The sequence below is a fragment of the Oncorhynchus kisutch genome, linkage group LG13 (assembly GCF_002021735.2).
Source record: "Oncorhynchus kisutch isolate 150728-3 linkage group LG13, Okis_V2, whole genome shotgun sequence".
Taxonomy (NCBI): domain Eukaryota; kingdom Metazoa; phylum Chordata; class Actinopteri; order Salmoniformes; family Salmonidae; genus Oncorhynchus; species Oncorhynchus kisutch.
In genome coordinates this window covers 49,819,708-49,891,796 of record NC_034186.2, presented here as the reverse complement: position 1 = coordinate 49,891,796, position 72,089 = coordinate 49,819,708, and the positions used below count along the sequence as shown (strand labels likewise).

Below are 72,089 nucleotides of genomic sequence, written 5' to 3'. Positions count from 1 at the left end.
CTAAATGTTTCTAAAAATCAAATGTCACCGTATTTACTCACCTCTCATTCCATGATGGGCATATAGCCTACATGCAGTTGTTTTTTACGCATATCCAAAATAACAACAGGAGTTGGCTAAAATAATGTAACAGCCTACATACTGTAGATAAAAAGTGGATGTCTGCTCACTATTTTGCTACTTTTAATAAAACTTTGGTGATTAAGATTTATTTTAAAGCGGTCTCACATGCCAAACCCTTTTATCGATAGTCGATTTGGCGAATGCATTGGGCAGGACAAAAAAACGGCCTTCATTAAGATGAGGTGAGGCTCTGCTTGGTTTTTTATCAAATTAAACCGAATCGTATATCTGTTTTTTAATTATTATGTTTCTAAATACAACGTTTTTATGGGCACTATGTGTCAAGGCTGGATAGGCTGAGTTTCCATATGTCAAAATCCATGCTATAACCCAGAGTTTCCCAAATTCGGTCCTGGGGCCCCCTGTTGGGTGCACATTTTGGTTTTTCACCGTAGCAATACACAGCTGATTAAAGTAATCAAAGCTTGATGATGAGTTGGTTGTTTGAATCAGTTGTGTAGTGCTAGAGCAAAAACCAAAGCATGCACCCAGGACCGAGTTTGGGAAACCCTGCCAAGACCACCCACTGGGCACAGATGTCAATTCAACGTCTATTCCACGTTGGTTCAACGTTATTTCAATGAAATGCCTTGGAATCAATGTTGATTCAACCTGTGCGTGCCCAGTGGGCAGCTTTCGGTTGGTCTTAAATATCCCCACCAGCGCATACTGAAATTGGCATTTTGGCGTACGATTTTAAGGACACACCTCAGATATTGTACCTTCTCATACAGTCAGCCCCTGCTCCTTTCAGACCGCTTGGTCAAGATGCAGATATAGATGAGGCTAATCAAATCAAATTAAATGGTATTGGTCACACACACATATTTTGCAGATGTTATTGCGGGTCTAGTGAAATGCTTGTGTTCCTAGCTCCAACAGTGCAGTAGTATCTAACGATGATCAACAATACACACAAATAATGGAATTAAGAAATATATAAATATTAAGACGAGCAATGTTGGAGTGGCATTGACTAAAATACAGTAGAATACAGTATATACATATGAAATGAGTAAAGCAGTATGTAAACATTATTAAAGTGACTCGTCTATTATTAAAGTGACCAGTGATTCGATGACTATGTACACAGGGCAGCAGACTCTAAGGAGCAGGGTTGAGTAACTGGGTGGTAGCCAGCTAGTGATGGCTATTTAACAGTCTGATGGCCTTGAGTTAGAAGCTGTTTTTCAGTCTTTCAGTCACAGCTTTGATGCACCTGTACTGGTATTTGAGGTATTTGGTATTTTATTAGGATCCCCATTAGCTGTTGCAACAGCAGCTACTATTCCTGGGGTCCACACAAAACATGAAACATAATACAGAATGGCATAATACAGACTATCAATAGACAAGAACTGCTCAAGGACAGCACTACATAAATTTTTTAAAGACACACGCAGTCTACATATCAATGCATACACACAAACTATCTAGGTCAAATAGGGGAGAGGCTTTGTACCGCGAGGTGTTGCTTTATCTGTTTTTTGAAACCAGGTTTGCTGTTTATTTGAGGAATATGAGACCACTAACGAGCCAGCCAGCTAACGATAGCTAGTTAAACAATGTCAGCTAGGGAGCCAGCCAGCTAACATTAGTTAACTAACAGTACACTTTAGCTTAAGGCATGTAGCTAGCTAGGTAAACAATGAACCTAGCTAGGTAAACAATGTATAAGATCACACACGTCACGTAACGTTAGCTAATGAGCAGCCAGCTAACTAGCTAGTTAAACAACAATGAACATAGTGCCAAATCATGTTGTTACTACCCTGCATGAATCTGCTGGGACCTAACCAACCAGTTTCAATGTTATCTAACATTAGGCTCAACTAGCAAAGCAAACAGCTCTGGGATAAGAATGTGTGAAATCGTGACTTGTGGCATATACCTAGTTTCCTGAAACGGGTCACATATCTCTTTGTGTATATGCTTGCAGGCTTATTTATGTGCTCATACTGTAGCCTCCAGCTGCAGGGAGAAGTTCATTCTCTGACAGAAACAGTTGTGAGAGACAGAGACAGGTAACACCCTTCTGCAAGGCTGGACCTGCTGTAAAAAAGGGTCACCTAGCCATTGTGACTAGTCAAAATGGTCAAACAAAATACTGTTGAATTATTGAATTGATTAAACAGTAACTACAAGAGTTACTTAATTTTACACCATGATTCACATTTTGATATGCAACAGGGGTAGTAGTAGTGTCCATGACAACATGCAATGTTCCAACTTTTATGCCTGTGCAAAGTGACTCTCAGAGCTTGACGTACTTTGGCTTATTGTGACAATATGACGATAATGATGATGATGATGATGACGACAACAACTGCCAATATTCTGCCTCAGAGACAGACAGGGCTGTGGAGGCCATTACTGAGCTGTGGTAACTGGCAGCTCATATCTACTTAGGACCTGTCAGGCAGCCAGGTTTACAGAGAATGGCTGCTAGAGCATGTACAACACAAACTGTCTCACAGCAACATCCCATTTTTCCACTCCTCTCTCTCCTACAGTGTTTCTCAACATATTTTAAAAGATCCAGAAGTGAGATGTAGAGTCTCTATCATCATGTGGAACACACTTAAACAACACTCAAAATCCCTCTGTAAAACAAGAAAGAGAGAGTGAGAAGGAGACAGAAGCTAAACATGCAGTATCTTCCATGTCCATGTGAGTGAAAGTGAAGTAATGCCAAATCTAGACACAAGAAAAGGCCATGGGGGAACCATAGTTCCATGAGGTATAGCATTTCACTACATATGAGGTCTGAAGTTATACATCTATTGCATTGTCTATTTGCATAGTGCTGTGGTATGTACATGTAGTAAGTGTAATTGTAAGCACTAATGTGTACTGGGCTGGTAAAAAAATGATAGTAAGGAGAGAGAGCAATGATGAGAGGCCAGCGGAAAGAGGTCATAGACGTGCTGTAATGTATTGTAGGACAGTGATAGTATAGCTGATGCACTTTGGCCCAATCCTTAGTGCACCTGCATGCTACTGACAGTCTTTGATAGCAGTGGAAGCTCTCTGCTCCTATCTCCAGCTCTCATCTCTCCCCTTCAATGGAGCTTAATTTTGTTTTTGCTGCCTTTGTTCATTGGGCTTGATGGCTATACAGTTTGATGGCTATACTAGAAGACACATACACAATCCACACATAAAACTCTCACATAGCTAGCATACGGGTTATTATTCTCTCATATACTTGCATACAACCTCAGTTTAAAATAATGACCTTCTCCTATCCGTTTGTTCTTACTGTGTGTGTGTGTGCTTTCAGAGTGTCTGTGGGCTGTCTTCTCTACCTCTCCTGTGATAGCATTTCTTTTAACCTTATCTCCCTTTGTGAATGCTACGGGCCGAGTCTCCCACAGACAATTCCCTCTCTCTCTCCTCACGCTCCAACACAACACATTAATTCATCCACCTCTCCCCTTCCTCTTTACCACAAGACACACTCATTCCCCCCTCACCTCACTTTTATTTTAGTTTCATGACGGTCTTCATCCATAATTATCGGTTACACAATTATACAGTAATTGTGGCAGCACTACCTCACACTCATCCCCCCTCTCTACAACTCAATGCACTCATCTACACATCCCTCTCACTCTCTACAACATACCACATACATCCAGCCCTATCCTCACTATTTCCTTAAGATGTTGTCATCCACTCATCATCCTGTTTCCTTTCCAGCAGAGCCAACCACCCACAGCAACAGTTGTAAACAGCAATCACTGCCTGAGCTCCACAGCAATCACTGCCTGAGCTCCACAGTGGATCTTAGTGACATACCGTTACAGCAAAAACAAGAGTCAGAGCATATACTGTAACTCTCATCCAGGGCGTTTCAGGAATGGCCACAGGAATTGGCCAACCCCTGAGGACTCTACCCTGATGAGGGCCAACACACGTGCCGTGGCCTCTCCCTAAAACAGAACAGATCATTGTATTACAGGAACACAGTGACTCCATGCGTCTTCAGCCCCACTGAGAGCTGAGGCAGGTGGGGATGATGACAAAACATGAACAATCGATTATTTACACTCAAGATTTTTGAACAGTTGTGAGTCAAGGGTAGATTGAGTTAATTTAATGAAAACATGCAATGGGGTATGTACAGTCATACATCGACTGTTAGATGTACAGTATCATAAATACTCAAATCAAATGTTGTTTGTCACATGCGCCAAATACAGTGAAATGCTTACTTACAAGCCCTTAACCAACAATGTTCAAGGGTTAAGAAAATATTTACAAAATAAACAAAAGTTTTTAAAAAATGCAATAAAAAGTAACACAATAAAGTAACAATAACGAGGCTTTATACAGGGGGTAACAGTACCGAGTCAATGGGAAGGGGTACAGATTAGTCGAGGTCATTTGTACATGTAGGTAAAGTAAAGTGACTATGTAATAGTTTGGGTGGCCGTTTGATTACTGTATGTGTTGCAGAGTTATATGTCGCTTATGGAATTGGCTGCCAGGGTGATGAAGCTGAAGATAAAGCTCCAAGAGCCAGCGAAGAGGAGAGACTTTATACAAAACACTTGTCTTCAGGGGGTGCGTCACAAGAGAGGTTTGGTTCGCTATTTAGTTACACATTTCAGCCTAACCACATAAACAGTCAGGGGTGAGCAGCTGTCAATGTTTGTCTCATAGTACTTTGAGGATTCATGTTTACAAAGATTTCACTCTCCATTTACATAACTCAGACAGCAAAGAGGAAATTAGAGTGGAGGACTAGGGGTATATAAGGGGGAGAAGATGGCGAAAGATTGAGAGGTGTGAATGTGCGTGCGTGCGTGTCTGTATGAATGAATGCGTTGGTCTGCATATGTATACATGTGCATTTGTTTGTAAGGTGTGTGTTCCAACTGAAAACAGGGATTGATCATGAGTGAATGACTCTCCAAGTGCACTTGGGGAGTAGGCTAAGCGGACTAATGCTTGCACAATAGGGCTTTGGCCCAAAACTGAAACAATAAACACAGAATCGCGTGAAATGGTGGGGATTGTGAAACTGAGCATTGACTTAGCTCCCTTGAGGTGCTGCCGATCACGAAGCCATCTAACTTATCATAGAGATGTCCCACTTGATCGATCAACTTAACATTTATGTGGAAAATGCAATGTCATTACCAACAGGGAACAAATACTTATGCAATCATGCTACAAGTAAAATTAGTCTGCCTTGAAGCCCCCATACCCATCAAGTTCTGAAGGTTGAGAGCAGCTCTTTACAAAAGAACAACAGTGGCACCAAGTGGCAGCAGTGGTAAGTGCATCTTCTTTGGGGGTTATTGGCAGACAACAACCCCAAAAAGTGTATTGTCATCACCCACTGTGCAGGATGAAAACATAAAAGCCCCCAAAAACTGGAGCATTGTGGGTAAAATTGTATCCTCATACAAACTACCAAAATAGACTAAACAAATAAAAACATTTTTCTTCTGTTAAAATCAAAAAGCAAACTCCGATACCTACTGGAGGGTGGGATATCTTCCGATGCCAGTACACATTGTAGATCTTCCGCTGAAGGCTCTTGCAGGCCCAGAAACTTTTCTCACCAGTTTATTTATTTATTTGTCACTTGTGCCGTATAGTTTAGAACTGTGGCAATGAACGCCACAAAATCCGCACAAAAAATCCATCCGGTTCTCTTAACTGTCAACAGACATTCTCAATGGGCTATGGGGCCTCCACTACCTTATCTTCTAATACAGCATCACTTGTTCTCGCAACTCTTTTAAATTGCCTCCACATAGGAGATGGAGATCCTGACCTTCCACCACAATCTCCTTCACCCTTACAAGACACTCCATGAACTCAGGATCACAGTAGCAACACTGCCCCTCTGTGTGTTGATCTTCAAACATGTGCAACATGGCCCTTCACCGTTTTTACATTCTACTAGTTTGGGGACTAATGGTCTTACCTTGTTACTCGGAGGAGATGGGGGAGGGTAATGCTTTTTCAATTTCAGTCAGGGGGAAGGTTTAGTATTTTTTTTATTTAGTCCAGGGGAGGGTCATGTAATTGGTAATCGATTAAATGTCATATTGCTCAGTGTTTGAGAATTAGTTATATCTTGATGTGTGCCCGATGCTGCCCCCCCCCCCCCCCCTGATTCTCTGCTAGGTGCACAATATCAAGTGCGTCTAGTGTAGTCTCAATCAAATGATTCATAGACTACACTATAGTCTAAAGGCAAAGGCTATGTGAATAGCGTGCTCGGAAAAAGCACAGGCCAAAGTAATATTTCTAAGAAAATGTACTTCCTTCATGAGTTTTTGCGCTGCTGGGATGGTGTATATAAAATTGGGCCACAACGTATTAAGAGGCGATTTTACCATGTTTCCACCAAACTGCAGATACAAATCAGTGCGTAATTACGTTTTGCACACAAAATGTACTTTTTCACTTAAGTTTTCATGTACCGAATAAAACATTTAATGTTCAATGTCTTTCCATCGCATAGTTTTGTCACAAAAATGTTATGTTAAATAGCACTCGGGTCTTGGCACAAGCCAACAGTTTGCAGATACAGTATGGGTAGGCTAGTCTACATGATGAGATTAGAGCGAGAATGTTTTGATTTGTTAAAATGACAGTCAAGCATCGATCATCACTGGAATAAGACCCTCAACATTTATTGGAGCGGCGCATCAAGCTCATACCATGCACTTTCACCAGCCTGTGAAGTTCATCATCATTTATTTAATCTGTATCCTAATTTAAACTTCATGGTTTTGAACCGTAGTGGGAGAACCACACACCATGTCCTCGCATGACTCCAAGTTTAATTCAAGATCAATATTTGCGCATAAAGGCGTTTCCACCGCCATTTCTCGCATAATTAATTTTACCAACACAAAAAGATCCCACCAAGTCGAACGAACAAATGATCTTTTGGCATTTTATGAAATTGAACCGAAACTTCCTGTTTCCATCACAGCTGACTTTCCTGGCAAAACTGGATAGAAACATGGTTGACTGATTTGAAATCGGGGTTTGATGGAACATTTTTAACCTTTATTTAACTATGCAAGTCCAATGTAAGAACAAATTCTTATGTACAATGACGGCCTACCAAGAGGTAAAAGGCCTTCTGCAGGGACGGGGTTGGGATTCAAAATGTAGGACGAAACACACATCAAGACGAGAGACAACACTACATAAAAAGAGACTTCAAACGACAACCCATGGTAGCAACACATGACAACATAGCATGGTTGCAACACAACATGGCAGTGGCACAAACATGGTACAGACATTGTTAGGCACAGACAACAGCACAAAGTGCAAAAAGGTAGTAATGGTGTACATAGAGAATTCATCTCGTGGGGGCCACTCTCTCCACACAGATGGGGTGACATGGACTCCCGTGACTACATCCGCATGCGGTATGAGAAGAGGCTGGAGGACAGGTCTGGAGGACAAGATCAGCCAATCGGCAACTTTGAGAAGTTCTAAGGTAGGGAAGTCCTTGCGCCAGTCCACTTAATAAAGCATTTATAATGGATTAGTTAAATAGTTGATTTATTAATGATTACTCCATTTCTAAGATGTTTAACGTAGGTTTACTAACCATTAGTTAAGTCTTTTTGCTTGGCCTTACCTAAAGTGTGGGCAATTTATACTTTATAAATATTTTGACTTGGCCAGTAATTTCTCACAAAAAAAATGGAAATGCCATTGGGAGACATTCCAGCAGCACCTGATGCTCCTTAAGGTCTCAAAATAGCCTAGAGCATATCAATGGTAAAACACACAACACAGGATGTTAAAGGAACTACACTACATAACCTAAGGTATGTGGACACCACTAGATGTTGGAACATTGCTGTGGGGACTTGCTTCCATTCAGCCACGAGCATTAGTGGGACCGGGCACTTAATTTGGGCGATTAGACCTGGCTCACAGTCGGCATTCCAATTCATCCCAAAGGTGTTCGATGAAGTTGAGGTCAGGGCTCTGTGCAGGCCAGTCAAGTTCTTCCACACCAATCTCGACAAACCATTTCTGTATGGACTTTGCTTTGTGCACGGGGGCATTGTAATGATGAAACAGGAAAGGGCCTTCCCCAAACTGTTGCCACAAAGTTGGAAGCACAAACATTTCTAGAATGTCATAGTATGCTGTAGCGTTAATATTTCCTTTCACTGGAAGTAAGTGGCCTGAACCATGAAAAACAGCCCCAGACTATTATTCCTCTTCCACCAAACTTTACAGTTGGCACTATGCATTGGGGCAGATGGTGAAGTGTGATTCATCACTCCAGAGAACGAGTTTCCACTGCTCCAGAGTCCAATGTCGGCGAGCTTTACACCACTCCAGCCGGCGCTTGGCATTGCGCATGGTGATCTTAGGCTTGTGTGCGGCTGCCCTGCCATGGAAACCCATTTCATGAATCTTCAGACGAACAGTTCTTGTGCTGACGTTGCTTCCAGAGGCAGTTTGGGTCTCAGTAGTGAGTGTTGCAACTGACAGATGATTTGTATGCACTTCAGCACTTGCCGGTCCCGTTCTGTGAGCTTGTGTGGCCTACCACTTCGCGACTGAGACGTTGTTGCTCGTAGATGTTTTGACTTCTAAATAACAGCACTTACAGTAAAAAGGGCAGCTCTAGCAGAGCAGAAATTTGACAAACTGACTTTCTGGGCAAACCAAGATTAGACTGCTCTAAGGAGAGACTGCAACCCACACTTTGGTTTTGGTAGAAAAGTCACTGCCGAGAAAAGCTTATGTTTGCATTTTCGGCCTGAAAACATTTTTACTCAGCACTTAGTGTGTCTGAACCATAGGCGAAGTTGCCAAGGGGCAATATGTCCAATATTCAGGGGGGAGGGGGCTATCCACTTATACTGTGTTTTGAAAATACCCCTCCATATACTCATCGAGACATAAATCATGTCAAACTGTGTAGAATTGCAGGAGATGCGTTTTAGATGTAAAAAAAAAAAAAATCTGCTCATTGTTGAACCATTATGTTCCATGGGCCATTTTGAGACCTTAAGGCGCATCAGGTACTGCTGGAATGTCTACCAATGGCATTTGCTGGAATGTCTACCCATTTACCTATTACTCTGTTCTCATTTAGTGGGCAGAATGTAACTGGCGTGGTCTGAATTCCTTATAAATGCAGGAATGGCTTTTTCCACAGTCTGGTACCAGGACTAGTACTGATCTTTGTATGTTGTTGTCGTTGTCTAGGGCGTTGGTCGCCAGGTGATGGAGAAGCAGGGCTGGAAGGAGGGAAAGGGCCTGGGTAACAGTCGGGCAGGGATTCCAGAAGCCCTGGAGAATGAAGGACAGCATCCCAAATGCAAGAGGGACTTTGGGTGAGTGCAACATTTACTATCACAATAATTACAATAACAAGTAAATCTATGGCCTTTGTAACTTGGATATGTAGGAAAGTAACGAAAAGTTAAGGGATATTACAAGTTATTCTTGTTGACATCCAGGCAAATAAAAACCCTGATTACGATATGCTGTTTTGTGCAGGTACCATGGAGAGAAGCTAAGCTCCTACTTTGTGAAAAGGCCAAACCAGACTTGTGCATATCCACGGTGTATGATAAACCCAAAGACATAGACCAAGGAGATCCCTTATTGAGACGCCATCACAAAAAGAGCATGAAGTACAGAGGCTGGCAGCCAGGTAGCAGCATTGGGCCAAAAAGATGACAACACTATTTACATGTTGATACAATTTTTCTTATTGCTATTGATACCTTTTTTCCCATTAGAATTCATGCTTTGTTTATAATAAAGCATTTATCATACAAGGAATTTGTTTAAATTATTTTATCTTGTCTCCTAAATGAATTACACATTTATAAATTTGACCATTGTATGATTGAACCAGAAGTAATTATTTTAGCCAGTAGTAGTTGGCTAGACCTGCCTTCCGCCTGCAAGAATAAGGCCTCAGTGATTTTCCTGATAAAGTCCCGCAAAGATGGTAAAATGTTTTATACCAATGGTCGAAATTTGTAACATTTTATGAGGAAATGTTGGCAGACTTAGTATTTTGTTTACCAATATGAAAGAAGGAATAAAAGGTAGCACATATTATAGCAATGACATTTAATACTGTTAAAGTAAATTACTAGATATCATGGTAACAGTAACACAAATAAGACAATGCTATTAATAATATTATAATCAACTTTAGAAAACACTTAAATCCCATTGTTAATGAACTTATTGTTCAGTACATTTTTCATATTGGACATACTGCACCATAGTACACAATTTCCTGAACATTGTGTCACAGTAAAATGGTGGTCAATTCTAATCAGGAGCACTTCTAGTTTCCAAATTCATAGTGTACAACCCAAGGAGTGTCACTGCTCTTCCTGCGGCACTTAAAAAGTGGCCTGTCACCTTCAACGCAATACGTTTTCCATATTGGACTAACAGTACCAGTCAAAAGTTTGGACACACCTACTCATTCCAGGGTTTTTATTTTTGTACAATGTTCTACATTGTAGAATAATAGCGAAGACATCAAATCTATGAAATAACACATATGGAATCATGTAGTACCCCAATTTTTATTTATTTAAATCAACATGTTTTAGATTTCACAGCTTTGCACACTCTTGGCATTCTCTCAACCAGCTTCATGAGGTAGTCACCTGGAATGCATTTAAATTAACAGGTGTGTTTCTTTCCTTAATGCATTTGAGCCAATCTGTTGTTTTGAGAAGGTATACAGAAAGCCCTATTTGTTAAAAGACCAAGTCCATATTATGTCAAGAACAGCTCAAATAAGCAAAGATAAATGACAGTCCATCATTACTTTCAGGCATGAAGGTCGGTCAATATGGAGAATTTTAAGAACTTTGGAAGTTTCTTCAAGCGCAGTAGCAAAAACCATCAAGCTCTATGATGAAACTGGCTCTCATGAGGACCGCCACAGGAATGGAAGATCCAGAGTTACCTCTGCTGCAGAGGATAAGTTCGTTAAAGTTACCAGCCTCATAAATTGAAGCCCAAATATATGCTTCACAGAGTTCAAGTAACAGACACATCTCAACATCAACAGTTCAAGGGAGACTGCGTGAATCAGGACTTCATGTTAGAATTGCTGCAAAGAAACCACTAATAAAGGACACCAATAAGAAGAGACTCGCTTGGGCCAAGAAACACGAGCAATGGACATTAGACCAGTGGAAATCTGTCCTTTGGTCTGATGAGTCCAAATTTGAGATTTTTGGTTCCAACCGCCGTGTCTTTGTGAGACGCAGAGTAGGTGAATCGATGATCTCTGCATGTGTGGTTCCCACCGTGAAGCATGGAGGAGGTGGTGGTAGTGCTTTGCTGATGACACTGTCAGTGATTAATTTAGAATTCAAGGCACACTTAACCAGCATGGCTACCACAGCATTCTGCAGTGATACACCATCCCATCTGCTTTGCGCTTAGTGGGACTATCGTTTTTCAACAGGACAATGACCCAAAACACGCCTCCAGGCTGTGTAAGGGCTATTTGACCAAGGAGAGTGATGGAGTGCTGCATCAGATGACCTAGCCTCCACAATCACCTGACCTCAACCCAATTGAGATGGTTTGGGATGAGTTGGACCGCAGAGTGAAGGAAAAGCACCCAACAAGTGGTCATATGTAGGAACTCCTTCAAGACTGTTGGAAAAACATTCCTCATGAAGCTGGTTGAGAGAATGCCAAGAGTGTGCAAAGCTGTCGTCAAGGCGGAGGGTGGCTACTTTAAAGATTCTCAAATATAACATTTTGTTTAACACTTTTTTGTTTACATGATTCCATATGTGTTATTTCATAGTTTTGATGTCTTCACTATTATACTGCAATGTAAAAATAAAGAAAAACCCTTGAATGAGTAGATGTGTCCACATTTTTGACTGGTACTGTATGTCAATAAAATATTTCTGGTCCATTTTAAAGGTGGAAGATACTCCACATATTTCCACACTGAGGTTGGAATAGTACTGTACAATTTTGATAATACCCTTTTAATGTACGAGCTGTTTGAATAGACCACCTGAAATTTCAGCTTGTTTTGATGGGATGGAAGGTCTGCCTGGTGACATCACATGGTGGTTAATTAGTTATTATATAACAGGTGGGTCTAATACTGGATGCTGATTGGTTAAAACTGCATTCCAGTCGGTGTCTATTCAACAAGTTACCACTGGCTAAAGCTATGATGTTGAAATGCCTATTTACTCTGTTCCATCTCACTGCTCAATCCAGTGTCTCATCAGCCCAGCCAGACAATTTATAAACTTGATCTCCACTGTAAAAAGCATAAAAACAATATTGCCTATTTCTTTTAGGATAGCATTTGGTTTTCAATAATGGAAATTTGCTGTCCATCTCTCTGATATTTGCAACATTGTTTCAATATTGACATTTAATCTCCAGCAGTCCCATAGTAATGAACTTTCAGGGGTGGGGACGAGACGGGCAGCCAACTTTTCTCAGCCAGTCTATCATGAGTCGGCATCATTTATATGGATATATACAAAGTAATGTCAACAGAAAACAGGTGAAATGAAATGCAGCTACTTTGTCTTTTCAGCTTCAGTTTGAAGTGATTGTTTCTTTTTTAGTATAACGTTTGTTTAACTAGGCAAGTCAGTTAAGAACAAATAATATTTTACAATGAAGGCCTACCCCGGCCAAACCCTAACCCGGACGACGCGTTAGGCTAACTCCTGAACAACAATGTTCTGACTAGAGCACATTTTCTATGCCAGGTTAAATTGATCATCATTAGCTCAGTGTTATGAATGTATCCAGATAAATGTCACAAAAAACAGCTTAAGCAAATGCAGCTACTTTGCTGTTATTATGGCTGCGCTGTTTGACGTGACTAAGTTAGCTGTAGTTGGCTAGCAAGCAAGGGATAAGAACGTTGCCAGCCAGTATGGCAATAGAACGACTGGGTCGCATCCATTGATACAGAACAAAAAGATTGTTCTCCCCAAGAAGACTTGGGGAGCAAAGCCTAGATTTGTGTCCGGACTATATCTCGTGGAAGGATAAATGGTATAAATAAATTAATCCCCCAATAAAAAATAAAAAAAAAGATATCATTTTAATAAGTTGGTAAACCGTTGTATAAAAGTGATAATGCCCTTGAAGGTGGTGTTTGGAGGATATATTGGCATGGTTTGCCGACTTCGTCTCGGGCCTAACAACACCTTGCCAATATACTCTCCAAATCAAATGTTATTTGTGACATGCGCCGAATACAACAGGTTACAACCTGTACAACCTTACAGTGAAATGCTTACTTACAAGCCCTTAACCAACAATGCAGTTTTAAGAAAAGAAAAGTGTTAATAAACAATAGAAAAAGTAAAAGTAACAAATAATTAGAGGGCAGCAGTAAAATAACAATAGCGAGGCTATATACAGGGGGTACCGGTACAGAGTCAATGTGTGTGGGGGGGGGGGGCACCGGTTAGTCGAGGTAATATGTACATGTAAGTGGAGTTAAAATGAGGATGTACGGATGATAAACAGTAAGAGCAGTGTAAAAGAGGGGGGGGGGGGTAATGCAAATAGTCTGGGTAGCCATTTGATTAGCTGTTCAGGGATCTTATGGCTTAGGAGTAGAACCTGAAGTATTTTGCACCTAGACTTAGTGCTCCGGTACCGCTTGCCGTGCAGCGGGGGTGTTTAGTCCCAGGGTCCTTAGCTTAGTGATGAGCTTTGGTGTTGAATGCTGAGCTGTACTCAATGAAGAGCATTCTCACATAGGTGTTCCTTTTGTCCAGGTGGGAAAGGGCAGTGTGGAGTGCATTATAGATTGCATCATCTGTGGATCTGTTGGGGCAGTATGCAAATTGGAGTGAGTCTGGGGTTTCTGGTATAATGGATTTGGTGTGAGCCATGACCAGCCTTTCAAAGCACTTCATCGCTACAGATGTGAGTGTTACGGGTCGGTAGTCATTTAGGCAGGTTACCTTAGTGTTCTTGGGCACAGGGACTATGGTGGTCTGCTTGAAACATGTTGGTATTACAGACTCAATCAGGCACAGGTTGAAAAGCGCATGCTCAAATTACCATCCTGGTAATCCGTCTGGCCCAGCGGCTTTGTGAATGTTGACCTGTTTAAAGGTCTCGCTCACATTGTCTGCAAGAGCGTGATCACACAGTCGTCCGAAACAGCTGATTCTCTCATACGTTTCAGTGTTACTTGCCTCGAAGCGAGCATAAAGTAATTTAGCTAGTCTGGTATGGTAGTGTCACTGGGCAGCTTGCGGCTGTGCTTCCCTTTGTAGTCTGTAATTGTTTGCAAGCCCTGTACGATTCAATCTTAGTACTGTATTGATACTTTGCCTGTTTGATGGTTCGTCGGAGGGCATAGCGGGATTTCTTATAAGCTCCCGGGTTAGTCTCCCGCTCCTTGAAAGTGGCAGCTGTACTCATTAGCTCAGTGTGGATGTTGCCTGTAATCCATGGCTTCTGGTTGGGATATGTACGTACAGTCCCTGTGGTGACAATGTCATTGATGCACTTATTGATGAAGCCAGTGACTGATGTGGTGTACTCCTCAATGCCATTGGAAGAATCCCGGAACATATTCCAGTCTGTGCTAGCAATACAGTCCTGTAGGTAATTATCTGCTTCATCTGACCACTTTTCTATTGACCGAGTCACTGGTGCATCCTGCTTTAATTTTTGCTTGTAAGCATGAATCAGGAGGATAGAATTATGGTCAGATTTGCCAAATGGCATGCGAGGGAGAGCTTTGTATGTGTCTCTGTGTGGAGTAAAGGTTGTCTAGAGTCCCCCCTCCCCCTCTGGTTGCACATTAACATGCTGGTAGAAATGAGGTAAAACGGATTTAAAGTCCCAGACTCCGCCTCTGGATGAGCGTTTTCCTGTTTTCTGAAGGCAATATACAGCTCATTGAGTGCGGTCTTAGTGCCAGCATTGGTTTGTGGTGGTATATAGACAGCTAGGAAAAATATAGATGTAAACTCTCTTGGTAAATAGTGTGGTATACGGCTTATCTTGTGACAAGGCTCTACTTCAGGTGAGCAAAACCTCCAGATTTCCTTCAATTTCATGCACCAGCTGTTGTTTACAAATGTACATAGACCGCCACCCCTTGTCTAACCAGACAAGGTGGCGGCTGTTCTATCCTGCGTGCTCGTAGTTCGTCTATTTTATTGTCCAGTGATTGTATGTTGGCTAATAGGACTGATGGTAAAGGCAGATTACCCACTCGCCGTCTGATCCTTCCAAGGCACCCAGACCTACGTCCCTGATATCTGTGTCTCTTTCTCCTGCGAATGACGGGGATAAGGGCCTTGTCGGGTGTCTGGAGTAAATGCGTTGCGTCCGACTCGTTAAATAAAAAAATCTTGAAGTACGGGTGGGTAATCGCTGTCCTGAAATCTAGAAGCCCTTTTCGGTCATAAGAGATGGTGGCAGAAACATGATGTACAAAATAAGTGACAAATAATGGGAAAAAACACACACAATAGCATGATTGGTTAGGGGACCGTAAAAAGTTAGCCATCTCCTCCGGCACCATTATCATAAATCCAAACACCGGCTTCTCGGGCATTATCACTTAAACAGCTAAACCCTAAACCCTAGACCCACTCCAATTTGCATACTACCCCAATCTCAATTGCACTCCACATTGCCCTTTTCCACCTGGACAAAAGGAACACCTATGTGAGAATGCTATTCATTAACTACAGTTCAGCGTTCAACACCATAGTGCCCCCAAAGCTCATCACTAAGGACGGACCCTGAGACTAAACACCTCCCTCTGCAACTGTCTCTGCTACCGCACGGCAAGCGGTACTGGAGCACCAAGTCGAGGTCCAAAAGGCACCGGCTTCTACCCCCAGCCATAAGACTCCCGAAAAGGTAATCAAATGGCTTCCCGAAATTTGATTTGATTAAAATACATGGCTGGTGAAGGAGACTGGACCAAGCATAACTCTGGCCTAATGTGACAATATACCTTTATTTAAAGTTATGTGTACTGAACAAAAATATAAAAGCAGCATGCAACAATTTCAAAGATATTACTGAGTTACAGTTCATATAAGGAAATCAGTCAATTGAAATAAATTAATTAGGCCCTAATCTATGGATTTCACATGACTGGGGAGGGCCGCAGCCATGGGTGGGCCTGCCCACACACTTGGGAGCCAGGCCCACCCATTGGGAAGCCAGGCCCAGCCAATTGGAATTATTTTTTCTCCCACAAACAGGCTTTATTACGGACATAAATACTCCTCAGTTGCATCAGCTGTCCGGGTGGCTGGTCTCAGACGATCCCTGTAGGTGAAGAAGCCGGATGTGGAGGTCCTGGGTTGGCGTGGTTACACGTGGCTTGTGAGGCCGGTTGGACGTACTGCCAAATTCTCTAAAACAACGTTGGAGGCGGCTTATGGTTGAGAACTGAACATTAAATTCTCTGGCAACAGCTCTGGTGGATATTCCTGTAGTCAGCATGCCAATTGCATGCTCCTTCAACATCTGTGGCATTGTGTTGTGACAAATGCACATTTTACGGTGACCATTTATTGTCCCCAGCACAAAGTGCACCCATGTAATGAGCATGCTGTTTAATCGGCTTAGGCCACACCTGTTGAGGTAGTGGATTATCTTGGCAAAGGAGAAATGTTATTTTACAGGGATGTAAACACATTTGTGCACAAGATTTGAAAGAAATAAGCTTTTTTGTGCATATGGAAAGATTCTGGGATCTTTTATTTCAGCTCATGAAACCAACACTTTAAATGTTGCACTTTATATTTTTGTTAAGTATAAATAGGAGATCTTGGGTACTGTATTTGTACAAACTTATTTGTTTTAAGTTTCTTTCTGACCAGGAGATGGCACCAGTGTATCCAAATCCCCTTCCCAAGATCCCTTAAAAAATTATACTCCAGCTTTTACAGGTGGCCAAAGCAACAAAAAAAACTAAGTCAGGAGGGGAGAGGAAGCCACAGTAAATCTGTGTTTCTGCACAACTGGCCCTGTGTCTGTTCTCTGGGATGGGAAGGCCCTGTATGTCTTATGTATTAACAGTATAGTGGTTTTGAGAGAACGTGGACAATTCTTTCCATCTCTCCTCTGAGACCTTTTGTCCTTAGTGAAAGGTCAAAATCCTTCCAGGTTTTTCTGCTATTATTCCCTGGTATTAAAAATGGCCGTTTAAGATTGATATTTAGTATGAACCTCTGTATAGATGCCTCTTCTCATATCAGTTGGGTATGTAGGCGCAGACACAGATGGTGCTAACATTGGTAAAATAATGTCAGACTGTAGTACCTTGAAAGGTCATATCCCGACTGCCATTATAATCAAATGTTATTTGTTACATGCGCCGAATACAATAGTGAAATGCTTACTTATAAGCCCTTAACCAACAATGCAGTTTTAAGAAAAATACCTCAAAATATAAGAAATAAAAGTAACAAATAATTAAAGAGCAGCAGTAAAATAACAATAGCGAGACTATATAGAGGGGGTACCGGTACGGAGTCAATGTGCGGGGGCACCGGTTAGTCTTAAGTAATATGTACATGTAGGTAGAGTTATTAAAGTGACTATGCATAGATAATAACAGAGAGTAGCAGCGGCGTAAGGGGGGGGGGGGGGGGGGGGGGGGGGCAGTGCAAATAGGCTGTGTAGCCATTTGATTAGATCTTATGGCTTGGGGGTAGAAGCTGTTTAGAAGCCTCCTGGACCTAGACTTTGCGCTCTGGTACCTCCTGCCGTGCGGTAGCAGAGAGAACAGTCTATGACTAGGGTGGCTGGGGTCTTTGACAATTTTTAGGGCCTTCCTCTGACACCGCCTGCTATAGAGGTCCTGGATGGCAGGAAGCTTGGCTCCAGTGATGTACTGGGCCGTATGCACTACCCTCTGTAGTGCCTTGCGAACGGAGGCAGAGCAGTTGCCATACCATGCAGTGATGCAACCTGTCAGGATACTCTCAATGGTGCAGCTGTAGAACCTTTTGAGGATCTGAGGACCCTTGCCAAGTCTTTTCAGTCTCCTGAGGGGGAATAGGTTTTGTCGTGCCCTCTTTATGACTGTCTTGGTGTGCTTGGAACATGTTAGTTTGTTGATGTGGACACCAAGGAACTTGAAGCTCTCAACCTGTTCCACTACAGCCCTGTCAATGAGAATGGGGGCGTCCTCCTTTTCCTGTAGTCCGTAATCATCTCCTTTGTCTTGATCACGTTGAGGAAGAGGTTGTTGTCCCGGCACCACACGGTCAGGTTTCTGACCTCTTCCCTATAGGCTGTTTCGTCGTTGTCGGTGATCAGGCCTACCACTGTTGTGTCATCAGCAAACTTAATGATGATGTTGGAGTCATGCCTGGCCGTGCAGTCATGAGTGAACAGGGAGTACAGGAGGGGACTGAGCTCGCACCCCTGAGGGGGCCCACATGTTGAGGATCAGTGTGGCGGATGTGTAGTTACCTACCCTTACCACCTGGGGGCGGCCCATCAGGAATTCCAGGATCAAGTTGCAGAGGGAGGTGTTCAGTCCCAGGGTCCTTAGCTTAGTGATGAACTTTGAGGGCACTATGATGTTGAACGCTGAGTTGTTGTCAATTAATAGCATTCTCACATAGGTGTTCCTTTTGTCCAGGTGGGAAAGGGCAGTGTGGAGTGCAATAGAGATTGCATCATCTGTGGATCTGTTGAAGCGGTATGCAAATTGGAGTGGGTCTAGGGTTTCTGGGATAATGGTGTTGGTGTGAGCCATGACCAGCCTTTCAAAGCACTTCATTGCTACAGATGTGAGTGCTATGGGTCGGTAGTCATTTAGGCAGGTTACCTTAGTGTTCTTGGGCACAGGGACTATGGTGGTCTGCTTGAAACATGTAGGTATTACAGACTCAGAAAGGGAGAGGTTAAAAATGTCAGTGAAGACACTCGCCAGTTGGTCAGCGCATGCACGGAGTACACATCCTGTAATCTGTCTGGCCCTGCGGCCTTGTGAATATTGACCTATTTGAATGGTCTTACTCACATTGGCTGCGGGGAGCGTGATGACCGAAAATAACTTCTAGACATCAGAACAGCAATTACTTTTTTCCTTTAATGAGTCCGACGAGTAGGATATACTGCTTTGCTGGAATAGACCCAGATCCCCGTAATTTGTTTGAATAAAAGGGTCCGCAGAAGGTCGCTTCCTTCTGAGATCCGTAAGCGAGCGAGTAAACTCCCACTGCCATCCGTTCTTCTTGCTAACGTGCAATCATAAAATGTATGACCTACGATTTATGATTATCCTACCAACGGGACATTAAAAACTGTAATATCTTATGTTTCACCGAGACGTGGCTGAACGATGATACAGATAAAATAGACCTGTCGAGATTTTCCATTCACCGCAGAACAGAGCATCTTCGTCTGGTAAGACAAGGGGTGGGGGGGTGTGTTTACTTGTCAATAACAGCTGGTGTGTGATGTCTAATATTAAAGAAGTCTCAAGGTATTGCTTGCCTGAGGTAGAGTACCTTATGATATGCTGTAGACCACACTATCTACCAAGACAGTTCTCATCTATATTATTCGTAGCTGTCTATTTACCACCACAGAATGAAGCTGGCACTAAGACCGCACTGAACCAACTCCATAAGGCCATAAGCAATGAAGAAAATGTACACCCAGAAGTGGCACTCCTAGTGGCCGGGGACTTTAATGCAGGCCAACTTAAATCGGTTTTACCAAATTTTTACCAGCATGTCACATGTGCAAACAGAGGGAAAAAAATCCTAGACCTTCTTTACTCCACACACAAAGATGCATACAAAGCTCTCCCCCGCCATAATTATATCCTCCTGATTCCTGCTTACAAACAAAAACTAAAGCAGGAAGTACCAATGACTCGCTCAATACGGAAGTGGTCAGATAACATGGATGCTTACACTACAGGACTGTTTTGCTAGCACAGACTGGAATATGTTTCCCGCGATTCATCCAATGGCATTGAAGAGTACACCACCTCAGTCATCTGCTTCATCAATAAGTACATTGACGAAGTCGTCCCCACAGTGACTTTACGTACATATCCCAACCAGAAGCCATGGATTACAGTCAACATCCGCATTGAGCTAAAGGCTAGAGCTGCCGCTTTCAAGGAGCGGGAGACTAATCCGGATGCTTATAAGAAGTCCAGCTATACCCACAGACAAACCATCAAACAAGCTAAGCATCAATACAGGATTAAGATTGTATCTACTACAATCTTGTATCTACTGACTCTCGTCGGATCTGGCAGGGCTTGAAAACTATTGCGGGCTACAAAGGGAAACCCAGACGCGAGCTGCCCAGTGACAGCGAGCCTACCAGCCGAGCTAAATGCCTTTTATGCTCACTTCAAGGCAAGCAACACTGAAGCATGCATGAGAGCACCAGCTGTTCTGGATGACTGTGATAACTCTCTCAGTAGCCAATGTGAACAAAACCTTTACCTTTAAACAGGTCAACCTTCACAAAGCCGCTGGGCCAGATGGATTACCAGGACGTGTACCCAAAGCATGTGCGGACCAACTGACAAGTGTCTTCATTGACATTTTAATCCTCTCCCTGACAGAGTCTGTAATACCTACATGTTTCAAGCAGACCACCATAGTCCCTGTGCCAAGGAAGTGAAGGTAACCTGCCTAAATTATTACCGCCCGTAGCACTCACATCTGTAGCCATGAAATGCTTTGAAAGGCTGGTCATGGCTCACATCAACAGCATCCTCCCGGACACCCTAGACCCACTCCAATTTGCATACCTCCCCAACAGATCCACAGGATGACGCAATCTCACCCCACAATACCCTTTTCCACCTGGACAAAAGGAACACCTATGTGAGAATGCTGTTCATTGACTACAGCTCAGTGTAGTGGAGCAGGTTGAGAGTTTCAAGTTCCTTGGTGTCCACATCACCATCAAACTATCATGGTCCAAACATACCAAGACAGTCGTGAAGAGGGCACGACAAAACCTTTTCCCCCTCAGGAGACTGAAAAGATTTGGCATGGGTCCCCAGATCCTCAAAAGGTTCTACAGCTGCACCATCGAGAGCATACTGAACAGTTGCATCACCGCCTGCTATGGCAACTGCTCTGCATCTGACCGTAAGGCGCTACAGAGGGTACTGCGTATGGCCCAGTACACCACTGGAGCCAAACTTCCTGCCATCCAGGACCTATATAATAGGCGGTGTCAGAGAAAAGCCCATAAAATTGTCAGAGACTCAAGTCACCCAAGTTATAGACTCTTTTCTCTGCTACCACACGACAAGCGGTACCGGAGCACCAAGTCTCGGTCCAAAAGGCTCCTCAAAAGCTTTTACCCCCAAGCCATAAGACTGCTGAACAAGTAATAAAATTGCCATCGGACTATTTACACCCCCCCCCCCATGTACACTGCTTCTACTCGTTGTTGATTATCTATGCATATTCACTTCACCCCTACCTACATGTACTAATTACCTCAACTAACCTGTCACCTTCACACTGACTCGGTACCGGTACCTCCTGTATATAGCCTCGTTATTTTTATGGTTACTTTCTATTATTATTTTTTACTTTAGTTTATTTGGTAAACTCCTCTTGAACTGCACTGTTGGTTAAGGGCTTGTAAGTAAGCATTTCACGGTAAGGTCAACACTTGTTGTATTCGGCGCATATGACAAATAAAGTTTTTGATTTGATCACTGTTGTCCGGAACAGCATGCATGTTTCATTGTTACTTGCCTCGAAGCAAGCATAGAAGTAACTTTGCTTGTCTGGTATACAAATCTATAAGATGTTTTATTGTCACATAGACCGAATAGGTGCAGCGACATGTGTTGTTTTACAGGATCAGCCATAGTAGTACGCCAACCCTGGAGCAAATTAGGGTTAAGTGCCTTGCTCAAGGGATTTTGTTAATTTTAGAGTACTGGGCAAAGTACCATCATTCATGAAGTGTGTTGTCAATGTTTATACATGTGATTGTGCCTCCTGACTGCCACTTACTGCCTTTTTCATTAGCTCTCCCTTTACAACTGTGTGTGTGTGTGTGTACATGGGGGGACTCTAGATTAACCTCACATTGATCAGAATATGGCTTAAATGCAACAACCCAATTCACCCCCCACCCCTCAAGGAATTTTGATACACTCAAAGAACAAGATGCAAAATGCTAATTTAAAAAATGACTAACTCTTGTTGTGAGTGGGATTCCCCACCTCAGGGCAAGGTCAGGGTTGGCCAGCGTAGTTCAATGTTGGCGGCTGAGAAAGCTGTGTTCGCTGCCCATCCCCCACACTCACAAGAGGAGTGTTTCTGCTTGCGCGGCTGCTGTTAGGAGAGAGAGAGAGACAGACAGACAGAGAGAGAGAGGGGGTGGGTAGGGAGAGGGCGTGGAATTAGTGAGAGGGTGCATTAGTCTCGTTCAGGCAAGGTTTTCCCTCTAAAATTCCGTGCTAATATTAATTTTAGGCTCATCTGAATTTTGATATTTAGAACATGCTAACATGACCAGATTGTAGCTGATTTGTGTGACTATCTTATTAATTGTTTTCACTTCCTCATTCATTCTTGCGACCTCATCCCATAGTATGCGCTCCGTAGTTCGCACACGATGACACATCGACACTGGTGAAATGCTACCCCCTCAGTCCTTGCCCAGAGCAGGAGTCTTTCAACCAAACGATATTCCTTGAACGTGGATACATCATAATGAAACAATGTATTTAATAGTAATTATTATTGACTTCCAAATCATGAAACATAATCACTCAATCATCAGGTGCCTGCTTGGCCTGTCGCATGTTGAATTGTTCAAAAACTGTCGATAGAATGGAACAAAGAAAATATGTATGTTTTGAGAATAGTTACATTTAAAACCCAAACATTACTTTACAAATGCAACCACTATTGTTCCCGTATGCAATGTAAAAATGAACGAATCCACTCCGTGTTCCCACTGAGCGCCAATCCGTACTTTACTTCTGCCTGTACGGCTCAGTAAAATGGCTGTATCTCGCGGAGCCTCGTGCTGGTTCGCTCCGTTCCTTGCGTCTACTCTCGCTCAGTAATAGAACCCCCAGAATATATGTCTGTTTATGCATCCTTGAGGTTTATTATTACGTGTCCAATTATTTTCACATCGGAATCAGGAGACAACCGGATTCGGTCCGGTGAAAGGGGTGGGAATGAATCGGGACAAGGATAAATGGTTATAAACAATTATTTATATTCAATGCTAGCGTTTGATTGTGACTGACTCGCCGAGAGAGGGGGGTATTATGGCCGCTCAGGTCGCCAGCGCCGCCACTCTCAACACAAGCCCGCCTTCCGAACTAAAGAAGCCGGATCGAGACCCAAATGAGGATTCTATACTGGGGGAAAAGCAGCAGGAAAACAAGCAGTCGGGATTAGAGCGCGGATCTCCGGGCCGGGGGGATCTGCAGGACGGGGCCGATGTTGGAAATGCAGGGGGAGGAGGGGAACCTGAGATGAAGAACGGGAACGGGAACCCGTCCAGGACTATTAATAATCAGAATGATTCCATCGGATCCGAGGGGAATAACCATCCCGGGATGGTACACCACCATGGGTCCGGTTTTCCTCCACCTTCTTATGGATACAGTCAACACTACGGCCGGGCCCCTTTTCATCAACATGGCGGACAACAAAGCCCTGGCATGGCAGCTGCTGCAGGTCCAGCCGTGCAGTCGAGCAATATGATGGACCCATATCAACCCAATTCGCACGACCATGGCTTTTCTAACCACCAGTTTAACAATTACAATCCATTCCCGAACAGAACTCCCTATTCTGGCCAAGGATACGGCATGAACCCCTCGCGTAATACCCAGGCTCCGGCTGCTGGGGGACAGCCAGCTAACGTTAAGCAGCAACCAGCAGGAGGACCCACAGCAATGGCTGCATCTTACAACAATCAGAGATATAATATGGGGAATCCACAGCCAACATCTACCCCAACCCTCAACCAGCTCCTAACCTCTCCGAGCTCCACGCGGGTATATCCAAATTACCCATCTAGTGAATATAGTAATCAGGAAGGAGCTAGTAAGGGACCAACAGACACGGGCAGTAGCGGTCAGTATGGAGGGGGGAATCTGGGTTGGCAACAAAGGACCCATCATCCGCCGCCTATGAGCCCTGGAAGTACAGGGCAACCCCTAGGTAGAAGCCAGGTAAAGGCCCATGTTCTAACGAATCTTTTTTACTGTTCATTTGGTGTAATCTTATGTATGTAATTCACAACGTAACAGGCCAGCCATTGTTGCAAGCCAGTTCGCTTGCAAAGACACTCTAAAATGGCTGCCTCTCGTTTTTCCAACACCATCTCATTAAACAGTATTTATTTAGTTGGTATGAATTCTATCACTTTCAGGCAACTCTTCTTCGGCAATCCTCCTTATGAGATTGAACTTCGAACGTTGAGAGAATGGAGGCCCGAATCTTGAAAGAGGTGAAAAAGCTCTAAAGGCCTATATTCATTACTCAGACTTGTTTCTCGGCAGGACGGTATATCACGTAATTAAACAGTTATTCCTTAATAGTGTATTTCTTATCGTTTGCACTGCTAACGTCAGTCGTTTTGGAATACAGTTTAATGTTTATGAATAGACTATACATTTTTATGTACACAAGTCTGTTTTGATCATTATGGAAATTGTGAAGTCAATGCACAGCATTAGCAAGCCCAGAACACAGATTTTGCCTAGACTCAAGTGTACAAGTGTGTTTGAAAGTGATTTTAAGTGGACCGTACGAGTAACTAAATTATGTAAAATGTTACATTTTAATCAACACACACTGGCCTATTTATGAGTGTCATTTGGCGCCTGTTGTCAGGAACTGCTTCCACCACTGCATTCTGCTTGTAAACATTGGCCTAGTGATTTGAGTGACTGACTGCAGGTTGCTTTGCTCTGGGTTTTGAATTGTGGAGGTAAAAATCCTGCTGTCAAACCCAGTAGACAGTTGGTCTTGGTTTGACATGCTAGCTGAGATCTGATTGGCTCCTCATCCTGTGCTCTTGGCCATTTATAATTGCATATGCTGTAAAGCAACAAAAAAAATCCCGATAAGTGCACTCCTCCACACTGCACAAATCCATGAGTGCTCATACTTAAACGCATTTTTGACAATTTCTCTAAATTACTACTTTGCAATCATCTGTTTCCCACACGTATGACACGCCTGTTTGCACTATTCCACATGCATTCTATAATGAGAGATGATCAGAGTTTGGCCCATTGATCAAGTTAATTACATTTAACTTTTGTCAATCCAGTTTGATATTGTGTACCATTTTCTGTGCCACTGTTTTTTATTTTATTTATTTTACATGCTATAGCCTAACCCATACCTGTTGAATTTCTAGATTCATAAACAACTGCAACCGTGACCAACATGGCAAATAGAAGAGTTCATGGAACTTTGTAGCCTTCACGTATAAATTCCTAACCGTATTTGCACCATCCTATAAAGAAAGGCAGATGAAAATGGCTATAGCATCTTGACCCTCATTGTTAAGCATCCACTATCTCCTCTCATTTTGGATCAAAGTAAAGTGACAAGGTAAATCACTCAAGTTAATAATGTATTATTACAGTCCTTTTAAATAGTTTTTGTATCTGCACCATGCATTTATGAGCTACAAATTTGAAACGAAGGAATTTTTCTTAGTGGTTGAGATGTGTACACTAGATGCCAGATGATGAGCACTTCATCATAAACATTTAACACAATCATTTGAAGGATCAAAGACTGTGTGGGTGTGATATGAATGAAATAAAGACATTGCTAAAATAACATTATTTGACAAGGTCAGGTTTGCAGACCATTTTGACAGGATTTTTCACATTTGGAAGCAACTGAATTTGATCCACTGTAGGCCAGAGTTTCCTCAACTCGGTCCTGGGGCATCCCTCGGTGCACGTTTTGGTTTTTGCTCTTTTACTATACAGCAGATTTCAAATACTAAGCTTGATGGTGAGTTGGTTATTTGAATCAGCTGTGGGGGGGGGGGGGCTTGGACCAAGTTTGGGGAACCCTTATGTAGGCTACAACAAGAACTTGCAGCAGTACCTGAGAACCCAATCTGGCGCAATCATATTTGGGCGTGACCACTTTATATATCATAGAAAGCTGAGGTCGTCAGAGCAGATTTATCTGCGCATGTATATCGCCCAGACCTAACCAACTGTCATGAAATATGTATATATATATATATATATATATACATACAAGCTTCGAAACTACAGTGCGGCCAATCTGATGGATGCCCAGTTGTCTTTGGTTTACATGCCATAACTCACTAGCATATTAAAGTAGTAATACTCATTCACCTTTACTTCTACCTGACAATGTTTTGGTCATCAATAGGATCTTTGTTAGGTTGGTAATGGTAATTGCATGCCAATGTTAACATGTTAGGGAGACATCATCCACTATGTCCCATTTGATGGGTTTATCTATCAATGACATTCCTGTGTTGACACTGCATAGTGAGGTGAACATGAGCCGTGTGTGTGGCATGAGTAGCTGCTGTATCTCATGTGCCACTCTGTCTCTGTGTGACTAAGAATTCCTTCTAACCCCCTTGGCCAATCACAGAGACCGTCCAGCCGCCTCTCCCCCGCCTAGGGAGTCTCCACTCTGTCTTATGCAGATTAGCCATGTGCTGCTTTTATTTATTTCAATTAATTATCTGGAAGCTGGGAAATGTCAAGAAACGCTTTTTGCCCTCCATTTCTAAAGGCCTTTGTTTAGCAGTGACGTGCCAGAGCTGTCTCAAGTCTCAGAGCAGTGTGCATTGACAAGGGTACAGATAAAGAATCCAAGCCCATAAGAATTGACTGTGGTAAATGAATGCTTATATTTTAATTAGCTTGTCCATTTGTTGTTATTAATGTTGTTATCGACATGGAATCTTTTGATGACCCTTGTTTAGGTTGTTTTGAGTTGAACAAGTTAAACGGATAGGCCTAAGGTTAGCGATTTACAGAGTGAAATTATAATGTTGAGGAAATGGAGGCCTAGAGATTTAAGAACTTTCTCCATTGAGACGATACATGACTCATAGTTGTGTTCGCATCATAACAGAGAACAGTGAGTAGGCTACTTCTCCCTCCATTTATGATGTCATTCATTCAGAGCCAGAATTGCCCCCCCCCCCAAATGGGAAACCGGCTTGGCCTCGAACCAAACAGAAGCACAGCTAAGGATGTTTTTATTTAAGATTCGGCAGACTGCCCTCCATTTGAGATTATTATATATATATATAAGTATTTAGAAAGTCACCAATTGTGCAAGTTCTCCCACTTAAAAAGATGAGAGGCCTGTAATTTTCATCATAGGTACACTTCAACTATGACAGACAAAATGAGAGGGGGGAATCCAGAAAATCGCATTGTAGGATTTTGAATTAATTAATTTGCAAATGATGGTGGAAAATAAGTATTTGGTCACCTACAAACAAGCAAGATTTCTGGCTCTCACAGACCTGTAACTTCTTCTTTAAGAGGCTCCTCTGTCCTCCACTCGTTACCTGTATTAATGGCACCTGTTTGAACTTTTTATCAGTATAAGACACCTGTCCACAACTTCAAACTTCACTATGGCCAAGACCAAAGAGCTGTCAAAGGACACCAGAAACAAAATTGTAGACCTGCACCAGGCTGGGAAGACTGAATCTGCAATAGGTAAGCAGCTTGGTTTGAAGAAATTAGGAAATTATTAGGAAATGGAAGACATACAAGACCACTGATAATCTCCCTCGATCTGGGGCTCCCGTGGGGTCAAAATGATCACAAGAACGGTGAGCAAAAATCCCAGAACCACACGGGGGGACCTAGTGAATGACCTGCAGAGAGCTGGGACCAAAGTAACAAAGCCTACCATCAGTAACGCACTACGCTGCCAGGGACTCAAATCCTGCAGTGCCAGACGTGTCCCCTGCTTAAGCCAGTACATGTCCAGGCCCGTCTGAAGTTTGCTAGAGAGCATTTGGATGATCCAGAAGAAGATTGGGAGAATGTCATATGGTCAGATGAAACCAAAATGTAACTTTTTGGTAAAAACTCAACTCGTCGTGTTTGGAGGACAAAGAATGCTGAGTTGCATCCAAAGAACATCAAACCTACTGTGAAGCATGGGGGTGGAAACATCATGCTTTGGGGCTGTTTTTCTGCAAAGGGACCAGGACGACTGATCCGTGTAAAGGAAAGAATGAATGGGGCCATGTATCGTGAGATTTTGAGTGAGAACCTCCTTCCATCAGCAAGGGCATTGAAGATGAAACGTGGCTGGGTCTTTCAGCATGACAATGATCCCAAACACACTGCCCGGGCAATGGAGTGGCTTCATAAGAAGCATTTCAAGGCCTAGTGGCCTAGGCAGTCTCCAGATCTCAACCCCATAGAAAATCTTTGGAGGGAGTTGAAAGTCCGTGTTGCCCAGCAACAGCCCCCAAACATCACTGCTCTAGAGGAGATCTGCATGAAGGAATGGGCCAAAATACCAGCAACAGTGTGTGAAAACCTTGTGAAGACTTACAGAAAATGTTTGACCTCTGTCATTGCCAACAAAGGGTATATAACAAAGTATTGAGAAACTTTTGTTATTGACTAAATACTTATTTTCCACCATAATTTGCAAATAAATTCATTAAAAATCCTACAATGTGATTTTCTGGATTTTTTTCTCTCATTTTGTCTGTCATAGTTGAAGTGTACCTATGATGAAAATTACAGGCCTCATCTTTTTAAGTGGGAGAACTTGCAGAATTGGTGGCTGACTAAATACTTTTTTGCACCACTGTGTGTATATATATATATATATATATACATACATACATACATACATACATACAGTTGAAGTCGGAAGTTTACATACACCATAGCCAAATACATTTATACTCAGTTTTTCACAATTTGTGACATTTAATTCTAGTAAAAATTATGTCTTCGGTCAGTTAGGATCACCACTTTATTTTAAGAATGTGAAATGTCAGAATAATAGTAGACAGAATTATTTATTTCAGCTTTTCTTTCATCACATTCTCAGTGGGTCAGAGGTTTACATACACTCAATTAGTATTTGGTAGTATTGCCTTTAAATTGTTTAACTTGGTTCAAATGTTTCGGGTAGCTTTCCACAAGCTTCCCACAATAGGTTGGGTGAATTTTGGCCCATTCCTCCTGACAAAGCTGGTGTAACTTAGTCAGGTTTGTAGGCTTCCTTGCTCGCACACGCTTTTTCATTTCTGCCCACACATTTTCTATGGGATTGAGGTCAGGGCTTTGTGATGGCCACTCCAATACCTTGACTTTGTTGTCCTTAAGCCATTTTTCCACAACTTTGGAAGTATGCTTGGGGTCATTGTCCATTTGGAAGACACATTTGCGACCAAGCTTTAACTTTAGCTTTAACTTTAAGACTGATGTCTTGAGAAGTTGCTTCAATATATCCAAATAATTTTCCTCCCTCATGATGCCATCTATTTTGTGAAGTGCACCAGTCCCTCTAGCAAGCAAAGCACCCCCACAACATGATGCTGCCACCCCTGTGATTTACATTTGGGATGGTGTTCTTCGGATTGCAAGCCTCTCCCTTTTTCCTCCAAACATAACGATGGTAGTTATGGCCAAACAGTTCCATTTTTGTTTCATCAGACTGGAGGACATTTCTCCAAAAAGTATGATCTTTGTCCCCATGTGCAGTTGCAAACCTTAGTCTGGCTTTTTTTATGGCGGTTTTGGAGCAGTGGCTTCTTCCATGCTGAGCGGCCTTTCAAGGTTATGTCGATATAGGACTCGTTTTACTGTGGATGTAGATACTCTTGTACCGTTTATTTCCAACATCTTCACGAGGTCCTTTGCTATTGTTCTGGGATTGATTTGCACTTTTCGCACAAGTACGTTCATCTCTAGGAGACAGAACGTGTCTCCTTCCTGAGTGGTATGACGGCTGCGTGGTCCCATAGTGTTTATACTTGCGTACTATTGTTTGTACAGATGAATGTAGAACCTTCAGGTGTTTGGAAATTGCTCCCAAGGATGCACCAGTCTTGTGGAGGTCAACAATTTTTTTTCCTGAGGTCTTGGCTGATTTCTTTTGGTTTTCTGATGTCAAGCAAAGAGGCACTGAGTTTGAAGGTAGGCCTTGAAATACATCCACAGGTACACCTCCAATTTACACAAATTATGTCAATTAGCCTATCAGAAGCTTCTAAGGCCATGACAAAATTTCTGGAATTTTCCACACTGTTTAAAGGCATAGTCAACTTAGTGTATGTAAACTTCTGACCCACTGGAATTGTGATACAGTGAGTTATAAGTTAAATAATCTGTCTGCAAACAATTGTTGAAAAATGACTTGTCATGCACAAAGTAGATGTCCTAACTGACTTGCCAAAACTTTAGTTTAACACAACATTTGTGGAGTGGTTGATAAACAAGTTTTAATGACTCCAAGCTAAGTGCATGTAAACTTCCGACTTCAACTATATCTATATATATATATATCTATATAGCTCCGTATTGGCCATATATATTGCTCCGTAACTATGGCACAAAAAAAGGTTAATGATCGTGGGAAAAATGTAATAAATAAAACTCCCCTCGTTCCCTTGGCTCTTGTAATGCTTTCACGTGTTCTGTTGACTTGCCTTCTGTCATATTTTCTGTTTTTGTACCTATCAGGATGGGAAAATGCATCCCTATAGCTCTTGCTGTGTTGGGAAACTTGAAATGTGTGATTTGGCTTGCATGAGAGACCCCTGCTAGATAATTAAAGTGCCTATAAACTATAGTGTAGTCATCTGCCCGTATCCAAGTCTTTTGTGATCTATGGTACATCCTGTCACCCGCACCTGTCATAATATTTTATAGTGTTCATGTTATGAAGTGTTGTTCATGTATTTGATCTTCTACTCCACAGCCCCCAGGTGCAATGGATCCGATGGCTAAAATGAGAGGCCAGCCGTATGTTGGGGGCAGTCCATACTCCCAACAGCCTGGGCAGGGGCCTCCCCCAGGAGCCCAGCAGGGTCATGCATACCCGGGCCAAGGCTACGGTCCACTTAGCTCCCAGAGATACCCGGTGGCCATTCAGGGCCGCACCCCTGGGGCTATGGGAGGCATGCATTACGGGCAGCAGGTCAGTGGTGTCATCAAGCTGACTTAATCCTACATTCTCTCACACTGAAATCAGCCCTCCTTCTCTTCACACACTACTATATGGATTGCTTATCATATGCCTACCCATTTGTTTGATTTCTAACTTTGGTATGTATTTGTGTGTAGATGCAATCTTATGGACAGCAGGGACCAGGAGGCTATGGGCCTCCGGGCCAAGGGCCCTACTACAGCCAACAGGGCCAGGCTTCACACCCAGGCCAGCAGCAAGGGCCCTACCCCCAGGCACCTCCAGGACAGCAGGGTGGTCAAACCACCTACCCTCAGCAGCCCCACCCTTCCCAGACGTCATCCTCCCATGCCCAGGGTGGGCCGCCCTATCCGCAGCCCCATATGCCCCCCCAGTCCCAGGGCCCGCAGCCAGGTCCATCCCAAGGGCCCCCACAGTCTCAACCTCCCTACTCCCAGGGCCCTGTCCAGGCTCAGACCCAGTCTGGTCAGCCTCCTTACCCCCAGCAGCAGGGGCCTCCCAGTCAGCCACCACAGCAGGCCAGCTCCCAGGTCCCAGCAGGGTCGCAGCCCCAGCTTAGCTATCCACCCACGCAGGGCCCACAGCAGATCTCCACACAGCAGCAGCAACCCCAGACACCCGCTCAACCCCCTCAGCAACCACCAGGTCACAGCCAGCATCCACAGGTCCAGCCTGCATCCTACTCCCAGAATCCTCCACAGCAACAGTCACAGCAGTCACCTTACCAACGCTTCCCTCCTCCACCACAGCAGGTACAACTGAATTTGGTGTGTGTGCACGCACACAATTGATGTTTTATGATTGAGGTACCTTTGATATCGTCATTGAACGTGCAGTACCGGTTGCCATACTTGCTCAGCAGATGGAAGGCATTGGTATGGTCACTGTGTATTCTCATGTACGCAAATATGTGTATGTGAATGCTCTTCAATTCCGATTGTCTCGTTCTCTCCCTCAGGAGATATCCCAGGACTCGTTTAGTTCCCAGTCTAGCGCCCCTCCCTCCAACCAGCCCAAAAGTGGCTCGGAGGACGTCAGCGTACAAGGCCGGCCGTCCAGCCTACCGGTGAGTCCTCACCCAACCTGTGCAAAGGTATACTATACGCCTATAAATCAAATTATTACATTGTTCTGAAATCATAATGCATTGAAACATGTTTGCGTGATTCCATGACCCATTTTAGTCTTAACATAGTCAAACTGGTGTGTGTGGTGTTGTGGTTAATTAATGCTACCTGTGTTTATTTTGTATGGCATTTGAGTGTGTTGGTCTGTAGATGTCATTGGGCATGCGTAGCGAACTTGCAGAAATGTTGTGTGGCAGTCTGGGAGATGAATATTAGTACATTTGAGCAGAGCTCGGGCCTGGATAAAGTGAGAGCGAAAGCAACGGTATAGATTGTATAAAATTTACATGGCAGGGCTGCTCCATGCTGAGTCGGCACACATCCATCGTAACCATGACAACCCCCTGCTCTAATATGCTCTCTTTTCCTCGACAAGATCAATAACCATAACTATGTGTGTCATATGTCTCCAAACCTAGTAGAAAGTGTGCTGCCATGCTTTCCAAGACTGAGGAGAATAAATTGTGCTTGCATCCTGTATGTGCTTCTGTTGTGCTAGTAGACAGAGCTACAGGAAGTGCATGGAGTCGTTATCAAGACGTCTCACTGCTAACTGTACAGTCAGCTAATGGCTGTCATGTCGATTCCATCAGGCCAGCGTTTTTCCACAGCGTCTCCTCACCATAGGCCCCGTTCTCTCCTGTCTTGTGTGTCTGCAGGATCTCTCAGGCTCCATCGATGACCTGCCCACGGGCACGGATGGCGCTCTGAGTCCTGGCGTGAGCACTTCAGGTGTGTCAAGCAGCCAGGGTGAGCAGAGCAACCTGGCCCAGTCGCCCTTCTCGCCCCACACCTCTCCCCATCTGCCAGGCATCCGAGGGCCCTCGCCGTCGCCCGCCGGCTCCCCTGCCAGTGCCACCACCTCCCGCACGGGACCCCTCTCACCCGCCACAATGCCAGGTGAACACACGAGTGCGCACACATACATGGGTTTTTCTGACATGTACTAGGACACATGCAATTTGTTATACATATACACGATAACAACAAAATGACCATAGATTGAAACAGTGGAGCTACTGCAGTCAATAATCTTTTAAAACGATACGGTGCTTGGCTGCAGTAGGATACAAATCATTCAAATCCAGACAGAAAATATTTACACAAGAAGCAATCTATGGTCATTTTGTTGGATTAATTTAAGTGTCCCTTAAATATTGTTAACTAAGTAGTGACATTTGTGGCCTTGTTCGTACTCAGACTTCTTATTTACATATTGAGACGACCCTTCTGTTGTTTAGGGACCCAGATGCCCCCTAGACCATCGAGTGTTCAGTCTGACGGGAGTCTGCACCCCGCCATGAGCCAGTCTCCCATGGCCCAGGACAGAGGTGAGTTCACCCTAACTGAGAATCCCCTCACACAGTACTACCCCGCTCTGCAGGGATCACTTACAGTGTTCTGTTTTAATGAAACTTTGGCTGCAGTTTCTTTTATGGTACCTGGTACTTACCAAAAATTGTGTGGTAACAATAGGTACTTTCTGGTACTTCAAAATAATATTACATGTAATTGCCATTTTTACCATGTACGTTCTAGGTAAATACTGGCAAATTTCTGTACCGAAGCCTTCTGATGTGTCTTATGAGAGATTTCCAGTGTTTTGTTGGAGGATTAACATCTTTCACCCTCTCTTCTCTGACCCTGCCAGGGTTCATGCAGAGAAACCCCCAGATGCCCCCCTACGGCTCACCACAGTCTGCCTCTCCCCTGTCACCCCGACAGTCCTCTGGAGGCCAGATGCACCCTGGGATGGGACCTTATCAGCAGCAGAACAACTCCATGGGGGGCTACGGACCTCAGGGTGGGCAGTATGGCCCACAAGGTGAGTTCTGTGGGTTACACTGTGCAACAAAGGGAAGGGGCTGGTGGCAAAATATCAACATTTGGTGCACTTGAAAAATAACAACTCAGTTGATATACCAAATAGACTTTTAATCATTTTGACTGCCAATGTATAAATGCTTCCCACTTAATTATCTCACCATCCTGTCAAGTTGCTTCTTGTTTGTTCCCCCAGCCAAATCCATGGAATATGTATTTTTGCCTCATAGGAATTCCCTCCTATCAGCTCATCCCTCCCTCTCCTAGCCTAGCGCAGCTATTTTTAGCCATGGAGAACAGTCAGCTGACATAGCAGAGCCCCCCTGTCAGTAGAGCTGCCACTATGATGGCAGGCTCATAGCTCAGTGTGCACAAATCCACTGTCAGCGCAGTATAGTGCTTCAACAGACATTAGCATTAGCTTCAACAGACATTAGCAGTCATGTACACCTTTCACAATAGAACCCCAAGTTGATTAAAGATTTAGTTTGTTGTTTTGCGCATATAACTAGTCTTCCCAATGTCACCAGAGCAGTGTTTATTTTTTATTTTTTAACATACATTTTTTACACACATTGTTTTTGTCCATTCTATTACAGGTTATCCCCGGCAACCTGGATACAACAACATGCCCAATGCCAACTACCCTGGCATGGGCAACCCCATGAACCCTGGCAACCCCATGTCTGGGCAAGGGGGGCTGCCATTTGCAGGCATCCCCCCTGGTAGAATGCCTCCGGGCCAGGTGGGAGTGCGTCCCTATGGCCCCAACATGGGGCCCAACATGCCACCCAACATGGGTAACATGCCACCTCAGGTGGGCTCAGGGATGTGCCCTCCCCCCGGCCTCAACCGGAAGGCCCAGGAGGCTGCAGCTGTAGTCATGCAACACGCTGCTACCAACTCCATACACAGCAGGTACACTATACTTTTTACTAAACCATATTACACATGTACAGTGCATTCGGAAAGTATTCAGAGCCTTGACTTTTTCCACATTTTGTTACGTTACAGCCTTACAGGCAGACCAGACAGCTTGCTCGCGCGCATGTTGATTTTGTCCACCCACACTAGACGCGATCAGGACACGCAGGTTAAAATATCAAAATGAACCAACAATATTCATTTGGGGACAGGTCGAAAAGGATAAACATTTGTCCTGGGATATAAACATTGGGTTGTTATTTTACCTGAAATGCACAAGGTCCTCTACTCCGACAATTAATCCACAGATAAAAGGGTTTTCTAGTAATCTCTCCTCCTTCAGGCTTCTTCTTTGGACTTTATATGGTGGTTGGCAACCAACTTTAAGGTGCATTACCATTACCGACTGGAGTGTGGACCTCGGTTCATCTTTCAATCACCCATGTGGTTATATGCTCCTATAAACCAATGAGGAGATGGGAGAGGCAGGACTTGCAGTGCGTCATAAATAGAACCAAGTTCTATTTTAGTGTCTGGCTATGCAGACATGTGCGAGCAGTCTGGATTCAATGATTGAATAACATGTATATGTATATTAATTTTGCAATGCTGGCGTGGTCAGCATGTTATTCTAAAATTGATTAAATTGTTGTTTTTTCCTAATCAAGCTACACAACCGAATAATGACAAAGCAAAAACAGTTTTTTTTTTTTGAAATGTTTGATAATTTTTTATAAATAAGAACTGAAATATCATATTTACATAAGTATTCAGACCCTCTACTCAGTACTTTGTTGAAGCACCTTCGGCAGCGATTACAGCCTCGAGTCTTCTTAGGTATGACGCTACAAGCTTGGCACACCTGTATTTGGGAAGTTTCTCCCATTCTTCTCTGCAGATCCTCTCAAGCTCTGTTGGTTGGATGGGGTGCATAGCTATTTTTAGGTTTTGCCAGAGATATTCAATCGGGTTCAAGTCCGGGCTCTGGCTGAGCCACTCAAGGACATTCCGAGACTTGTGCCGAAGCCACTCCCGCATTGTCTTGGCTGTGTGCTTAGTAGTTGTCCTGTTGGAAGATAAAACCTTCGTCCCCAGTCTGAGGTCCTGAGCACTCTGGAGCAGGTTTTCATCAAGGATCTATCTTTACTTTGCTCCCTTCATATTTCCCTCGATCCTGACTAGCCTCCCAGTCACCGCCACTGAAAAACGTCCCCATAGCATGCTGCTGCCACCACCAGGTTTCCTCCCGACGTGACGCTTGGCATTCAGGCCAAAGAGTTCAATCTTTATTTCATATGGTCTGAGAATCATTTAGGTGCCTTCTGGCAAACTCCAAGCAGACTGTTTTGCCTTTTACTAAGGAGTGTCTTCTGTCTGGCCACTGTACCAAAAAGGCCTGATTGGTGGAGTTCTGCAGAGATGGTTGTCCTTCTGGAAGGTTCTCCCATCTTCAGAGGAACTCTGGAGCCCTATCAGAGTGACCATCAGGTTCTTGGTCACCTCCCTGACCAAGGCCGTTCTCCCTCGATTGTTCAGTTTGGCCGGGCTGCAAGCTTTAGGAATAGTCTTTGTGGTTCCAAACTTCTTTAATTTAAGAATGATGGAGGCCACTGTGTTCTTGGAGACCTTCAATGCTGCAGACTTTTTTTGTTACCCTTCACCAGATCTGTGCCTCGACACAATCCTGTCTCTGGACAATGCCTTCGATCTCATGGCTTGGTTTTTGCTTTGACATGCACTGTCAACTGTAGGACCTTATATAGACAGGTGTGTGCCTCCACCCAATATGTTATTTTTTTAATCATTGTTAATGTGTTGAGTATGGGATATCTGGCCCTAACTAGTAGATTTTCCTATACTTTGAAGGTCCTGTGAAGGCAGTGAGAGGAGGAGTGATTAGAGCAGCAGGAAATAAAGAACAGAGGAGAGAGCAGATGAGATGAAGACAGACTTACTGAGAGGTAGACAGGCAGAGGCAGACGAGATGTTCTCCAGCCCGTCACTACGAGGAATACCTGACTCTCACATTACATCCAAACACATTAAAAACATTGGAAAGTTCAGATGCAGATTCAGCATATTTTCTCTCTTTAGGCTTTACGGTCTTCACAGGTGTACAAAGTCACTAGACATTTTTGTATCAAGAACAAGGAAATCCCCCTTGCAATGGCACTCTTAACAGTCTTTCTTATTTAGTGATATTGTTGCATAACTGATTGTTTTTCAGCAGGAGAGGAATGTTTTTCACTCTGAAATCATGCTACATGTTAAAAGTGTGGTTGTCCCTCATCGTTCAGGATGCCTGGCTACCCCAACATGCCCCCTGGCATGATTGGCCCTGGCGCCCCCTATGGCCCTCCCATGAACAACATGCCTGGCATGATGAACGCGCAGGGTGGCTCGCCTTTCCCTATGGGGCCCAACATGGCCAATAACTCCAGTGGTGAGTACTGTTGTCCAATACTGTTGCTCCATGGTGCCCCAAGTTTATCTGATATGTCAGGATGACTTTGGGACAGTGGTCAGTGGCATAGGTTTGCTTTGGGGTGGCCAGTAAGTAAGGCCTGATGCCATTTGTCTGCAGTGTTTTCACACTAGACCTTTTTCTCATCTGAAAGTTCTAGCATAGACTGATGAGTTTTCCAAAACAAATATTGTTTTAGTGCAGTCGTTGTTAATCTAAGTCACACTTGAGGAAAGTTTTTGCATTGGTTTCACCAGAGCACTTCCTATCCTGTTTGAAGATAACGTTGGTCAATGAACAATGGCCGCGGTATGAATAAGTTCTATAGGGCAATCTTTGTTAGTCTGTAATGTCTGAAATTAGAATACCAAAAAATGTCAGCTGCCTCTGGTCATTCAGCAGTTGTTTGTTATATGTCCTGATGCCGAGAATTGTTGTTCAAAAGCTGTTGAACAGTGCTCAACCCCACAATGTACCCTTGTACCTAGGTTTGGCCCCAAGTCCAGAGTTTGGTATGGATGGAAAAATGAACCAGGGCCAGAAGATGAACAACAAAGTGGACGGAACACCGAAAGCGGAACCGACTAAATCCAAGGTGATAAGATAATGGCTTTGTCTGTCCAATTTTGTTTAAGGGCTTGTGTGTACGTTAAAAGAAACTACGTTATAAACCATATTGTTTTTAAACTGTTAACACACGTGTTACCATCATACTTTTGACTTTATTCCGTGGTTATTACAGTTGCCAATGAGCTAGCTACTAAAGGGAAATAAGACCAATGGGTTTATAACCCAACCCTTTCCCTCATGACTGCTCTCTCTTGCCGCCTTCCAGAAGTCGAGCTCTTCCACGACAACCAACGAGAAGATCACCCGTCTGTACGAGTTGGGCCCCGAGCTCGAGAGGAAGATGTGGGTGGACCGCTACCTGGGCTTTATCGAGGAAAAAGCCATGGGCATGACCAACCTGCCTGCTGTGGGCCGCAAACCCCTAGACCTCTTCAGACTCTACGTCTCGGTCAAGGAGATTGGAGGCTTCGCACAGGTCAGTGTAGGTTTGTGCTATACTATGCATGCATGCACTGTAGTGTGTTTGATCTATTTATTTCCCTATTGAGGTGCCCTCTTGGCCAGGTTTCCCTTTATAAAAGAGGTCTTCTGACCTCAATGGGAATTCCTGGATAAATATACACAACCGTTAGAAATGTCTTTGTTTTTGAAAGAAAAGCTCATTTTTTGGGGTATTAAAATAACATCAACTTGATCATTAATAAATTGATCATTAACAATGTCTACCGTGTAGACATTGTTAATGACTATTGTAGCTGGAAACGGCAGATCCTTTTTAATTTTTTTAATCAAATATCTACATAGGTGTACAGAGGCCCATTATCAGCAACTGTCAATCCTGTGTTCCAATGGCACCCTGTTAGCTAATCCAAGTTTAGAATTTTAAAAGGCTAATTGGTCATTAGAAAACCCTTTTGCAATTATGTTGGCACAGCTGAAAACTGTTGTATTGATTAAAGAAGCAATAAAACTGTCGTCCTTTAGACTAGTTGAGTATCTGGAGCATCAGATTTTGTGGGTTCGATTAGAGGCTCAAAATGGCTAGAAACAAATAACTTTCTTCTGAAACTTGTCAGTCTATTCTTGTTCTGCGAAATGAAGGCTATTCCATGTGAGAAAATGCCAAGAAACTGAAGTTCTTGTACAATGCTGTGTACTACTCCCTTCACAGAACAGCGCAAACTGGCTCTAACCAGAATAGAAAGAGGAGTGGGAGGCCCTGGTGCATAACTGAGCAAGAGGAAAAGTACATTAGTGTCTAGTGCTTTACAAGTCCTCAACTGGCAGATTCATTAAATAGTACCCTGCAAAACACCAGTCTCAACGTCAGTGAAGAGGCGACTCCGGGATGCAAAGAAAGCCATTTCTCAGACTGGCCAATAAAAATAAAAGATTAAGAGCAAAATAACAGACACTGGACAGAGGAATAATAGACACTGGACAGAGGAACTCTGCCTAGAAGGCCAGCATCTCGAAGTCGCCTCTTCACTGTTGACGTTGAGAATGGTGTTTTGCAGGTACTATTTAATGAAGCTGCCAGTTGAGGACTTGTTTGAGAAACAGCCGCCTCACTAGACACTAATGTACTTGTCCTCTTGCTCAGTTGTGCACCAGGGCCTCCCACTCCTCTTTCTATTCTGGTTAGGACCAGTTTGCGCTGTTCTGTGAAGGGAGTAGTACACAGCGCTGTAAGAGATCAGTTTCTTGGCAATTTCTCGCATGGAATAGCGTTCATTTCTCAGAACAATAAGACTGACGAGATTCAAAAGAAAGTTATTTGTTTCTAGCCATTTTGAGCCTGTAATCGAATCCACAAATGCTGATGCTCCATATACTCAACTAGTCTAAAGAAGGCCAGTTCTTTAATCAGAACAACCGTTTTCAGCTGTGCTAACATAATTACAAAAGGGTTTTCTAATGCTCAATTAGAATGTGCCATTGGAACTCATGAGGGATTGGTTGCTAATAATAGGCTTCTGTACGCCTATGTAGATACTCCATAAAAAAATCTGCCATTTCCAGCTACAATAGTCATTTACAAAATTAACAATGTCTACAATGTATTTCTGATCAATTTGATGTTATTTTAATGGATAAAAAATGAGCTTTTCTTTCAAAAACAAGGACATTTCTAAGTGACCCCAAACTTTTGAATGGTAGTGTAGGTTCAATAAATAACTATTATGCATGCACAAACACACCTTAGAACATGTATAAACACACCATGCACAATCTCTTGGTTATTATTTGCTCATCCCCTTCTCTCTGGTCCCTGTTTTAATGTCCCGGTCTTCATGCTCTATGTCCAGGTGAACAAGAACAAGAAGTGGCGTGAGCTGTCCACCAACCTGAACGTTGGCACGTCAAGCAGCGCCGCCAGCTCCCTGAAGAAGCAGTACATCCAGTGTCTGTACGCCTTCGAGTGCAAGATTGAACGCGGGGAGGACCCCCCTCCTGAGATCATCACTGACAACAAGAAGGCCAACCAGGCCAAGGTCCAGCCACCCTCCCCAGGTCAGTGCAGATGGTTATCCACACTATGCTGGGTCGTAATTATTAGGCATCAAACGTTAGAAACCGGACTGAAACTGGTTGGGACTACCTGGTCTTGCCCAATATGAGAGAACCTTTTTGCAATGAAAATTGGTGTCATTTTTTTGTTTGTTGGGAAGTTAATGTATTTTATTTGAACAGGGAGTCCCATTGGGACCAATATCTCTTTCACAAGGGAGCCCTGCATACGCATAATTTACAAAATACAATATAAAAATATATTTTTGTAAATAATCACATTCATCAGCAAAGAGGTCCCCAGTCAACATTTTGAACTGCCTGAGAGGCACCAGAACATCCAGTTGTAGGGAACTCTGTAGATTTACCTAACTCTGAGGAGACTGAAGAGATTTCCAGAGTTAGCCATCCTTGAGACAGGGTATTTTTGTAAGAGAACTTTATAAATCAAAATAAAGCAATGAATCGACCTACTTCAATTCAGAGGACCAGCTTACTATCTGGTAAAGAATGCAATGACGTGTACTGAACCTGACGCCATAATGAAAACTAAGTGCACTATGTTAAATGTATCTAACGGCTTTAATGAAGTGGCAGCTGCATTCATATAGATAATGTCGCCAGTCTAGTATTGGTAGAAATGTCGATTGAATGACCTGTATAATTAAGCAATAAGGTGTGGCCAATATACCACGGTTAAGGGCTGTTCTTAGGCACGACGCAACGCGTAGCCTTAGTATTTTGGCCATATAGCACAAACCCCCTAGGTGCCTTATTGATATTATAAACTGGTTACCAATGTAATTAGACCAGTAAATAGTAATTATTGTCATACCTGTGGTATATAGTTTGACCACGGCTTTCAGACAATCAGCATCCAAGGGCTCGAACCACCCGATGAAAGTCAACTCTAACTGAAATGTCCCTCTTTTTTTCCGGTAGCTGGATCAGGTTCTCTCCAGGGCCCTCAGACCCCCCAGTCCACCAGCAGCTCTATGGCCGAGGGCAGCGACCTCAAGCCCCCCACACCTGCCTCCACCCCACACCCCACCCAGATGCCACCCGGGGCCAGGTGGGTCGCAGCGCTTCAATCTCATCCTCTTTGAGTTATCAATTGCATTCAGGAGATTCAATTCTTCAATTGGATGTTTAATTTACTTATTGAATTTAAATGGAATTCACCCCAACTCTGATATACGCTTTGATAAATCCCTATTTACTCACTAAACGTCCCTCTATCTTTTAGGAGCAATGTGGCCCTGCAGGACCCATTTGCTGACGGTAGTGACCCTACTTTCCCCAGAAGGAACTCCATGACCTCTAACTCTGGCTACCAGTCTGGCATGAGCACCCCAGAGATGCCAGGTCGCATGGGTCCAGGGCCCTATGAGGGTCCAGGGCCTAACAAAGACCCCTTTGGTGCCATGCGGAAAGGTGGGTAGAAGAGGCTACAAGAAAGATCCCTAGAAACTGATGGTGCTGGGAAGCTGGGTCCCTTGCTGACGTAGTGTGTATTTCTTTCCAGTTGGGGAGCAGTTCTTGCCTGCCAGTCAGGGTCCTAACAGTGGGATGGCTGAACAGCAACAGTTTAACCGTGGGCCTCCACCAGGTGCTATGGGGAACATGTCGATGGCTCAGAGACAGCAGTATGGACCAGGCCCTTACGGACAAGGCTACGAGAGGAGGTAAGACCCTACACACGCTTATAGGCCATAGAAATATAATTACTAGAAAGGACATCCACATGCAAGTCAATGTGTCTACGATGGGTGGACTGGCGGCCATATTGAGTATAATTCTATTTCTATAGACACCATCATGACTGTAGCAGTCTGCTCATTTCCTTTTTTTCATGGAAATAATTGTACTAAGTGTGGTCAACCAACGTTGTCCTATGTGGTGGTGTTTACCAGGCCAGAGCAGGGGATGGGCCCAGAGGGCAGCATGGGATCTGGTGCACCGCAGCCAAACCTGATGCCCGCTAACGCCGACACAGGGATGTACTCGCCAAACCGCTACCCATCACAGCAGCAGCCACGGTCAGTTCACCACCCAGTACCCTCTATCTCAGGTGCGGTCTGTTGCAGACAGACACCATGCACCGACTGTCCCAGCATTTATAGTCCTGCAATATTGTAAAGGTTGTTTTTACAATGAGGGTTTATTTCACAATGAGGGTTTATTGGTACACTAGCAGTATACTGTAGCAATATTAGACACTCGGCTTATGTGGAATGTCTTGCTAATATGTTGTGGTTGTTTACAGGAATGATTCCTATGGTAATCAATATCCTGGCCATGGTACTCCCCCTGGTGGTTCCTATCCAAATCAACAGCCAGGAATGTACCCACAGCAACAACAGGTGATGGCTCCAACTCACTGTGTATGTACTGGAAGTGTGACGTCACTGTAAAGTGGTAACCACTAGCCATGTGTTATTACCCCAAAAAGTAGTACTTACTGTATAGATGAGTAATAGCCATAGGGGGGAAAGTAATAGTCATCAACATTCATCTGATGCAATGTAATGGCACCGCCTACCTAAACGTCTTTGCTCTGTACAGAACTACAAGCGTCCTGTGGAAGGGGGCTACCCACCAGCGAAGCGACACGAGGGGGAGATGTACAGTGGGCCCTTCAGTGCAGGGCTGCAGCAGCAACAACCGCAGCAGCAGCCAGGGGCAGCCTCTGCACCCCCTGCTGGCCAGCCAGAGATGTACCAACCACAGTACAACAGCGGCTCCTTCCCCGGCACTGACCGCCGCCTGCCTGGTCCCCAGGGCCAGTTCCCCTTCCCCTTCAACAGAGAGCGCATGCAGGCCACCACTGGGCCCAACGCCCAGCCCTCCATGCCGCCTCAGATGATGCAGCCAAGCCCTGACGGCCCCCAGGGTGGCGCGTGGCAGGGCCGCGGGGAGATGAACTATCCTGGCAATTACCCCAACCGGCAGGGTGGCCCCCCAGGGGGCTCAGCCCAGGGACCCGGACACCCCGGCATGAACCGCGGTTCGGAGGAAATTATGTCATCGGAGCAACGCATGAACCACGAGGGCCAATGGGGGCCAGGTCAGATGGGTCCTCGGCAGCCCCCCTACGTTCCTGGAGGGACGGCCCCGCCCATGACCCGCACCCTGCAGTCCAACTACCAATCCGCTCAGGCCATGCAGAACCACATTCCACAGGTGTCCAGTCCTTCCCCCATGCCCCGTGGGGGCCCCATGGAGAGCCGGACGTCGCCCAGTAAATCTCCCTACATGCACAGTGGCGTCAAGATGCAAAAGGCAGGGCCCCCGGTCCCTGCCTCTCACATAGTGCCCCAGTCTGTACAGTCCCCTCTGATCCGTAGAGATATGCCCTTTCCCCCAGGCTCAGTGGAGGCCACCCACCCTATCCTAAAACCACGCCGACGCCTCACCACGAAAGATATCGGTATGGCTATCACAACCCAGAACTCCACCCATAATCACAATATTATTATACATGCAGTATACAGTATTAACTATTTAGTGATCCCATTTGGACACTACAATTGTTGCTTCAGCCCTATATGAAAGTGTTTGTATTGTGTGGTCCATCAGTACTGTGAAGGGTATCAGCATGAGTTAAAATACTGTATTTGTTTATCTCCATAGGGACCCCAGAGGCTTGGAGGGTGATGATGTCCCTCAAGTCTGGACTGTTGGCTGAGAGCACGTGGGCCCTCGACACCATCAACATCCTCCTGTATGACGACAACAGCATCTCCACCTTCAACCTCAATTTGGTGAGCTAACAAGACAGGTAGCCTAGCAGTTAGAGATTTGGGCCAGTAACCAAAAGGTCGCTAGTTCGAATCCCTGAGCAAGGTGCTTAAACCTAATTTTGCCAGACCCTAGCTGTGACCCCACTCGCTGACGGTGTCTTTGGGAGAGTCGGATATGCAAAACTCTTAACAATTTACACACTTATACATGTGTGAAATAGGACAAATAAGCACCCACCAAATTATTATTACACTGGCCACAATGTGGGAGAGGTTGCATGTTAAACCTATACAATCAGAAGTGTAATATTTTCTTATTTAGGGCTTCTTTTGTTTTTACATTTATCCTTTCACAAATTATAAAATTTCACCTATTCCCAAAACCGTTTCTATATTTTCTGTCATGTCATACAATGCAAACTTTTGATCTTCTCCTACATTTCCTCCTCCTCAGCTGCCTGGCCTGCTGGAGCTGGTGGTGGAGTACTTCCGGCGCTGCCTCATCGAGATCTTCGGCATCCTGCGCGAGTACGAGGTGGGCGACCCCGGCCAGAGGACTCTACTGGACCCTGACGCCCTGGACAGAGACTGGAGCTGCACGGAAGATGAGGAATCAGGGGTGGAGGACATAGAGGGAGAGGAGGATGACGACGATGAGGAAGAAGAGGTGGTGGTGCAACGTTCAAAACAGCCGGCCGGGACGACAATCGAGGGACAGGCTCCGGTGAAGCAAGAGGATGAGCAGGAGTCGTGCTCAGAACGGGACACTCTGAAAGAGAAGGACGCTGAAGATGAGGAGAAGAGCTTCTCTAACTTTGAGCAGCCCAGCTCTTCATCGGACCCCCCTGCCCTGGGCCCGGCTACCCCCCAGAAGAGACCCAAACAGGCTAGCAAGTTCGACAAGCTCCCCTTGAAGATGGTACGGAAGAAGGACCCGTTTCCGGCAGGCAGGGCAAGCCAGAGAGGAAAAGTGCAGGAGTTTGACAGTGGGCTGCTCCACTGGAGCGCCGGCGGGGGAGACAGCACAGAACACATCCAGACCCACTTTGAGAGGAGGGAGGAATTTCTGGTCCCACGAGAACGAGTGCTGGTCGTCCCAACAGCCAAGAGGAAAAGGCTAGAAACAGAGATGGTGGGGGACAAGGACAATGCTACCCCCACAGAGAAAGATAAGCAAAAAGGTGGGGGAGATCAGAGGCCCTCCCAGCCATCATCCACAGAGAAGGCCTCAACAACAACCGACACCTCAGCCGACGGTAAGGAGGGGAAGTCCGAGCACTCGGATGCTGAGACAGAGGAAACGTCACAGACGGAAGAGCCCCAGAGCCAGCAGGAGAACGACAAACCGAGCGGCCCTCCTCATCAACAAGTCCCCCAGCGTGTGGTGGAGGACGAGCCTCACAGCAAGGACGAGGGCCCACTGCTTACACTGGCCAACTGGCAGGACGCTCTAGCCCGCCGCTGCGTCTGCGTCTCCAACATCGTGCGCAGCCTCTCCTTCGTGCCTGGCAATGACCAGGAGATGTCCAAACACCCTGGCCTCATGCTGCTGCTGGGTCGCCTAGTGCTGCTGCACCACCGCCACCCTGAGAGGAAGCAGGCCCCGCTCACCTACGAGAAGGAGGAGGAGTCTGATGACTGCCTTGGCCAGAGGGACGAATGGTGGTGGGACTGCCTGTCGCTGTTGAGGGAGAACTGCCTGGTCACTCTTGCCAACATCTCTGGCCAGCTGGACCTCTCCATCTACCCCGAGAGCATCTGCCTTCCGCTGCTGGATGGCCTCCTCCACTGGGCCGTGTGCCCTTCGGCTGAGGCCCAGGACCCCTTCCCCACGTTGGGGCCCCACAGCGCAATGTCACCCCAGAGACTGGTCCTGGAGACTCTCAGCAAGCTGAGTATCCAAGACAACAATGTGGACCTGGTCCTAGCCACGCCGCCGTTGGGTCGGTTAGAGAAGCTGTATGGGACCTTGGTGCGGCTGGTTGGGGAGAGAAAGGTGGCCGTCTGCAGGGAGATGTCGGTGGTGTTGTTGGCCAACCTGGCCCAGGGAGACAGCATGGCAGCGCGCGCCATTGCCGTGCAGAAGGGAAGCGTGGGTAACCTCCTGGGCTTCTTGGAGGACAGCCTGGCGGCCACCCAGCTACAGCAGAGCCAGAGCTCTCTGCTGCACCTGCAGGGGATGCACTTTGAGCCCACCAGTAATGACATGATGCGGCGGGCAGCCCGGGCCCTGCACGCCTTGGCCAAGGTGGAGGAGAACCACTCAGAGTTCACACTCTACGAGTCACGCCTCCTTGACCTCTCAGTGTCACCTCTCATGAACTCGGTGGTGTCTCATGTCATCTGCGATGTACTCTTTCTGATTGGCCAGTCATGACAGCTGTAGGGAGCTTTGGCTCCACCTCCTCTTGGTTTCGTCCCCCTCTCACCCCCTGGTTACAACCTGGCTTGTATGTGTGTAGGGGACAGGGAAAGTTCAAGTGACTGTTTTTAATTTATGCAAACCCTTCAGATTCCATTCTCTGAGCCTTCTCTCGCTGTTCTCACTCAAGGAGAAGGGACGTCACAAAGCTGCAGTGGTGGATTTACAAACCAGAGACTCCACAAACTGACACAACTTGTAACATTAATGCCAACTAGATGACATAGTGCGGGAACCCGGGTTTAGGAGTGTTCCACACGTTGGGGGGGTTGTATTTTTAATAAAGATGAATAAATAGCTGAAAAACAAACTGTAACCAAAGTTGCTGTCTTGTTTACAGTACGTTTGGGCATAATGTGTGCCCTTGCTCTCTCCTCGAGAGCACAGTGAGTGAGTCAGACTCTGGTTCATGTTTGGAGGTAAAGCAGACTGAGGAACAGCTTGATCTGATGGTATAGTGTCTGTAATTGGATGCTTACCAGTCAGCCTACAACTCAGTTGGCTGTTGAGACACCTTCACTGGGAGGCCTGTGCAGTAGATTGTAGGGCATTTTCTGTACCGTACTGCTCTTGAGTGTCAGGCATTCTGTAAACAAGTTTCATACAGAAAAACGTTGACAATGCAGCTCTACTAGAGTTTTAAAAGTTAATTTTAGTTTTGACGTTAAAAGCTAAAAGGCTTTCCCCAAAGTACCGAGAACCTACTACAACACCCTTACCTCCTCTCTTTAGCCCTTGATTGTATGAATTGACCCTTGTAAAATAAATCACCTCTTAGGACTGGTTTTCAACTAAAGATGCAGCTTTGCTGTGGTGTATATATATGATGTTGTACATTACACTTCCTTTCTCTGTCTCTGTCTGTGTCACTATTCCCACACTTTTTGTTGATGAGGAAAGGAAGGTGACCCATGAGTTTGGTTCCTGTCATCCAGTCCCTGCTGATAGACCCTCTCCCCTCCGGCCTCTCACTCCATGGCTCCTTAGTACGGCAGACTCGGATCAAATCTGTTCTCCTGGTACAAAAAAAAAAACTCTAGATGAAGAAACACACATTTGACAATTCTTTTCTCCAGCGATATGGATATTTGTATTTCAGACTGTAGCTAAAACATGTAAATTCCTCCTATCCCCTTTTTTTTGGTTCAATGAATATCATTTATTCAGTATGAAATCTTTATACTATATGTTCCACGTGGTAAGAATAAATGTACATTAAATCTTCGTAAGATGTTTGGTTTTGTTCCACTGCACTTGCAGTGTCTTTCTCAGATGTACCATTTTTCTACAATCCCTGGCTCTGTGAACGTACTGGGTGTACATGTATTTTTTTTATTCCAGCCCAGTACTATAACACTTGGTTCAACTAATTGATAAACTGAATCAGGTTATTATGTTAGTACTGGGCTGGGATAAAATCCTGCACACTTGTGTGCAATCCCCCTTTGTCTCTACTTCCTTGGTTATGACTAGTTTCTAGGATTTGAATCAAGACAAACTAGTCCATTGTTGATAAATCTATACTTTATATGGTATCATAATTAGTTGATTTATGAAAGGTCATAAGTTATTGTAAAATTTCATTATGCAATAATGATAACTGAACATCATTCAAAGCTAATATTATTCCCCTCTGTTTAACAGCTTGAGACGATCGCTTTTTCACTTCAACTTTTATTTTGAAATCGAGAATTCCCCCGGAAGTAACATTTTGCGGACCAACTGGTTCCGACAATAGATTGGGAAGGTTTCTGACCTTATGGCCTATGGTTCTGACCTGGCTTCTCTAATCAAAAAGGTAAATATGTGTAACGTAAAAAAAAAGAAATTGGCGAAAAATAGCCCTGTGTAAATGAATGTCAACGTTTTGTCATTTGCCACCGTCTATTTTGAGTATTTGTAGAGATTAAATTGTGTTGCCTTCATTCCATCCACACCAAGCTAGCACGCGCTAGATAGTTATGGGTAAGGCTGTTCATAGTAATGACAGATGGACGTGAAAGACGGTTCTGCAATTCCCCGCAACCACAAGAGGCTTGTCACTACTAATACAGGTCAGTAATAATTATTTATTTACAATAGTTGCTGGTTATCTACAGCATGGCATCTACAGACTGAAAGACTTGGATGTTAGTCAATTAGAAAAGTATCATTGGTGTGTGCTTATCTCATGTTTGCTATGCCTCCCTTTCAGGCTCTCCTAAATGCTGCAATCCCAGATCACGAAGCTGATGCATTCACTCCACGCGCAGAGGAGGAGCCTCTGCTTCTGGACCCTGCAGTGCAATGGTTTCTAGGGGGCCTTTCCCACTGGGATGCAGAGCATTTCCTCTTCATTGCTGAGAGGGGCTACCTGTGTGAGCACAACTATGCCTCCTTCCCCCTGTTCCCTGTAATACTGTGGGGGCTGCCCCTCAGTGGCTGTCTTACACTACGTGGATGCCTGCTACTGGCTGTTGCCTTGGGTAACAACGCCCTCTTCCTGCTGAGTGTGACAGCACTCTATGGACTCGGCCGTGTGGTACTGCAGGACCGGCGTCTTGCTCTAGTCTCCAGTTTGCTCTACTATCTCACCCCTGCCAATGTCTTCATGATGGCTGGTTACTAAGAGAGCCTGTTTGCTGCACTGACCTTCGGGGGGCCTCTTTCTCGTGGAGAGAGGATACATCCTCCGAGCCTGCCTGGCTCTGAGTATAGCCACTGCTGCACGAGCCAATGGACTTGTGAATGTAGGATTCTTGCTGTATCTGCCCCTGCAACAGGCGCTCTGCGTAAGGACAATAATAGATACAACAAATGCCTACACTACACCTGGATCATCGCTCGAATCCTGTTCACGGCTGCATTGGGCACAGCAGTTATTGCCCTCCCCTTCTTGGTCTTCCAGTACTATGGGTACAGGGCGTTCTGTACACCCTCCCTCTCCTTGGAGCAGATTTCCCCTGCCCTCATCCAGCTTGCTGAGGATCAAGGCTACAGGGTCCCTGACGAAAACGCACCCCCACCCCTCTGGTGCCTGCGACCCCTCCCCCTGCTCTACTCTCATATCCAGGATGTGTATTGGGATGTGGGCTTCCTGCTCTACTTCCAGCTTAAGCAGATACCCAACTTCCTGCTGGCACTGCCCATGGCAACTCTGGACATGGTGGCGGCCTACATGTACTATAGGGATAACCTAGCCAGGTGACTGGGGGCTGTGGGACAGAGGGGAAAACAAACGGCCAGACGAACCCACACCTGGATTTTACAGCCCCAGGGTGTTTTTATATGTGGTGCATGCTACAATGCTCCTGGGATTTGGAACATTCTGCATGCATGTGCAGGTAAGGAACGAATCAGTGGAAAATATTTATGTAAGGTGATTTTAACAGGTTACACAGGACTGTCTTCTTGTACTTATCCCAAAACCCCATTGTTCATTTACTGTCCTGCTGGAAGACATGCTCTATCCCCACGTGTTGGATTCTAGGGTACTTCATCTCCTATTTGGCTTATGGGCCTGTAACTTCCTACAGTGGACTTGACCTGACACTTTCTACTGAAGACCTGATGTGTGCACAAAATATTATTTGAGGGCAATAATAATAGCTCTGAAGCGTGTCCATATTTTCTGCCTGCTTCATAAATAGACTGTGCCATTTTAGATAGCAATTGGCTACTCACCTCTGTTAGTGTTAGGCAATAAAGTTCAAGCTTTTTATTTGCACTCCATCTCACTTTCAGAAAATTGCATATTTTAATATTACCCCCCCCCCAAAAAAAAATTTGGGGATTGATTTGCAATCCAGCCTTGATGCACTAATTATTCCATTCACTTGAAAGTTCCATTATATCAAATTGTATCTGGAAAAAGTACAGGGTGCAGTTTGTGCTTTTGAGTGCATGTGTTAATGAAATATTTTGTTTACTAAAGAGATATTGTGTAATAAAGCATCACAAATAATTAGCGTTTTTTTGTTGATAGATTCTGCTTGCAGCATTTCAGCCATTGATTTCAGCACCAGAGACGGCAAGCCTTTCTAGTTGAAATGCCTAGAAAGTGAAGATCAAAAGTAAATGAAGCTAGCTAGCGAGCTTACTGAATTTAATACAGACCACGCATGGCTAGCTACTGTAGTTGACCTTCTGATAAAACTTGCATCATTGCTCTAGAACATTACTAGCAAATGACATTGAAACTTGAAAAGGGGAGCAGTGCACATAACTATGGATAGTCTAAAAACAAACGGTCTAAACTCAAAGGAGAGTGTGCAAGGTTTATTTTAGAATGTATTGTTTTGAATTATAATGACCCAACTGAAGCCGGGCGGGTGGGTTGTCCGTTTTAACACCTCGCTCAATTAGAACGTGTCTCTATTATCACACAAAATAAAAATGTAATTCACTTTTTTCGAGCTCATTTGAATTGGAAGTGGTAGCTGTCTGGTGAGTACGCAGGCCATGGAAGAACTGGGACATGGGTCCATGCATTATCTTTCTGAAACATGAGGTGATGGCAGATGAATGGCACAATAATGGGCCTCTGCATTCAAATTGCCATCAATAAAATGCAGTTGTGTTCATTGTCCGACGCTTATGCCTTCCCAAACCATAACCCCACCGCCACCATGTGGCACTCTGTTCAAAGCGTTGACATCAGCAAACTGTTTAACCAGACAACGCCATACACACTGTCAGCCATCTGCCTGGTACAGTTAAAACTGGGATTCATCCGCGAAGAGCGCACTTCTCCAGCTTTCCAGTGGCCATTGAAGGTGAGCATTTGTCCACTGAAGTCTGTTACGACGCCAAACTGCAGCCAGGTCAAGGCCCTGCTGAGGATGGCGAGCATGCAGATGAGCTTCCCTGAGATGGTTTCTGACAGTTTGTGCAGAATTGGTTTGGTTGTGCAAACCCACACTTTCATCGGCTGTCTGGGTGGCTGGTCTCAGACGATCCGCAGGTGCAGAAGCTGGATGTGGAGGTCCTGGTCTGGCATGGTTACACGTAGTCTGCGATTGTGAGGCCGGTTAAGCATGCGACCAAATTCTCAAACTACGTTATGGTACAGGAATTAATATTAAATTAGCTTTGGTGGATATTTCTGCAGTCATCATGACAATTGCACGCTCCCTCAACCTGAGATATCTGTGGCGTTGTCAAAACTGCCCATCCCCAGCACAAGGTGCACCTGTGCAATGATCGTGCTGTTTTTTCCAGATTGGCGGCTACCACCTGCCGAGGCTATGGTGAACATTTCATCCCATGTAGGAGCTGCACCTATTTTGCACAGTCCTGGAATAAAATTGACTGGCCAAATTTCCAATGTGGAAACTCAGCTTATTGAGAAATATGTCTGAGCTGCTGACAAACCATTTCGCCCACCTGCTTCCAGAGATTCCTGCTCCATCATCTACCCTGTCTCCTGAGGGTCTAGCTCAGGGGGTTTCTACCACAGGCCTCTACCCCTGGGCTCCCTCTCACATCAGACCTCAAGGGTGTCTGAGGCTCCAGCATCCCATTGGTCCCCAAGGAAGTACAGAAAAGGCCGGACATCCACGGCCATTCCCCAATAAAACACATTTAGAATTGAGGCAAGTAAAATTGCAATAGTGGGATGGCACTAAATACATTTCAGATTGGGACTAGGACTATGAGAAAGAGTCTGTAGAATTTGGCTTTAAGGCCTGTTTTAAAAGTTCAGATGGACAGGGAGAGTATTCCGAAGGCGATGGTAAAGGGAGCAGAAGGCTCTGTTCTCCATAGTTCGGAGAAGTGTCTTGGGGACTTGAAGCAGTAGGGACTGGCTGGAGCGGAGAGTGCAAGGTGGCTCGATGAGGTGAGGTCGGTGATGTAGGTGGGGCTCAATCCGTTCAAGGCTTTAAATACAAGCAGGAGGATTTTGAAGTCGATCCTGTAGTTGATCCTGTAGTTGACCGGTAGCCAGTGGAGTTGGACCAGGATCGGGGTGATATGGTCTGACGACCCTGGCAGCACTGTTCTTGATTAGTTGGAGCCTCTGTAGTGTGCCCCCCCCCCCCCCCCCAAAACAGCATGTTGCCTTAGTCGTTCTGAGAGATGATAAAGGCGGATGAGTTTCTATACATCTGGCTGGGAGAGTGATGACCCGGGCAATGTTTTTTAGAAGGAATAATTATACTTTACATATTTTTTCATGTGGGCATCGAAAGACAGGAAAGGCTCAAACTTGACTCCCAGGTTGGAGATGAGAGGACATATAGATGGCCTGGCTGTTGATTGTAGGGCAAATGTTTCCAGCACTGGTGACCTGCTTGGGTGTCCCAATAAGCAAAGCCTCAGTCTTGCTACTGTTCAACTGGAGGTAGTTCTCTCTCATCCATGCCCTAGGCAGCTGCTGAGTTTTACTGGAGCAGAGATGGTGTCCAGTTTGGTGTTAATGTAAACCTGGGTATTGTTAGCATAGCAGTTGTTATAGTCTGAGGATTTGGCCCGAGAGGGAGCATGTAAATTAAAAACAGGATAGGCCCCTAGCACTGACCAAGATCGAACTCTTTGGCCTGAATGCCAAGCGTCACGTCTGGAGGAAACCTAGCACCATCCCTACAGGGAAGCATGGTGGTGGCAGCATCATGCTGTGGGGATGTTTTTCAGCGGCAGGGACTGGAAGACTAGTCAGGATCGAGGGAAAGATGAACAGAGCAAAGTACAGAGAGATCCTTGATGAAAACCTTCTCCAGAGCGCTCAGGACCTCAGACTGGGGGCAGAGGTTCACCTTCCAACAGGACAATGACCTTAAGCACACAGCCAAGACAACGCAGGAGTGGCTTCGGGACAAGTCTCAATGTCCTTAAGTGGCCCAGCCAGAGCCTGGACTTAAACACGATCAAACATTTCTGGAGGGACCTGAAAATAGATGTGCAGCAACGCTAACCTTCCAATCTGACAGAGTTTGAGAGGATCTGCAGAGAAGAATGGGAGCAACTCCCCAAATACAGGTGTGCCATGCTTGTAGCATCATACCTCTGGTATTGACTTCTTGGGTGACCAACCTCACGCCACTGATCCCTGATCCCTGGTGAGCAGACTTCCATTCCAGCCCAGGAATAGCACACTTGATTATTAAGTTTGATATATTTAACCAGGCGTGTTAGTGCTGGGCTGAAACAGAAGTGTGCACACCCAGCAGGGTTGGCCGGCTCCAGTTGTAATAGTTTATACATTGTGTGTGACTTTGAAACTTTTTTTTTGTAAACAAAATTTGCCAACATAGGTACACATATAATCCATGGTATACAAGGATATACCCTTATTCTCTTGGGACATTCATTGGGACCTCTTCATCTGCAGACAGCTCTCTGAGGACAGAAAACATCACAAAGAATCAGGCAGCATTATACTAAAATTAGACAGCCCTGAATAGTATGTTGCTATCTCACTCTGTCCTCAGTTTTTCTCTCTAGGAACTGGAGAATATTTTTACAATGTCCTCTCACATAGGTACCTGCCCTATCCAGAGTAGCCTACTCTCCCTTCTCTGACAGCTGGAACTGCTAGCTAATCCCTTCATCCTCTTCCATGGTTGTTACAAATGCATTTAGTTACAACGATAAATACATTAAGATAACTAGCTAATATAAAGTTAACAAGCTGGTGATATTTAATTCACTTAGCTAGTCATACAGTATGTAAAGTTAGCTAACTACGGTAGCCAAAGCTAGCTAATAATACATTTTTGATAATTTTCTAAATATATTTACTTACTTGAATAGGTTCTCCCACTGCCTCAGTTTTCTGGGTCCTGTGTGCAATGTGCAATCTTCCCGAAGTTTACAGTGGTAGCAGAACGCAGCTAGTCAAGTGGACCATTGGAGGCATCGAACACACTGACTCTGGTCTTCCAACATGGCGCCTGGCGCAGTTGCTAGGTGATTTGTGACACAACTGCAAGCCCCTATAGCCTATTTAGTGAGTTCAGACCCCTTCAGCTATTTTTTTGGGGGGGGGGGGGGGGGGGGGGGGGGGGTTAAAAGATTCTAGTGACAAATTCAGCTACGTTTCAAGCTACCCTTAGGGAGTGTTGACACCAATGGTTTCATTTGTGGCAGAATTGAGGGGGGAAAGTAGCCAAATGAGAGCGGGAGAATCTCTCATTCTATCTGTCTGCAACATAAATCACATAAATGGTGCACAAGGGGAGTGGGGTGCGGCGGGAGAGGGGCCAAAACCACTATGTCGGGTACCAAAGCAAGGTAAATTGGTGCTGTGATGTCATCTAGTGTTCGAGTTGCGTAAATTCGAATCTGGTATCAGGATAAATATAACAATGAGTCACCGATTGTATACTATGTATTTTTTATTAGCTAAGTAGTAAATGGCAAATGCAACTTTCGTATATAAGGGCTCACTGTACTACCACGCAGGGCAGAACAGAGAACTGACAGGATGTATGTAAACAGTGTTCTTATACTGTGATGGACATAGGCCAACAGACGGGTTGGAACTATCACAGTAGAGGCTGGGCGTGGATTAAACTTGCTCAGCCTATCGCAGGCACTCAGGCGGGTCCCCGCCTCTTGGCGCTTCTTGGAGTCCTCCCTCCGTCGATGTATAGATTCTTACTGTTCTGGTATCGCAGCCTAGTTATAACAGTTGCTCAGTTCCTGCTATTGTGTTGTTCAGTATTTTTCCATCTCAGTTAAACCTCGTGATAACCACCCCTCCCTATCACAACTTTGTAAGATACAGCAAGTCACACCATGTGCTCAATATTGTTACATACAAACACAAGGACAAAGCATCTGCTGGGCTGTTATCTACAGTTTTGCAACATGCAGGTCACACCATGTTACTCAGTTCTTGTCACACGCACAAACAGGCAAGTAGCAAGCAGTTGTTTAATCTCATAATGATGCTCCTGTGCAGAAAAATGCAGATACCTCACACAACCAACATAAGATAATATTTAGTCATATTTATGGTAATGGCTATAATGTAAAACACAGAATCCCACAATCCCCCTTTTTCACACCCCCAAGGGTGTGAATAAAAATTTAGCAATGAATCATATAACAGTTACAAAGTTTAAAATACCTTCATGTCCTCCATTCGATCCCACTATGTACTAGATTGGCTACCAGCCACCTAGGAACTTAAAACCCTCATGTCAAAAGAGAACAACAGCTAATTTAAAAACAGAATAAAAGAAAATGGTGTTAAATTTGACCTTTTGACACCCGCCAGGGTGTCACTCATTATCCTTTTTTTTCAGCGGTCCCAACATAGTAATATGTTAATAGCATTTCATGAAAATAATAAAAAGTTTAACTTTTATTTATTTTTTACAGAAAAACAGAAAATAAAAATCAACCAAGAAAAATAGAAAAAAAATCAACAAGTGATATGCTTTTGTCTCCCCCTTTTGACAAAAACAGGATACAACTTTATTGACATATAAGATGTAGGATAAAACTTTGGTCATGGAAAACAGAGTAAAGCAGAGCAAAGCATTATTATAAACCATCTGGTCCTCTCAGCTACTCATATCCTGCACCAGGTGGGCACCATGCCATCCAGGGACTCCAAACCTTAACAACAGAGAGAACAAACATACTGGAAAGAAAACTTAACATAAAACAAAAATGTAAAACAAGGAACTGTGGTGGTGTAATATTTATTCTACTACCTCACCCACAGCATACAGTCATCCTCAGTCAGTCCCAGCCTCCCCTGAAAGCATGATTCAGTATCAGCATCTCCAACTGGAGCATCAAGCAAAGGCATCATGCCTGAAGCCTTCACCACATCTGTAACAGACTTCTTAAAACACGGTATGATGCAAGCAGCACAACACATCAATAATAAAAAATACAAGAATTAGGGTCAGAAATCCAGTAAACACCATACCAGTGTACTTACCAAACCAGGCTCCCAACCAAGAGAACAATCTAGACTCCTCCACCCCCGCCATGGTCCTCATCTCAGCAGATAGTACATCAAGCCCACTAAGGGCCTTAGATATACTACCATCTGGGCTGGTGTTATTAGGAATATACGTGCAACATTGTTCACCGAACATCTTGCAGACACCCCCCTGACTGGTAAGAAGCATATCTAAAGCAAGTCTATTCTGTCTGGCAACCCTAGATGTGGCCTCAAGCTGTTCAGACATACCAGTGAGTGCATCACAGGAGTAATTCACAAAACGCTGTTGATTATAGTAGATGTAATTAATCCATGCAGTCTGTCTAGCATCCACTATGGCTGGACCCATAATAGGTAGTAAGTGCCAGAGTCCATCGTTCCTACCCAATGCCTGACATTCATGAGGAACCCCAACAGGCACCCCCAACAACTACATCCTCCATCCATGGAGCACTACGTCTATGTCTTTCATGGGATGGAATGTTTTCAGGTCCCCTGGATACAGAACCCAACAGCTGCTCAGCAGTAACATCAACAATGGTCAGTGGAATTATCAAACTGGTCAGAGCACACGTATCTTGACAGTCTCCTCTAAGAATGGGTCTCAGTACTATTTTGGGGTCCACAGATCCACCACACATCAGCCAGAAAACTAGTTTGGTTTAGGCCTGCAACTGGCCAAGTGGCATTAATGGTTATGTTACTACTGCAATCAGCTTCAGGCAATCTCCCATAATCAATGCCATTACCTGTACCCGTGATGCAACTGTAGTTGCCCCCATATGCCTTAACACCCCAAGGGGCCCGATGAGGAGGTACTGTAGGAAACAAGGCTCAAAGAGGAACAGAGAGTTGAATTGGGCTGAACCTGGTAAAAACCTCTCAGAATACACAACCACCCCTCTCCTTCTCCTATAGCAAATGGGTGTGTAGCCAGAATAGGTCTAGCATGACCACATATAATGCAGTCCTTTCTTTTCAGGTTCACAAATTGTCACTACCATCAAAACCAGTCTCAGTGCCTAATTGATCAATAGCTGAATAGTCTCTAACGTTAATTACCTGAATGGGAATTGACACAGTGGTGGTAGGTGGCAGGTTCGGTCCAGGGGTGGTAGAGGAGTGTGTCTGGCTCTGGTTCGTCTGGGATCTCTGTGGTTTTGGCAGCACCTTAATAGAAAACACACCCATCGTGTCTGTCTCGGTCCTTTGTAGTCCAAGGGTGTAAGTGCCTGCATCAGAGAGCTTAATAGTTTTGATGGTTAGTAGGATTTCATCACCTTTACAAAGTTCTACAGTGCTCCCAGGTTTCCCCCATATCATGGAAAACCTATCCACCTTTGTGGGATCCCCTATGCTATAAGGATACCCTCTTCTCCAATCCCAGAACAGTCCCAAGTTGGTTATCATGTAATCCCCATACGGACACCCTCCCCCATTACACAGGTACACTGGCACTCCTGTACACAGGTGTCAAAACCAAACACAAATATCTCAATTTCTTCCCTGCCCTGTTGGCTCAAAATATGTCCCAAATACTTAACATGAGTCTACCATCATTAAAACTTATCCTAGCTAATTTTCACACCACATTCATCAGAGAAAATATAATGACACTATAATGTAAATTTCACTGCCTTTTTGTATTAAATTACCTTAATATCAGTATTACAAATGACCCTAGATTCTCCATCCAATGAGGCTGATCAGACCACAAAGGAAAGTTACAATGGAGGTCATAAGTCATACCACCCCTCCAAAGAAGTGTTTCTTACTATATTAAACAACATTCCTTTATCAAAAGATTTCACCTATTTAATTAAGACTCAGAAAATAAAAAATTATAATATTTCATATGTGAGTGTACCCCTTTAAGATATCATGTCTCTGGGAACATGGAAATCCCCTTAACCCAAACGTTTACTACAAAAACAAAACCTAATAATTATGATAATCCCCTCAAACTCAAATCATTCGTTTTAAATTTCCTTGATGTTTCATGTCTTACATTCGTGTTTCTCCAAATTTGCTCCCCAAAATACTTCTTAAACACCCTGCCATTAGACACACACAACTGTGATAAACGTACACTGTCCCTTTAACATAAAATAAACTCAGCCTGCAATCCACTTTGTGGGCCTTTCATTGTTCCCCATAATGAAAACAGATCATTCGTCTACAGTCCCTATAGCATCTATAGTCCCTCAGCATCTTTACTTGTATTTTTATACAAATTAATTTAAATTGTCTTACTGAAATTCAGTCGCCGTGTTCCTCAATTGTTTGCAGATGATGTGTCTCCTCCTGGGCAGCTCACATTAAGGGTCTGGGCGGGTCCTCGTCGTCTTATGGTCAGACAAGAATTTCCCTCACCCTTCATAAAATGTGCCACTGGTTTTTCCTTGCAGACCCTCACTGGAAAGCTCCGCAGACAGAATCAATAATCTAGTTTGTGAGGGCAAATTGTCGTGACATGCATTTTTCAGGATTTTTTTTGTTATTCTGTCTCTCACTGTTCAAATAAACCTACCATTAAAATTATAGACTGGTAATTTCTTTGTCAGTGGGCAAACGTACAAAATCAGCAGGAGATCAAATGCTTTTTTTCCCCTCACTGTATAGCCAGCTCAATTCTGATTTTTATTTTCACTAGTTGGTCTTTTGACCAATCAGATCAACTCTGAAAAATATCTGATGTGATTGGTCCAAATACCAATTAGTGAAGAAAATATCAGAATTGGGATGCCTGTGTTAAATGCGGCCATAATGATGTAGCTTATGTCTCTGATTCATTTTTCAGCAGAAATAAAAATGGTGGCGATTTTAAGTAACATTCCAAAATTGTATTATGAAAGCTGTCTGTTGTAACTGATATTGCAATAGCGCAAGAATGGGGGCAAAACTATCCACGTTTTGTGTGAGGTAATCTTTATAGTTATGCTGTCATATAGCCAGAGTTGCTGAAAAAAATAACTCTGCCTCCCAATAGCCAATGTTTGCACATTAGATCGCTATTGACTGTGTGTCTGTGTCTAGCTTTTTTGATATGCTGCGTACATACAGTACCAGTCAAAAGTTGATACCTACTCATTCAAGGGTTTTTCTTTATTTTTACTATATTCTACATTGTAGAAAAATAGTGAAGACAACACTATGAAATATACATATGGAATCATGTATTAACCCAAAAAAGTGTTAAACAAAAATATATATTTTTATTTTAGATTCTTCAAAGTAGCCACCCTTTGCCTTGATGACAGCTTTGCACATTCTTGGCATTCTCTCAACCAGCTTCATGAGGAATGCTTTTCTAACAGTCTTGAAGGAGTTCCCACATATGCTGAGCACTTGTTGGGATCTTTTCCTTCACTCTGCGGTCCAACTCATCCCAAACCATCTCAATTTGGTTGAGGTCGGGTGATTGTGGAGGCCAGGTCATCTGATGCAGCACTCCATCACTCTCCTTCTTGGTCAAATAGCCCTTACACAGCCTGGAGGTGTGTTGGGTCATTGTCCTGTTGAAAACAAATGATAGTCCCACTAAGCCCAAACCAGATGGGATGGCGTATCACTGCAGAATGCTGTGGTAGCCTTGCTGGTTAAGTGTGCCTTGAATTCTAAATAAATTACAGTGTCACTAGCAAGGCACCCCCACACTTCCTCCTCCATTCTTCATGCGGGAACTACACATGCAGAGATTATCCATTCACCTACTCTGCGTCTCTCAAAGACACAACGGTTGGATCCAAAAATCTCAAATTTGGACTCATCAGACCAAAAGGACAGTTTTCCACCTGTCTAATGTCCATTGCTCGTGTTTCTTGGCCCAAGAAAGTCTCTTCTTATTGGTGTCCTTTAGTAGTGTTTTTTATTTTTTTTACAGCAATTCGACCATGAAGGCCTGATTCATGCAGTCTCCTCTCAACAGTGGATGTTGAGATGTGTCTGTTACTTGAACTCTGAAGCATTTATTTGGGATGCAATCTGAGGTACAGTTAACTTATCCTCTGGAGCAGAGGTAACTCTGGGTCTTCCTTTCCTGTGGCGGTCCTCAGAGCTGGTTTCATCATAGTGCTTGATGGTTTTTGGGACTGCACTTGAAGAAACTTTCAACGTTCTTAAAATTATCAGTATTGACTGACCTTCATGTCTTAAAGTAATAATGGACTGTTGTTACCCTTTACTTATTTGGACTTGGTCTTTTACCAAATAGGACAATCTTCTGTAAACCACCCCTACCTTGTCACAACAACTGATTGGCGCAAAACGCATTAAGGAAAGAAATTCCACAAATTAACTTAAGGTACACCTGTTCATTGAAATGCATCCCAGGTGATTACTCCATGAAGCTGGATGAGAGAATGCCAAGAGTGTGCAAAGCCGTCAAGGCTAAGGGTGACTACTTTGAAGAACCTCAAATATATTTTGATTTGTCGAACACTTTTTTGGCTATACAGTATTATTATACAATGTAGAAAATAGTAAAAATAAAGAAAAACCCTGGAATGAGTAGGTGTCCAAACTTTTGACTGGTACTGTAGATATTGCTTTGCTTATGTTTGCAATAGACTGCTGTTACAACAGACAAAGAATTACAATTTGTTCAAACAGTCTTTCATGTACAAGAGGCAGCAGAGTCATGGAGGGTGTAAGCACTGAGCAGTAGCTAAAAAGACTCAAAGGGAAGTGGTAGCCGTTCCTGCACATGCACAGAAATCTCAGCATCTTTAGTCCAGAAAATACCTGTCCCAGAGAATCCCGAACCGCAGACACTCTGTAATTCTTACATTTAAGTCATTTAGCAGACACTTATCTATACCTGCAGTGCATCATTTTTTTTTCTCGTACTTGACCACAACCCTGACGTTGCAACTGCCATGCTCTACCAATCTTATCTACAAAAGGTTTTTGAAAAATAGTTAATAAATGCTCATCAGTTCATAAACAGACATGTAGCCTGTCAATATGCAATGAGACCAGGGAGGACAACAAGGTGTGCCTCGATCCATGACACCACAATTGTTCTGATCTACATAATTAATATAGTTTTTCAATATTATTACGTGTGTACTATCAAAGTTAGTTTACAGTCAGGGTTAGTAGAATTTCTTTACATTAATATTTGGTTCCGTAATGAAGAATTCTCAGGTCTCTAAACTGCTACAATATTGCTACAAACTTTATTAGCTGGCAATGATCATACTTCATCTGCATGTTACTGTTCAATTCTGAAGTGTTTGATTATTGCACAGACCTGACACGATTCCGTCTACAGAAAACATTTAACTACATTAACTTTTTCCAGAACGTTGGGTCCTGCTGAACAGGTCCTGTATTTTTGGCAACAGTGACGTACTGTTTGCTAGCAAAGCTTGCAATCGCACAATTTCAATTCGAGGAAATAAATTGTACATTTTATAGGTTATGATCCAAACCACCAACTCTGATATATAAAGAGAGGGCGAATGGTAGAAGACGGAGAATGTTTAACAGGCCCTTCGAAAATATATTTCTGTTTTTCTACCAGCATGTCACATGTGCAACCAGAGGGTGTGAAGGGAAAGACATAATAAAAAATTTATATAAATAAATAAAAAACTCTAGACCACCTTCACTCCACAAACAGATACGCATTCAAAGTTTTCCCTCACCCTCCATTTGGCAAATCTGACCATAACGCTACCCTCCCAATTCCTGCTTACAAGCTAAAACTAAAACAGGAAGTACCAGTGATACACTCAGTACTGAAGTGGTCCGATGACACGACTGCTATGCCACAGGACTGTTTTGCTAGCACAGACTGGAGTGTGTTCCGTGATTCATCCAATGGCATTAAGGAGTATACCACCTCAGTCACCGGCTTCATCAATAAGTGCATTGAGGACGTCGTCCCCACAGTGGCTGTACGTACATATCCCAACCAGAAGCCATGGATTACAGGCAACATCCGCAACAAGATAAAGGCTAGAGCTGCCGCTTTCAAGGAGCAGGAGACTAATTTGGACGCTTATAAGATATCCTGCTATGCCCTCAGACGAACCATCAAACAGGCATAGTGTCAAAACTGGACTAAGATTGAATTCTACGACACCGGCTCTGACATTTGTTGGATATGGTGAGCTGCCCAGTGACGCGAGCCTACCAGATGAGCCAAATGCTTTTCATGCTCGCTTCGAGACAAGTAACACTGAAGCATGCATGAGAGCACCAGCTGTTCTGGACGATTGTGTGATCACGCTCTCCGTAGGCCACGTGAGCAAGACCTTTAAACAGGTCAACATTCCCAAGGCCGCGGGGCCAGAAGGATTACCAGGGCGTGTTCTCAGTGGTGCGGTCTTCCCAACTCATTACCGGGGGTAAACTACCTGCCCTCCAGGACACCTACAGCACCCGATGCTCTGACATCGCTCGTCCATATATGTAAACTCAAAAAAAGAATAGTCCTCTCACTGTCAACTGCGTTTATTTTCAGCAAACTTAACATGTGTAAATATTTGTATGAACATAACAAGATTCAATTAAGACAAACTGAACAAGTTCCACAGACATGTGACAAACAGAAATGGAATAATGTGTCCCTGAACAAAGGGGGGTCCAAATCAAAAGTAACAGTCTGTATCTGGTGTGGCCACCAGCTGCATTAAGTACTGCAGTGCATCTCCTCCTCATGGACTGCACCAGATTTGTCAGTTCTTGCTGTGAGATGTTACCCCACTCTTCCACCAAGGCACCTGCAAGTTCCCGTACATTTCTGGGGGGAATGGCCCTAGCCATCTCCCTCCGATCCAACGGGCTCTTCACTGGCCATGGCAGAACACTGACATTCCTGTCTTGCAGGAAATCACGCACAGAACGAGCAGTATGGCTGGTGGCATTGTTGTGCTGGAGGGTCATGTCAGGATGAGCCTGCAGGAAGGGTACCACATGAGGGAGGAGGATGTCTTCCCTGTAGCACAGCGTTGAGATTGCCTGCAATGACAACAGGCTCAGTCCGATGATGCTGTGACACACCGCCCCAGACCATGTCGGACCCTCCACCTCCAAATCGATCCCGCTCCAGAGTACAGCCCTCGGTGTAACGCTCATTCCCTCGACGATAAACGTGAATCTGACCTTCACCCCTGGTGAGACAAAACCGCGACTCATCAGAGAAGAGCACTTTTTGCCAGTCCTGTCTGGTCCAGCGACGGTGGGTTTGTGCCCATAGGCGACATTGTTGCCGGTGATGTCTAGTAAGGACTTGTCTTGTAACAGGCCTTCAAGCCCTCAGTCCAGCCTCTCTCAGCCTATTGCGGACAGTCTGAGCACTGATGGAAGGATTGTTCGTTCCTGGTGTATCTCGGGCAGTTGTTGTTGCCATCCTGTACCTGTCCCGCAGGTGTGATGTTCGGATGTACCGATCCTGTGCAGGTGTTGTTACACGTGGTACTACACAGTACTGTGTATTTTACAGTACTGACATTGCAATTTATTGTCTTGCCACATCTGCAGTCCTCTTGCCTCCTTGCAGCATGCTTAAGGCATGTTCACGCAGATGAGCAGGGACCCTGGGCATCTTTCTTTTGGTATTTTTCAGAGTCAGTAGAAAGGCCTCTTTAGTGTCTTACGTTTTCATAACTGTGATCTTAATTGCCTACCATCTGTAAGCTGTTAGTGTCTTATCCACCGTTCCACAGGTGCATGTTCATTCATTGTTTATGGTTCATTGAACAAGCATGGGGAACAGTGTTGAAACCCTTTACAATGAAGATCTGTGAAGTTAATTGGATTTTTATGTATATATATCAATTTTGAGACATGATGTAGTATTTTCATATTATTGCAAAGTTCCTGTTCATTTCAAAGACTCTGTGAAATGTCAATGGAGCACTCAGCGTTCTGCAAGCTCTTTATTTTCAGTCTTTTACATTTAATTCAGCTCGTGTGATGCTAGTTTAGCTATTTGCAGCCCGCGGAAACATCTTTTACAAAAAATGTAAAATCCTTAAGTTTTGTCGAAAGCTGCACTGCTCTGTCAACTGACCTCAGTGCTTATTATCAGATGCATTAGCTTACAAAATCAGACTTTTTAGATAGAAATACATTAGAGAAAGACCCCACTGAATGATTCAGAACATGACAAATCATATTGGTAAAATTTATTTTATAACATAAGTGAAATGTCATAACCAAAGTGTTTTCACCCACTCTGGGCAGAGTGGGTGGACACCCTACTGAATGCTATATATTTTTCCTGTAATATGGAGCATTGTAGAGGCATACTTTTGAATACTTAAATAAATATGTATTTTTAAGGTTGTCCTCTGGTGTAAGTTTCCTTCATCTTGGCATAGTAATGATCTTTATTTTAATTTTAAAAAATGTGTTTCAGTAACTCCATATTACCATCAATTTATCCTGCAGTCCTGAGGCCTTTTCTCCCATAGTAGCTTTTTAATATTGGAGTGATTCTCCTTTTATACAAGGACTAAACTGACAGATCTCTGTGCTCCACTGTGTGTAACTCCCAGTTTTGTGAACCTCACTATAGGTTTTGCTCTGTCCTGCACAGCCTAACGGTTAACTTTTACATGTAGAGGGTCGATGGTAAGAGTAGGGCTCAAGCTCCAACCCATCACCACACATTTATTTTTGCTGTCATCTGTTCCGTTTGCATGTTCATCATGTGTGGCTGCTATCATAAATAACTGTGAAATGACATCACAATGTGTGAGAAATATCTGTGTTGGGATACTGGCTCAGTATTGCCTTCCTTGCTGGTGCTAATAATGTATACTTTCCCTGGTATAAACGAGCCCATCTTGTCAACCCCGGTGACCCAATCGGAACCATTGATAGGTGAAAATTGTCTGTTAATTGAATGATTAGAATATTCCGCCCTGAAACATATAATTGTATGGAATTGATTAGAATGTATGAAATCATAATCAATAAATGTGTAGTCCTAGTTAGAATTAGGGTAAAACAATATGCCTGTATGATATTTTAAACACAGACTGTCTGAGCTTGGTGCCAACCTGACTAGAGATTTGGGAGAGAACGGGGAGTACGTCTCAAGGACAAAGTCACTATCTCTGTCGGCTGGGAAGTGAGACAGACAGTGTGTGCGTAGCAGGATGTGTGTGCGTATGTTTGTGTGTATGTGTGGGCGTGAGAAGTCAGTATAAAATGAATTGTTTGTATTCTTGACTCCAGAACGTTCCCGTGAATAAACATTTAACTGTGGTAGACTGGGCCTCCGTCTGTTTCATTCGACCAGGACAAATTCTGGTTTGCAGATAGAGTAATATAATTTAATAATTTATAATTTAATTGTACCTGGATAACATAATTATCCTATCAACCATACACCTTGTCCTGTCCTACATATCCTCATTCCCCTAACAGAAGAGGGAAGGGAAGATTCCCCAAGCTTTGTGTCGAATTGTCTCTTTTGTCTTTGTTCCTCCCTGTCCTATGCTAACTGGATGGGTTACTCCCTCTTTCTCCACAATGCCATGCTGTCACACCTAACCTAGCTATTGCGCTCACGTCAATCTCACTGTGCTGCTCCAAACGAATGCTTGTTTCAGCTCCTGTGCATTTCCCTTCATTAACCATGTTCTGCCATACCATTGCTGTCCGTCTCACTTCCTCATATCCCTTTGTCTTTTCCTTTTCCTTTTCTCACATTTCCCTTTTTCTTGACTTCTCTGCATTCCTCCTTTCTTCACACAGTGCACACCGAAGACTAAGGACCTTCTGGCGAAGGTGATCCGCTCTTCTGAGCTCCAGGGCCTGTGGCCCCCCGGCACCCCCAAGACTGCCCCTGGCCAGGCGTTGAGAGCTATACCCGAGTTCAAGTCCCCAGCCCCCTCCTCCTTCGCTTGGGCTCCCCCTTTGAGCTGCTCAGGGTCTTCTGATGGGCATCCCCCCACCGGCTGCTCTGGGTTTCCTCCCACGGGCTGCTCTGGGTCTGCCAATGGGCCTCCCCCCACAGAGTGCTCAGGGCGCCAGGCCCCGTCCATGGACTGTCCCCCTGTGAGCAGCAGCAAGAGACCCTCACTGCACTCCAACAAGCCGGCCTTCCAGCTGGCCTGCCCCTCACCCTCCTTCCCCCACAATACTATCATCCTGGGAGACGCTCCTGACATCGGCTTCATCCCACTGCACTGAGCGCATGCAGTGGCTCCAGTAGGACTGCTTCAGAGAACATTGCCCTTCCACACAGATCCCTGGAACACATTACAGTGGTTACACTGCCATGAACCTTTGCAAGTGCTTTTTTATTAACCATTCACTTTTTCATGGCACTTACTGCGTCTTCTTCTAAACTTAAGCCAGCCTTAAGCCAGTTTTCCCCCCTTTATTGTTGGTGATGAATTAGCTGGCAAACATTTATTTTCATAGAATGTTTTATTCCTCAAAGGAAAGATCTCCTGCTGGCAGCAAGTTAAACTTGGTAACACTGACAAGCACAAAGATTTGATAAAAGTTGTTATACACACTGATTCATAGAACATTTGTTTCACAAAGCTTCAAGCCATATCCACTTAATTGCATGGCTGGTGTTCCAGCATAATAACTAAGGAAGCAGTCTCTTTGCCTTTTATGTACTCTGTTGTATTTACCTCTTATGCAAATAATTCATACACCTATGGCAGAATAGGGGTGTGTGAGAGGGCTTTTGTTAGTGGATAAGTAGGGTTTTGGGCAAACTAGCTTCCTATGCTCTTGGTCTTAGCTGTAGTGAAAACACCCAGGGTCTCCCAGTGTAAAGTGCTCTTTGAAGTTACTTTCCAATTCTGCTCAATTGGCTTTTGGATCGGCCATGTCGTGGATATTGTTATGTATTTTTAGTCATTGACTGCAGTTGAGACAGTGGCTCATTTTGATTGGATGGGACGAGCTATTGTCTGTAGTGGGCTGTTTCCCACTACAGACATCGTAATCTGTTGGACCTCTTTTTCTTCTTCTTCTTAGGCTCAAAAAGTGTTCAGATTGATTGTTGGATTTAAACTCAGACTTGATTTTGTATATTTATTTCTCACTATGTTTAAGAGAGAGTGTCCGTGAGGCAGAGAGAAGGTGTAAATGTGATAACGAATTTGTTATGGTATTCTGTTTGAACCGACTGGCACTAGACTTTGACTTTCCAAGCTAAATAAGCATGTGCTTTAGGAAAATAGTTCATTGTGAGCTTGCATTTTTGATTGGCCTTTGAATGTTCCCTTTACATGTATTCTCATTTAAGCACAGATACAAATTCACTACTGCCTGCTGAGTTTCTTCTGTGTTTTGGAGGCCAGTTAATACATATTAACACATTTTGAAATGTGATGCCTGGTTCCCTCTTTTTCCTCATGCATATTTACTGTAATGTCACATGTTGTTTTTGTCATAGAGAAGTAAGGTACAGATTAATGTGATATGTAAGGGTTTTACATCATGTTTGAAGCACAGAACTTCTAGAAGTGTAAGATGATACCGCTTGTAGGCAATGCAAGTTGTAATTTTGCCTTGAAGTGACCTTTGCCTGTGCTACTAGTGGCATGAAACCATATATCCCTTGGACTGGTCGTTTATCATAGACTACTACTAATCTGTAACATGACATTACACTGAAGGTAATGCTGTTGGCCACAAGGGGGTGTTATCTACTTCCACATAACACCATTAGTACATTCTAGATACCTTTTTATAGCTCGTAGAGGAATTGGGGTAGGTCCATTGATGCCTACTTTTCCTTCAATATACTGAAATTAACCGTGTGTATAGTTGTGGAGGACCGGTGTGTGGTAGTCAACCATTTCTGTATTTATTCATTTGAAATTTCTTATAGCTAGGTCAGTTGTATCAAAGATGTTCAGCGCTCCTACAACTTATTATGACAAGCTGTGCTTGTACTATTATGGGCTGTTTGATTTGGTTTTGTATTCTGTAGATCATTCCTGTGAGGATTAAATGGAGGAACTACACCATTGCTCATTTAAAAGTCATTAGCTTTCTACTCTGTTAGTTCCCCCCCCTGCCTCAGAGGAGTCGCATTCAGATCGTTTTCCAGTTCAGTTGTCATTTGAGAGGTTTTGCAGTAGCAACACTACTGACTTGACAATCCTACTCAGTGGCGACTGGTGCGAGGCGCTATAGGAGGACAGGCTCATTGGAATGTTATGAAACGCATCAAATATGGAAACCACGTTTGTGCATGTGTGATACCCTGGTCTGACCACAGACTACCAAGTCTCCTGACAGAGTTTGTGAGTGTATAATTATGAAACGGGTACAAAGATAAATAGAGGAGCGGATAAGAGGTTGCGCAACAATGTTTTGTCACTGCTATTGACCGACGCTCTGAGCAGTTTTGTATATCATTTTTTTTTTAAATACATTTTTTAAACTAATCTCTTATCCTCCATATCTTTTGCCATGCCTTCAAGTATTCACAGCCCTGGACTTTTTCCACCTTTTTGTGTTGAGATGTTTTTTCACTGGCCTACACACTATACCCCATCATGTCAAAGTGGAATTATGTTTTTCAAAATGTTTACAAATGATTTAAAAATGAAAAGCTGAAATGTCTTGAGTCAATAAGTATTCAATCCCTTTGTTATGGCAACCCAAAATACATTCAGGAGTAAAGTCACATAAGTTGCATAGACTCATTGTGTGCAATAATAGTGTTTAACATGATTTTTTAATGACTATCTCATCTCCGTACCCCACACACACACACACACAATTATCTGTAAGGTCCCTCAGCCGAGCGGTGAATTTCAAACACAGATTTCCAATGCCTCGCAAAGAAGGCCACCTATTGGTGGATGGGTAAATAAAAAAAAAGACCTTGAATGTCCCTTTGGCCATGGTGAAGTTATTAATTAAACTGTGGATGGTGTATCAATACAGCCAGTCGCTATAAAGCTACAGTCGTCCTTCCTAATTCAGTTGCAGGAGAGGAAGGATTTCACAATGAGGTCAATACTGACTTTAAAACAATTACAGTGTTGAATGGCAGTGATAGGAGAAAACTGAGGATGGATCAACATTGTAGTTACTCCACAATACTAACTTGGAGCGGCAGGTAGGTAGCCTAGTGGTTAGAGCGTTGGGCCAGTAAGTGAAAAGTTGCTAGATCGGATCCCCGAGCTGACAAGGTAAACATCTGTCATTCTGCCCCTGAACTAAACTGTATACAGTGGCAACAAAAAGTATGTGAACCCTTTGGAATTACCTGGATATCTGTTTAAATTGGTCATGCAATTTGCTCTTCATCTAAGTTAACAATAGACAAACAGTCTGCTTAAACTAATTATACACAAACAATTATACATTTTCATGCCTTTATTTAACACAGAGTGTAAACATTCACAGTGCAGGGTGAAAAAGTATGTGAACCCTTGGATGTAATAACTGGTTGACCCTCCTTTGGAAGCAATAACCTCAACTTAACATTTTCTGTAGTTGTGTAGTTCTGTAGACCTGCACAACAGTCAGGAGGAATATTGGACCATTCCTGTTTACAAAACTGTTTTAGTTCAGCAATATTCTTGTGATATCTGGTGTGAACCGCTCTCGAGGTCATTCCACTGCATCTCAATCGGGTTGAGGTCAGGACTCTGACTGGGCCACTCCAGAAGGCGTATTGTCATAAGTTGAAGCCATTTACTTCAGTGTTTTGGGTCGTTGTCCTGTTGCAGGTCGATTATAGCAAGCTGTCCAGGCACTGAGGCAGCAATGCAGCCCCAAACCATGATGCTCCCTCCACCATACATTACAGTTGGGATGAGGTTTTGAAGTTGGTGTGCTGTGCCTTTTTTTCTCCACACATAGTGTTGTGTGTTCTTTCCAAACAACTCAACTTTAGTTTAATCTGTCCACAGAATATTTTGCCAGTAGCGCTGTAACATCCAGGTGCTCTTTTGCGAACTTCAGACGGTGTCCTCCCATGCACACCACTCTTGTTTAGTATTTTACGTATCATAGACTCGTCAACAGAGATGTTCCAGAGATTTCTATAAGTCTTTGGCTGACACTCTAGGATTCTTCTTAACCTCATTGAGCATTATGCGCTGTGCTCTTGCAGTCATTGTTGCAGGACTGCCAGTCCTAGGGAGAGAAGCAACAGTGCTGAACTTTCTCCATTTATAGACAATTTGTCTTACCGTGGACTGATGAACATCAAGGCTTTTATGCAACTCAGCAATTCTTAATCGTAGGTCTTCTGAGATCGCTTTTGTTCGATGCATGGTTCACATTAGGCAATGCTTCTTGTGAATAGCAAACTCAAATTTTGTGAGTGTTTTGCATAGGGCAGGGCAACTCTAACCAACATCTCTAATCTCATATCATTGATTGGACTCCAGGTTAGCTGACTCCTGACTCCAATTAGCTTTTGGAGAAGTCATTAGCCTAAGGGTTCACATACTTTTTCCAACCTACACTGTGAATTTTTTAATTATGTATTCAATATAGGTCAGAAAAATACAATCATTTGTTTGTTATTAGTTTAAGCACACTGTTTGTTTATTGTTGTCAGATCTAATTTTATAACCAATTTATGCAGAAATCCAGGTAATTCCAAAGGGTTCACATAATTTTTCATGCCACTGTATAGACACTACCGTTCAAAAGGTTAGGGTCACTTAGAAATGTCCTTGTTTTCCATGAAAACATACATGAAATGTGTTGAAATATGAATTGGAAATATAGCAAAGACGTTGACAATAATTGTGTCCTTCAAACTTAGCTTTTGTCAAAGAATCCTCCATTTGCAGCAATTACAGCCTTGCAGACATTCTAGTTCTCAATTTGTTAGATTGGCTTGATGGGCACTTCTTACAGTAAAGCTGTTCCTACAACAGCTCAATAGGGTTGAGATCCGGTGACTGTGCTGGCCACTCCATTAGAGACAGAATACCAGCTGACTGCTTCTTCCCTAAATAGTTAGTTATTGCATAGTTTGGAGCTGTTGTAGGAGGAAATTGGCTCCAATTAAGCACCGTCCACAGGGTATGGCATGGCAAAATGTAGAGATCCCTTTTACCCTGTACAAATCTCCCACTTTACCACCACCAAAGCACCCCCAGACCATCACATTACCTCCACCATGCTTGACAGCACTCCTCCAAGCACTCCTCCAGCATCTTTTCATTTTTTTCTGCGTCTCACAAATGTTCTTCTTTGTCATCCGAACACCTCAAACTTATATTAGCTTGTCCATAACACATTTTCCAATCTTCCTCTGTCCAGTGTCTGTGTTATTTTGCCCATATTAATCTTCTCTTTTTATTAGCCAATGTGAGATATGGCTTTTTCTTTGCAACTCTGAC

The 72,089-nt window shown here is 43.9% G+C and overlaps 2 protein-coding genes and 1 pseudogene across 9 annotated transcripts; all 3 read left to right on the top strand.

The window, feature by feature from the left end:
- Positions 1 to 4,521: 4,521 nt before the first annotated feature.
- On the top strand, positions 4,522 to 9,909 carry LOC109902233 (G patch domain-containing protein 3-like). Of its 2 annotated transcripts, XM_031786492.1 has the most exons (4): positions 4,522 to 4,708; positions 7,497 to 7,606; positions 9,346 to 9,473; positions 9,640 to 9,909. In XM_031786492.1, exons 1-4 carry the CDS (start codon positions 4,591 to 4,593, stop codon positions 9,728 to 9,730), a joined length of 447 nt encoding a protein of 148 aa, XP_031642352.1. In that variant the 5' UTR covers positions 4,522 to 4,590; the 3' UTR covers positions 9,731 to 9,909. The 2 variants fall into 2 exon arrangements, with proteins under 2 accessions (XP_031642352.1, XP_020354004.2); XM_020498415.2 differs by lacking the exon at positions 4,522 to 4,708 and having other exon boundaries at positions 7,351 to 7,606.
- Positions 9,910 to 22,845: 12,936 nt separating this feature from the next.
- Positions 22,846 to 48,130, top strand: LOC109902231 (AT-rich interactive domain-containing protein 1A-like). 7 transcript variants are annotated; one of them, XM_020498414.2, is made up of 20 exons: positions 22,846 to 24,325; positions 31,083 to 31,301; positions 31,448 to 32,062; positions 32,269 to 32,376; positions 33,097 to 33,337; positions 33,679 to 33,768; positions 34,089 to 34,262; positions 34,861 to 35,179; positions 37,483 to 37,628; positions 38,138 to 38,244; positions 38,485 to 38,694; positions 40,529 to 40,733; positions 41,673 to 41,802; positions 41,977 to 42,164; positions 42,256 to 42,415; positions 42,644 to 42,769; positions 42,997 to 43,093; positions 43,296 to 44,160; positions 44,364 to 44,494; positions 44,928 to 48,130. In XM_020498414.2, exons 1-20 carry the CDS (start codon positions 23,411 to 23,413, stop codon positions 46,848 to 46,850), a joined length of 6,969 nt encoding a protein of 2,322 aa, XP_020354003.1. In that variant the 5' UTR covers positions 22,846 to 23,410; the 3' UTR covers positions 46,851 to 48,130. The 7 variants fall into 7 exon arrangements, with proteins under 7 accessions (XP_020354003.1, XP_020353999.1, XP_020353997.1 ...); XM_020498410.2 differs by having other exon boundaries at positions 32,269 to 32,403; positions 38,485 to 38,700; XM_020498408.2 differs by having other exon boundaries at positions 32,269 to 32,403; positions 38,485 to 38,700; positions 42,997 to 43,114.
- Positions 48,131 to 49,017: 887 nt separating this feature from the next.
- LOC109902928 (GPI mannosyltransferase 2 pseudogene) lies at positions 49,018 to 50,832 on the top strand (annotated as a pseudogene).
- The last annotated feature ends 21,257 nt before the right edge of the window (positions 50,833 to 72,089 follow it).

Excerpts from the sequence above, each read along its gene's own strand:
- LOC109902233 (XM_020498415.2), top strand. The coding sequence starts at position 7,361 with ATGGTTGCAACACAACATGGCAGTGGCACAAACATGGTACAGACATTG. Across the intron at positions 7,607-9,345 it reads CAACTTTGAGAAGTTCTAAG|GGCGTTGGTCGCCAGGTGAT; the intron begins GTAGGGAAGTCC and ends GTCGTTGTCTAG. Across the intron at positions 9,474-9,639 it reads AAATGCAAGAGGGACTTTGG|GTACCATGGAGAGAAGCTAA; the intron begins GTGAGTGCAACA and ends TGTTTTGTGCAG.
- LOC109902231 (XM_020498408.2), top strand. The coding sequence starts at position 23,411 with ATGGCCGCTCAGGTCGCCAGCGCCGCCACTCTCAACACAAGCCCGCCT. Across the intron at positions 32,063-32,268 it reads TCCCTCCTCCACCACAGCAG|GAGATATCCCAGGACTCGTT; the intron begins GTACAACTGAAT and ends TCTCTCCCTCAG. Across the intron at positions 32,404-33,096 it reads CTCACCCAACCTGTGCAAAG|GATCTCTCAGGCTCCATCGA; the intron begins GTATACTATACG and ends GTGTGTCTGCAG.